We start from the raw sequence: 72,089 nt of genomic DNA, 5'->3' as shown, positions 1-72,089 counted from the left end.
GAAGAAATTTGACCATAGCCCCATAATTTTCTGAAACGATAAACAAGAAGAAAAAACCCAAATAAGTTAATATAGATTATCCTGAACCATGGAAATTTTTTTTTCAGAATTATCATACTCCGTACTCGTATTTAATTTAATTTATAGTGTTGTATTATTGTGGAGTATACTTGTATGAAAAAGAGGAATGGTATTAAAATTAATTGATTATTTTGGTAAAGATATAAAATTAATTTGGAAAATTGGAGAATTAAAGAAGGAAAACAGAAATTTAACTGTGATAAATGTGATAAATGAGGCATAATGAACGTGTATTGGGAATTGAAATTTGAGTTGTACTTTGTAGAGCAATAATAGGATGATTTTAGGATGTGTCATGAAAGAGAAAAGGTTAAAAAGGTGAAATACGAATCGTGCAGACTAAACAAAAAATGGGCTTGTAAAATATTGGGGCCCTTAAATTTTTGGAGGCCCTGTGCTTGTGCACACTTTGCACACCCTCATCTACGCCTATGTGACCAAGAAGTAGAAAAACCCTTAAAATTGAATAACAAAAGGCACAAGCTAAGAGAATGAAGGGAATTTTTTACACGAATATTGACACGAGTGATTCTCTGATTAGTATTGACACGAGTGATTCTCTGATTAGTATTGACACGAGTGAAAATATAATTACTTATATAAGGCAAATTATGCCAAAGAATTCAAATGTACTGTTAAAAGAAATAATAAATAAATTGTCATTGTATATGTTGATCTATAAGATCTCTTTTGCATTAAATGTTGCTTTCAAATTAAGAGTCTTTAGGTTTTGCACTTTTTCTCGTTAATCTATCTACTGTGACCTTGTGAAAAAATTTTCCGCCTTTTTTTTTTCTTTTGCAAATCTTTAATTAACTATTTATACCTTATATTATGATATTTCTTTCCAGTTTGACAATCATATTTCATATATAGCCAAATGAATTTTCTTATATCTTTTATACACTGTACTTTATTTTGTAATATAATTGTCAATATTATTTAACAACCGTGCATTGTACATTTGTACGGGATTTTAACCTAGTTAAAAAATAAACAATACTCCGTAATAGATATTTTTTAGGTTTCCATAAATCTCCCTAACTTTTGATGAGATCTTCCTCTTTTTTATACAATAATATTTAATACATGTGTGTATTTATAGATGTGATCAGGCGACTTTTAATTTAACTTAGGCGATAACCCCGATGCAAAGAGCAGAAAAGTTTGAGCAAGGCAAAATCACTTTAACAAGGTCATACTTTCTTCGGCTCCCGTCTTTTTTATCCTTTCTATGTACGGAGTAATTTTTTTGCCTTACAAAAACATGTCATATACAACTGTAAGAACAAAAAATACGGAGGCCATCCACAGTCCACACTCTTATGGGTTGTAACCGTCCAAGTGTTTTCCTTGACCAATGAACTGACCATCACATCAAGTTGTTTGCGGTAGTATGTAATAGTCAGCAAATTTATTAGCTAAGTTTTCATGTACACGCTCGACTTACTTGTGTAGTTGTATTACCTGTATTGTATATTTGTATATACATATTTTATCCCAATTTCCTTTATATTTATATTATATCTAATCAAGATTATGTGTATTATTAGACTTCACTCTAGATTAGTATCCTTACCCTTACCCTTACCCTTACCCTTACTCCGGCGTACATGCACACACCTACTGAAAAATAGAGCGTTTTCTCATTACCTACTCTATGAGGTGAATCAAGAGGAATTTGACCATATTTTATTAGAACAGAGTAATTTCATAATGCTCTTGAAATTTTAACTTACCAAAAACCTTCAAGAATGAATCATTGTATCATATTCCAAACATAGGCCACTATTTCCAATTGAATCAAATAAATTACAGGGACAAAATCTTTGGAAAAATTGAATATGAATGTGACAGTGCCGGGTATTTCAACATATATCGCTCCAGAATCGATGTGATTGTCCAGTTATATGTTCACTTTCTTTCTACTCCATTAATTTAGATAGCAGCAGAGGCAAGCAGTGTGCACTGTACAGCACATATATTGTTGCATCTTATTTCACTAATCAATACTTAAATATTGAATCATTAGAGAGTAGTGCTGCTAATCTACATCAAATTATGTCATTAATCCCAATATACAAGAGGTGATCATCGATCATGGCCTCGATAAAGAAGATAAATGCATATTAAGCAATGAAGTCACAGTTAATGAGTCGATGAAGATACTAATACATTTAACAGTGTTACAGATAATAATCTGATTGCTGGTTGAAAACAAATTTCACTAGTATATATCGAGTTCTAGATACACATACAAAATTGACTATTATAGGAAAAATACCAAAACCTAATATGCTTTCATGTATAAGTATACAAAAATATTTTCTCGTGTATTTGGTTTCTTCAGGGTATGAATCATCTTTCACAATGTATACATCGTTACCCTTCGTTCTCAAAAAAAAAAAAAAATGTATACATCGTTACCCTACGAGTCAGTCCTAGTTAATCAGCTGCAAAATGGCAACAGCTCCCACAGCAGCAGAATCACAAGGTGCAGCAAGAATTTGTGAGCTCATGCGCGGGCATTTGACCTTTTCACTAGACCTATACAATGATCTCAAGCACTCTGCCTGCGACACAGTTCCTATACATATAGGGAGTAGCTCTTAATTACACAGAATGTCATCTTTTTGAACCCGAATTCCTAATCTCAGTATCATTGTCATCATCATAATCATCATCATCAACATATGTCGTGCTATCTACAGTAGGACGTTTCAATCTCTGGAATATTTCATCCAGAGACTCAGAAGAAGAATTATGGGAGAGAAGTTTTGGTTCTTGGGATTGTTTTAGAGGAAGAAATTTCTTTGCCTCAAGGTTTGTCTTGAAATTGTTAAAACCCATTTTCATTGACTGCCATGTGGAAGACATGCTGGAAGATGTGCGTCTTAGGTCATTCGCTGAACTGGAAGTCTCAGAATTCAACAACGAGACCTTTGCGGCAGCTATAGTATTCTCTGCAGGTTTTGAGTTGGATGTTTGCTTGTTCTGCTCTCTCATTACAGCATACTTGTGGCCAATCACTTCCCTGTTCCCAATAGATTGCCGAGCTTCAGATTTTGATGTTTTCCCCAGAATGCCTTTAATATCATTCATGGATGAAGATCCTTTCATCTCAACAGCAGGATCGCCCTAAAATAAGTATGCATTAACTATTAAGTTATCGGCAACATAATCATATTCCCAAATGCATAGAAAGACTTGATAACCAAAAGATTATTTCATGGTATGATCCCATAAAAATCAGTACATAACAAGTATTCCTTCAAAATTTAGTTTTTTTTTTAAAAAAAAATAATTTAAAAATACCTTCGACTTTATGCCAGTCTCAACATCCACGTTGACACCATTGAAGTTTCTTGCCAATGGTATAACCTGCTCACCAACTTTGTGTCCTTGTTCAAGCCAAGAACGTTCTGCACATCAGCAAGAAAGTTATAGCATTGATGAATGAACAGAAGGGGAGGAATCAAGAAGGGAGGAGTGTGCTTTCATTTTTAACCAAATCTTTTCAATAGTGAGATCTAAATATCCCCCCCCCCCCCCCAAAACCGTATTCAAATAAGGGGAAATAAATCTCTCACAACCTACGTACCTACCCTTCCTTCCAAATCCCTCATCCAAATACACTATTATCCTAAAATAATGAAAGTATCACCAATCTAGTAGGCTAATAGACTTTGAACAATTAGCTCTTGCACAATTGGATATGAGTAGCCACTAGGACAAACAAGATCTAAGGCACGGAGTTGTGCTGTTTTACCTTTCTGCAAGATGATCATTCCTGATGGATCAAAGCCATCCAAGTCTTCAGCTTCACTTTGAAACCTAAGTCTTTTCCAACTTCCAAAAAAATTCATCACCCGATCAAAAAAGTTACTAGCAACCAGGATTGTATAGACAACCATAATAAGAGGGTAAATTTTGTTGAATCTCCTCCCAAAAAAGGGGACAGCATCATCAATGTTGCCCATTCGCTGTTATAAAAGTTTGAAAGGAGTAGAATAGTTAGTCAATTGGATACTGCCAAAAAGCAACATTGATGAGTAAAGCACCCCATACAAGGGTTATACATTGGCTAAAAACTCAGGCTTGACAATCAATAAACAAATGGCAGGTCAGAAAATGGCTTCATGTGCAAAAATATCCAGCATGATTAATAATCCATTGATCCATTCTGATATTTCATGCGGAAATAATACTGGCATAACTACGAAGGCAAGATTGGAGATAGGAAGCACCATCTCTAAAAACTATCAGAAAATACAAGTAAAAAAGAATTAAGATGCAGTGAAGTACCCAATACGGCAATACCCTATAACGTACTTGTGTGGGGGGTGGGGTGGGGGTATGGCTGCCAATTGAAGTACTCATGCTTCATATTTTCGTAACTAATTATAACATAAATTTCATCACAGATGTTTGGCAACTCTTAACACACCTAAACCTTTTTTTTTTTTTTTTCTTTTTTGGTTGGGGAAAGGGAGATCCTATACAAAAAAAACCATATCATAACATCATGGGAAAAAGACAGAAACATTATTTTCTTAGTCTGCCAACTTCAAAGGCACACCCAATGTACATGTGCATTCCCACATTTGATCAAATGTAGCTGGCCCAAATAATTCTAAAGTCCTATTGCAATGCTCCAAACGGTAGATGGGACTCCAAGGCAATAACCCTCTTAAGGTTGAAAACTGGGCACTCACACATTGGACCAATTGTAGCCGGCCCAATATTTCCAGAATCCTATTGCAATAGTCTGAAAGGTAAATGGGACTCCCCAACTCCCCCCCCCCCCCCCCCTCTTCTTTCTCCCCCTCTGTATGTCCAATTGTCCACTATATCATCAACTTTTCCATGCAGCCATGTTGAACTCACTAATAATAAACGTCAGAACCTAATGCTATTTTATTAATTGAGAGTTACCTTTTCAAATATAGTTTTAGCATTCCCATCAAGGCGGATAAGATTCAGAAAATTGTAAGAGACTGGTGGGGCATAACGAGCAACCATCCTGTGAAAAGAAAATACAGAATTACTAGCTTTTCTTGAAGGTGCACTTTTTAATTTTTACATAAAATATTTAGGGGCCGTTTGGTTGGGGGTATTCAGGAAAGGGAATGGGAATCAATCACCCCGATTCCCTTTGTTGTTGTTTGTTAAACACTTTCTTTCATTCCCTTTACCCCCTTCATTCCCCCAAATCCCTCTAACTTCATTCCCCACCCCCCCCCCCCCTAGGTATTTCCATTCCATTCCCTACCCACCTTCACACCACCACATCACCACCTTCACACCTACGAACACCACCGGAAACCAGCCCACCTTACCACCGCCGACACCACCCCGACCACCGCCGCCCCTCCCCCGACCACCGCTGCCCCTCCCCCGACCCTCGCCGCCCTCCCCTCCCCCGCAAAACATCCCTCAGCCCCCGCAAAACCCGTCCCTATCCCCGTAAAACCGCCGCCCAGCCCTCCCACCACCCTCTCCGACCCTCGCCGACCCTTCCCCGACTCTCGCCGCCTGTCCCCTTCCCCGTAAAAGCATTCCTTCGCCACTTCCTAAACCCCCTCGTCGATCTAGGGTTTTTTCGATTAGGGTTTTTTCGATTCGGGTTTTTTGCGGGGCTGTGATGGCCGGAGAAGGGAGGCGAAGGGTGAGGGAGGTGTGGCGACTGGTTTGGTGGTGGTTCGGTGGTGGTTTGGTGGTGGGAACGATGGAGAATGGATTTTACTGGTGGTTGGTGGTGGTGGTGTGGTGGTGGGACTGGTGGGTCTCATTCCCTTTGTTTTTAAAACAAACAACACCCCAAATTTTAGGTATTTTCATTCCATTCCTTCTCTTTCCCTTTGTTCATTCCATTCCGATTACCCTCTGCAAACCAAACGGCCCCTTAAACTACTGCAGCCACATCTCAAATTTTGAAGCCTATTTTCATACTAGAGAAATCGAATGACTTACGAGCAAATCATAAGCAGGTTGACAGAGCTTGTTTGCCTTGGCGTCAGTGAGTAAAACATCAGCATTCCAATTTTGAGCAATGAATAATATGTACATATGCACATGTACATCAGAGGAATAAATGCAAAAACCTGCCAGCAAGGAAAGGGTTATGATCAAATGCACGTAATAGATAATCTCACATTAAATCCAGAGGCGGATTTTGTATGGGTTCAGTGGGTTCAACTGAACGCATACTGGATCCGAAAAAATCTGGTAAGTTTTTCTAATATAAAGAGATAATTACAAAACAATACGCTTAAGTTTTATAATGCATTCAGCAGCCCAGCGGTAGAAGTGCTTCCTATTGTTTTTATAGGTCGTGGGTTCGATCATGCATGCCCACATTTCCCAGCATGTTTTTACGCATTTTGTTCAAAGTTTTTACTTACCTGCTGGTTGCTGCCCCAACCCCAATTGGCCCAATACTGAACCTAACCTTTCAGAATTTCCCAACAAATTTTTACTCTCTTTAACTCACCTCATCCTATGAGCTCTCTGTATTATGTTGGATTTAGTCATATTTATTGAAAGTTTGCTTCTAGATTTTTATTAACATGTTCAACTTACAAATGATCAAGTGTACTTTGTATTTGTTTTCAAAAAAAAAAAGTGTACTTTGTATTTTGGATCATGCTAACAACTTATTTCATTATATGTTTATAATGACTTCGGAAGGCGTAATTTTTTTAACATACGCATACCCGAATTATTGTATGTATTTAATGACTCCGAACCCATAAGAAAGATTTTCTAGATCCGCCACTGATTAAATCCCCCACCCCACCATAGCTCACAATAACAATTATTTCATCAATTAATCATTTCATCATGTATCAACAGATAAATCATACACAGAATTTCTAACCAATCAAACAATAACAAAAATTTTAATAGAAAACATTCTATAACTAGTATCTCCGCCCCTTTTCTCCACAGGTTAGCACATAATGAAGAAAATGCAAGTCAAAATAAGCACACGGCATTAGTTATACAGCAAGATGATCAAGAAACATCAACAGGTTATATGGAGTAGCATTCCTACTTCAGAATTATGAAAGCCCAGCAACCTACATATGGCCCCAATAAGAGAATTTCCATCATTAATTTTTTTGCCCCCAAAAGGGTGCAACTTAGAAGCTGATGATCTGATTCTGGATACTAAAAGCATCTCAAAGTTATTTTTTTATTTTTTATTTTTTTTATCACCTTCGCAATCACACTCGTCAATCAGAAAATTTTCTAGGCGTAAAATGGCACGTGGCACAACAAAGATAATGATGAAGAAAGAAGAAATAACGAGAATTGAAATAATCTAGCAGTACAATCTTTCTGAGTACCTGCACAAATAACTCCCGTCTTCCCACAGATTTGATGAGAATTGAGAAAAGAGACAGATCAACATTGGGAAGTAGCGTTGCTTCAGCCAAAAGAATTGCCACTGACATGCAACCAAGTACGATAGCCAAAAGTTTCTGTAATTGCTTCCTCAAGATACAGCGCCATAATAGCTCTGGAAAGAACAACCATCTCTGTTAGCCTGATATTGCTTTTACCAAAACCCACTAGGAGAAGAAAAATATAATATCTCTGTTGCTCCACTACAAACGAACATCATAAATGAGATCTTAAGGAAACACAATTTTTGTACAAAAATATGTTTCACATCTGAAGCAATAGAAAAACATTAGATTATCAACCAAGCTTCTCACAAGAAATTTTAGTTCACAATTTGCTACATACAGCTATTCAAATGTGAAAAGCTTTGGAAGTTCTAGTATTACCAATAGTATCTAAGAAGGAGCCAATTCTGCCAGGACGACTGCCTCTCAGGCTTGAAATAAATTTCCTGCAAGTACAATTCCAGTGGCTATAAAAAAACTACCTTTACCAAAAATATAAAATAAATGCATGTGAAAACTTTAACATATGATATGAATTTCAAGAATATCAATAACAAATTGATGCATGGCTATGTAGCGTGGCAAATCAAGATAAGCAATCAACAAATACCACTATGGAGAGGAGAGTAGTATTCTTTTAACTTCTGACCTTTACATTAGGTACAGTTCCAACATTCAGTCCCAGAAAAAAATGGAAAAGAAAAGGAAAAGAGCCACAAAAAAATGAGATACATTTATCCAACATGAGCTAAACATTTGGCAGTAAGCATATATGCAACCCAGCCTAGTCTTAAACCAATGCACAAGAACAAATTGGGCTTTCACCTCCCCACTAGCTTTTCCTCAACCACATCATCAGCCTAGATAAAAGCCAAAATTCTCAACTTTGAGGTCCAACAAATGGTAACTTTTCCATCACCGCCCAACAAAACTAATACAGTCATACAGATGATATTCTCGGCAATGAACAGTTGAACACCCCTTGTTCATCATATCCTTTCCTTAAAAAATCCACATCTTCATCTAAAGAATGCCTATGCTGAATTCCTCTTTATGACTTCAAAATCAAGAGAAGTAACTCCAAATCCAAAGGAAAACTCCTCCATCCCACCTGGGAAAATTAAATATTAGGCATTTCCCAATGTGGTTCAGGGGGAGCACCTTGAGAAAAACATGTCAGCACCTCATAACAAGTCAGTAGTACAATGGGAGTGTTTGGCAAAGTAAAGACAAAGGGAATAAAGAATAGATTCAACTTTACTACCCCATCCGTTCCTAAAAATTCGACTCACTTTCCGATCAAATAATTTGCAGCAAAAGCATGTCAAATATTAAATCCTATAAGTGAAAAGAGAAGTGATGACATACCATCCAGTAGCATGGCGTCGTTCATAGTTTTTGATGGTGTCTTCCAACTCAAGGGCCTCCAAGACATATGTCATATATTCACTAAAAAGAAAATAAATAATTAACACAAGGAAAAAATAAACTTCCAAATGAAAGAATTTACAACCATCATTTACAGCCTTAACAATTATAAACACAAACCAGGAGGTAAACCCAGCAAAGCTTACACGTTCATGTTTAAACTTTTAGATGTGATTATACAATAAGTTTAAATACTGGCTCAATACCAAAGAGACTATGGTTGAGCTTTGATCATTGCCTTGCTTTGACTGAAACAACTTATAGACAAAATTTCACTAACTTAGTACTCATCAGTCATCACATAGCTGTGCACATAAAAAATTAAATTCAACTGAAAACTATGAAAGTTAACATAAAGGTTTATGTGATCCTTAAATTTACTAAAATTGAATAATTTAGAATCAAGAATATAGATGGCTGCAGTAAAGCTGGAATGAGATAAATTTTGACTTAACCTAAATTTGTCAAGCTAAGCATGATGCCAGCATGCTCAAGCCACACATACCTCTACTGTATTTTGGAAAGGGAGCATTGACATGACCCCTAAAGAAGGGCATGAACAAAAAGAACATCCATGATTACTATGGGTTACTAAGTAATTGGATGTTAATTAGATCGACAATAGTTTTACTGTCCAGCGACATAAACTCATTTTTAGGATGTCAAGATATAAACAACTGATTTAAACATCACCAGTATTATGATGTGTGCTACTGAAAGTATAAGAGCTAAGATTACGATTATAATGTATCTCCAATGGATCCTTTGGCAAGTTAAAAAAACTAAAACGATATTTCACTAAATGGTATCACTGTCCATGCTAGATGTACTTGTCACATTAAAATTTGTGAGTGAGGGACAGACAAAAGAGCATAGTGAAAAAAAAGAGAGTATGGTGAATATTCTAGTACTCTTGAGAGTTATTCCATAAAAAGAAGTTCTGCTCCATCAGATCCTTTTTCTTCTTCCCAGTTTGACTTTAGTCTCACAAATGAATTCCAAATGGGAAGAACAAAAAGGATTGGAAGGAGAAGTAAGTTTTAAATTATGTTCAACATCTGTAGATCATGTAAAAGAATATGAATGAGCATATCCAAGCTACCTCTTCAATAAGCCTACAATTTTTATTAGCAATTCAAAAATCACAATAAACTCATTTGCTCGTTAAATATGTAGCAGATTAATTATCATCCCCTGAAGCTTACTAAGAAGTTTAATATAAGGAGGACAAGCATAATTCAAGTGCAGTTCTTAAATATTTTTGCAAGTCGCTTAGAAATAAGTGATAATCCCATCAGCATGAAGCTAGAAAAGAATTTGCAGTGTGGCAGTGCCACATGTGTCTGTGCGTACCAAATAGCATGTGTGATTCAATTTTTCATGTTACTTGAAGTACCCAAGGTAGATCCTCAGCTCTCCAACAAGGGTATGGACACTTTGACACTTCATATTGGACCACATGTTATATTTTATGTTATATACTTCCTCCATTCTTTTATTATTGCACCACTTGCCTTTTTAGGAAGTTTCACAAATATTGCACCATTTCCTCTTTAGGAAAAAAATTATTTGTGTTCACACTACAAATACCCAACATACCCTTGCCTTTTCACACTTACTTTTTAGTTTATCAATATGTCACATGGGCAAGTTTGTATTTTTACCTTTCTCTCTCTTACTTTTTTCCACTACCAAAATATTTGTACCCAACCCCTATGGTACAATAATAAAAAAAACGGAGGAAGTATTAACAAAATATTGAGACTGCCAGCAATAGGACATGTAATCATATCATAAAATAAGTTCCTGGGTCAAGAGTAACATAACAAAGAAGTGACACAATGCAAATCACAGCATTTTTCGAAAAATATGTCACAAAGCAATAGCATCTAATTACACCAGTAAACTGAACAAATAAAATCTACATATTTTACATATTGGCAGTTTGGCATACATAGACTGCTTTTATTCTCAGACCAATTTACCTTTTGTACCGATAATACTCCTCTTGTGCTACTCTAAGTTGACGCCTAAGCTGAGCCATTGATTTATCATCTGCATCATAATCCATGTCATTTTCACCCAATCTCCCTCCTTGTGGCTTGAAGGATGGATCTTCCTTGAACTAACATAAGTGATAATTACTTAATTAGATTTAAGAGCTAAACAAAGAAAGAATTCATTTTCTAGCATACAATCAAGAAAGAAGAGTTGTCATACCATTTCGGTCAACATCTTATCAATTACATCCATGTAAGGCCGTAAAGGATCACGCTTCGACATTTGGTTAGAGGTCGCTTGAGCAACCTAACAGAGAATAGAATAAATAAGGGAGCAGCAAAGATCGAAAGAAAACACTTAACAACATTCATAAACTATGAGGAATTACAGTATATGAGTATATCTGTATATCCAAAGCAATAGATACACATTGCATCAATGAAAGCAAATAAAAAAAACCAATTTCAAAAAAGAAAAAAAAAAAAAAACAAACAAACCACTAAAGGAAAACCAACTCCAAAAACTTGCACTAGAAGACTATGTATGACCCAAGATAATATTACGGTAAAAGCCATAAAGCTGACACTGCATTCCTCTTATTCAATTAATTAAACTACTAAGTAGGGGTCTTCCCAAATTGATCTCCTATGACAACAACAGGCAACAGCCATATCAAAGCCACAGCCTTATCCCCAAAGGTTGCATGAACCGGGAGTCCATGTGGTCATCCACAACAATCATCCTCAATTTGCTTCTATCTAAATGCTACATCAACTTGTATTCTTGTAAACCTATTTTCTTCATGGCCTTCCCTACAGATGCCATCACCCCAACCTTCAACCTTCCTTAAGGGTGCAACTTTTGGTCAATGTCTCTCATTTCCATCAAAACTGATAACCTCTAATCTTTAATAGCCGCAACCCCAACTTTTATCCAAACATTTTCATTCCTGATTCTATCCCTTAACCTGTTCCCGCACATCTATCTCAACATAAACACTTTTAATTTACTTGTCTTTTTAAGGTGATCGTTTATGACACGGGCAAACATATTGATTTATTTTCGGGGAACTTATATTTTCTCTCTCCTTTCATTCCCCTCTCCATCACCACCCCCCAAGCTCTTTCCCACTAGATCCAAGTACCGCCACAAGTTCCCTGCTGCCCTGATCCCATATCCAAAGCAATCATCAGATCACCACTACTCCCTCCACCACTAACAAAAAATACTCCATTAAAATCCGAATCTTCACCCACCAAACCAGCAGACCTCTCCAATATTTACATACATGAATCAGTTGCCTATTTCTCCCACCAATTATTAGTCATCTCTCTCCCTCAATCATCAACTTACTCAATTGAGATAAAGTTAGTCACAATTTGATGCTTCCGTCATGAAATTATTCTTACTCCTTTTGTAATCTTTTCTTTCACCCTATTAAGTATATCAAGACTGTAAAGGTGATTGATTTATTACCTTTGTGATAATAATCTTAGGTGGTGGGATTTTTGTCAGGTTAGGTGCATAAGAAATTGTCTTCAAGATATTGGTAATTTCTCAAAAAGTAAGTTTACTTATCTTTGTAATTTCTCTTCAAAGCATATCAACACAGCATCTGGAATTTCCCAATTCAATGTTGAGCTCCATAAAACTTAATATAAAAAACCATCTAGGCATTGTTCATTTTCCACCATTAATTGAATTCATCTGGTCATCTGGATAAGTAGGGAAAAGGGTGGAGAAACGATGGTGGCACTAGAGTTTGGTCTTGGACCTCTTGGTGGACTTTTGGCTGTTTCAGAGGGTTGGCCTTAACGAAATAAAGGAAGGAGTAGGTATCAGGTCTGGTGGCTGGAGACGGTGACAGGAAAATAAGAGGGGTGGCTGGGGTGAAGTGGTTGGTGCAGGAGGGTTGAGTGGAGAAAAGGGTAGAATTTAACTAATTACAAATATCAAAGAACCAATGACAATATCCCAAGCCACTTTCACCTACTAAAGAGTAAACATGTTACTTAAAGTGAGCTGATTTATGAAGAAACAACCCATGTTAAGAGTCATGGGAACTATGTTACTCGGACTCTTTCATTTACCTCACGTGTCCGTGTCGACACGACACACCAACACCGACACTTGGACACTTCATTTTCAACTTAAGACAACTTTTTTCAAGAAAATGGGCGAGTCCGATACTTAGACACCCGTGTCTAATTTGACACTTCATCCGAGTCCAAGTAACATAGCATGGACACTCCCAATTTATCAATAGATGGGACCACTATAAGGAAAAGGGGCATAGTTGGGACTATAGGAGTCATTTTATTTCCCACTACTCCCTTCGTCACTAAATAAAAGCCCTAATTCTCCCAAAATTCATGTCCCTAAATAAAAGCCCAATTTTCCTTAAGGTTGGATTCATTTTTTACTAGCTTATTTCTATCAAAACCCATCTAACTCCACTGTACTTTCTCAATTTCCCTAAACACAATAAATTGTTCCCAATTTCCCACTACTTTTATAATTTTATTTATAATTGAACTTTAATCAACAATTCTCCAATACAATGTCTCTCCAACAAACATCGTGCCCCGGCGAAATAGGTTTTATTTAAGGACCCCGAAAACCATCTTGAAACTCTTGCTGAGACCAAATCACCAAAAGGTCTCCCTTCACCTTTTGGGATGAGTTGCTCATAACATGACATAAAACAAGTGTACTTAGTTTTTTGCCCTTCCTAGGAGTTTTAAGATTCAATATAATGATGACAACATATAATATTTTATCAAACAGCAACAAAATTTCCTACAGCATCAGATTCTAAGGTCATCGTGAGCAATACCTACACTAAAAATCTAAAATCCACCAAACTTTTAAAGCAAGGATTCAGCTTGAGTGAGTAACACAAAATTTTGATGTCAAAGCATAAAAAGGAACTAAGGAAGAGCAACTCTTTATTGTAATTTCATATAGTGTGACAAAACTGCTATATGAACTCTTCGTACCTTCAAAGGCCATGTCAAGTACTTGATTATACTACGATGACTCAGCAAAAACATTAACATTTTTCATTTGAATAATAAAATATACCAAAAAGTTATTGGAAAAGGGTAAAGTCTGACACTTGAACACATAAACATATTTAAGGTGCCAGTTCTATATGACACAGTAGAAGCTTACCACAATTGCATTTGAGAAATTCTGATGAGCCTCATCCAGTTTCGAAGCCATTTTTGCAATCTTATGGGACAATAGTTTCTGCCGAAATGTCCAATCTGCATTCTTCCAGAGGCTTCGGGGAATTTCACTTAAACCAAAACCGAGTAAAAAGGCTCCGGTAACAAGTCCGAATGTGTTTGAACAAGCCATTGCAAAACCAAGAACACCTCCTTTCCTGGTTCAACCCCACATAAAAAGGGTGTCAAGCAAAAGATACAATATTTCCATGCAGGTCTTTGACAACCTTTTAAGAACGGAAGTAAATATAAAAGAAAAAGGTAGCAACTGACAGCTTTCTGCGCATAGTGAAAAGGAGTATCAGTCCAAGAAGACCAATAGATCCAACAATAAGATAAAAGACAAGGTTCACATGTACACTTGTTTTTAATCTTTCCGTCAATGTGAAGTCTCCAGCATCTTCATAACCCTGGATAAGGGGCACCACAGCCCTGCTTAGCAAAATCACATAATCCAAACATATAAGCTATCTGAATCACTGAGTTCTTAAAATTTATTAACACATGCGTTGCATCATTTCTGCATCAGCAATAAGAAAATACCCAATAATGACAGTAATACATTTGGTCTAGAATCATACCAAGTTAACAAAAATGTGCTCCAATATGACCAGCTCCACAAGAATGAAATGACCCCATTGTAGTGACCATTAACTGTCTGCAGGAACAATATCAACAACTTAGAGTAAGTCCTATATGAAGCTATTTTCCTATTCCACTCTTAAAAAGCCTGTAGCATATTCAACACTTGAAACAAAGCCTGAAGGAAACAGAAATAGCATATTTTCAAAGAATTCTTGCAAAAAAAAAAAAAAAAAGAAACTGAAAAGAAATCGCTGCATGATACCGAGGACGAGAACACAGATGTTAAAGAAAGTTGTTAAGAACTTATAGCTTCATATCCTGTCATTCTGTACAGCACATGAAAAGAAACCATGGGCCTTTTTTGCTTACCCTAAGTCCCTAACATATCTACATTGTCAACAAATAACTCAAAAAATACATTATTTCACCACACTTCTTAAGCCTGTAAAAGGATACATTATCCGCATAGCAATATAAATAAGTGACTCAGAGGCAGATAATTCAAATTTACAACTGACTTTGTAGAAAGAGCAAATCAGCACCCTTCTCCACCAATTTAAATTAAAACAAGCCAGTAACTTATCCTTTTCTATTACACACACCAAAAAACTTACTCCGTAAATGCTAGCATTTGGATATCCTTTAGGAACATGAAATAGGCAATATTTATCTTCCTCTTGGACGTGCACATACATCCTTTAAACAACAAAATTGCCGTGTTCAGAAATGAACGGGAGTCTAGTGACTTCAGTCAATAATGTGCACGTTACTGGACTGGCAGTCCAATAAACCTTCCAAGTGCACTTTAGCAATGGATGACAACTACACATTTATCTCATCTCCAGCTTCCTAACCTAAAGTTCATTACAAAAATCCAATCAAAAGCATCTCCTTTCCATGATCACTTCCCAAGCACGAGCAGTCGAGCACAAACTTAATAACCAGAAAAATCGAAACCGAATTGAAACACACACATTAAATTAACCTCATATCCCAAATAAATAAGCTGGTATTATCCTCCAAGAGATATATCCAGTGCAATTTAAATCAAACATCACTAAAAACATTAATATCCAAAACACAAAATACCCATAAAAGCTCAAATACACCAAATGCAATCCATGCAAACCTAAATCAGATCCCAATTTATGATCACCTCACCAAAAAAAAAATAAGGCTTCGATCACAAAATCCAAAATTAAACCCTAATTAAACATCCAAGTAATCAAAATCCAGAAATTCAACCAAATTAAACAATCAATCAACCAAAATACAACCCAAAAAACAAAACTAAATCAAAAAAGGAGAGAGAAAATACCGTCCAAATGTCGGCAGGGACAAGAATGATAATAGAAAGAGAACAAAACCAAGCATAACCAACAGTAAGGAAGACATATCGAGGAACATGAGGTCCAGCAAAGTATTTTAGGGTTATCACAACCATCCCCAATGTCATCGGCAACGATATCAGGTAAAACACCCACATCTTCCTCTTCTTCTTCTTCTACCTTCCAATTACCTAATTTTCCCTCTTTTTTCTCGTAATTCGATAAATTAGGGTTTTAAGATGAGATTGTGAAGTTGAAGCTTGAAGAACACAACAATGGCGGTTTTTTGTTTAATTTGATCGACAAATTTTGCAGGAAAATGTTGAAAAAATTGTTTTCCTGCAACAAGACGACTTTGCGTCCTTTTTTTTTTTTTTAATTAATTTTGTTTTGCTTAAAGGAGATTAATTTGTTGGGTCTAGTCAGCAGTTTAAAGTGGACCCACTAAAGTTACACGACGTAGTTTGGTGCGTTTCAATGATGTGGGCTTGTTTAGTGGACCTAGTCTTCTTCTACCTTGTAATACGACTTACGAGTACCATATTTATATTTATATATTCTAGATTAATGGAGCGTGATCTTCGGAGTAACTTGTAGATCTAACTTCATCCAACAAATTTAATTTAGTTTTATTACTCGTAGAAAGTGACTTGAACACAATCTTAATACGAAGTACTAGGTATGGACTACGGAGTGTTTAAATTATGTTAAATCAGGTACTTGGCTATAATGTACATGATCCTCATTCTAGATACATACAGTTGGTTGGGATTAAATTTATGAGCCATGACCTAACAAATTGTATCCGTAATCATTTTTAAAAATCAAAGTTTGGTTAAATGGAAATTGTTGTCATAGTTGAATTCAATGCTTAGATAGTTAGATAATGTTGTCAAAGTCGAATTCATTATTGATATAAGTACTACGAAGTATGGAGTTTTAAGTTGAGAGAAAAATAATAATTTATGTCATAAAAAATGAAGTGGTTTATAAATCATGTATTCCTAAGATGCAATTTAAGTTCTTAGTTTGTGGACTGTGTTATAAAGCCCATGATGTGGTTTGTAAAGGACGTCAAGTTTTGATTATTATTAGCCCATATAACAATAAGCCATTGCAAATTTGCAATGACCCAAACGCATGGAATAAGGCATTTTTTTTTTCATGCATATTTTTTTATTATCAGTTGTTTATAATTGATAATAAAAAAATATGCATGAAGCAAATCTAACAATTCAAGATCTCATGTATTTATGTTTTTTTCGTCTAATAAAAATCACAAAAGTAAATCAAAGTTACATATGTAAATACTAAATAGTGTCAAACTTAAAAATGTCAAGTAATACTAAGAAATGAGGAAGTACATCTAGTATGACAAAGTTAAAGGATAGCTAAAGTTGGACTCCAACCTAGGGCCTCGAGTAAGGGGGTGTCTAGTTTTATACAAACGAGCGTAAGAAAAACATTTTTTAATTTTTTTAACACATTTTTTATCATACATTAACGGCCTCAAAAAACTCATCCTAATGAGCCAAATGCGAGAAATCTTTTGAACTTCACAAACAGAAATATGTAATCTCGTCATGACAATTAACAACTCACATAGAACTCAATACACAAACCCTAACCAATAAAAAAAATAAAGGTTTTTCTGAGATATGCCCCTAAGTTAGTCGAGTTTCTAAGGTGTACTCATGCTTTTTCAAATTTCTAAGTTGTGCCCCTCAACTCACTACCATTAATGAATGGTACCCTCCTTGGGACTTCCACGTCACCTAAAGTTAACTATAAATTTAATAAAAAGATGATAAAAGGTAAGGAAATGATACGAGAAAGGAATCTTAACCACAACAACCCTAATACGAAAACTGAAGCCACGAAATCACACTCTTAATTAGCTTTTAAATAACTAATAAGGGTACATTTTAGTATTGATAAGAAGTTGAAGGGCACGGCTTAGAAACTTGGAAAATCATTGGTCCAACTACCTGGCCTTAGGGGTATAGCTTAGGAAAACCCAAAAAATAATAACAATTATAATAATAATAACTAAAATCAGCATAGAAATTCAGCAACATTCACGTTACATCCAATTTGCATGAAGGTGTTGGTTAATTTCTAAAACTCCCAATATTTATAAACCCATCATAAACAAAGAACTTAGACCAATTAATCAACTTATTATAAAGTCATTATATGATCATGTATATTCCTTTTCGTCCTCAAATTATTATCATCTTAGATTTCATGGAAATTTGTTTGGAAAACCTCATTAAAATAGTGTGTTATACGTGCTTTGGATTGCAATTATACTTGATTAAATTGGCTCGTAAACGTCTTCGGTTGCTAATCCTCGAGGCTGAATTGGAGAGCATTGATCCCAATTATATCCTCCCACATGATGTACATAGATTGTGAATCTTTTTTTTTTTTTCTAACAAATGTCTTGTACGTTGTATCATGTTAGAAATTCATTCCTACATCTTGGTAAAATTGTGAGTATCAATTAAGTACCTATATTTTCTTGTAGTCTATGATTGTGATATAAAACTAAATTAATTGTTTGATATGTTATCTTGTCTATGTATCTTTTATTTTAATTTTAATTAGATGATATTTTTTTGAGTATTATTGGAGGTTAAGTAAAATTTTGGAGTATCGCTGAATGATGTTAGAGTCTGGGGTCAAGAGTTTGGATGTGTATTCTTTTTATTCTTTTTATTACTTGAAGATGTAATTCTTTGTATAAAACGGTCATAGATGTTGATGATAGATGAAAATATGAGAGTCTATAGCTAGTTAGGTTAGGGAAAAAAAAATCAAAAATAACCTTTTTTTTTCTATTAGTAGAATTGCTTTCAATTATATTTTTTTTGGTGTTCCACCCGGTTCATCCTTTGGGCTAAACCGGATTCGCAGATTAGTTTTGGGTGGTTAGGTTCCAGTCTCCTCCCAATTGTTGTTGCGGGGGATCAAACACAGGTTCCCCCTACCAAGTGTAGTCCCAATCACCACTACACCAACATCCGATTGGTGCTTTCAATTATATTAGTCTTCAATTAATTTCCCTTTTGGTGAAAAATTAACCATTTTAATTTAATTTGTTATGGAGTTGAAGAAATGGAGATAAGAGAAACTTGCTCAAATAGTATATAGTGTGACGGAAACAGGTCAATTCGGGGACTGATTGAATGGATCGACCGCTCACCCATCTAACTCAACCAATGCTTCCTTTACGTTCCATAAAAAAAATGGTTAAAAAAAATGCGAAGGGTAACACTGATAACTTTTCCAAGGAACTCTTTCGCAATCATAATTCATTCCTTAAAACTTTACATTTTTGCCTCAAGAGACGTCCTTTACTTTCTTTTTTTAAAAAAAAAAAATTTGCGCTATTCTATAAGAAATTAATCTAGAAAAATCTTGCAATGAAAATTTTGGTGAGTAGTTTTGAAAATTGTAAGATAAAGTAGAAAAATTAATAGAGGTTTGTATGTAGAAATATTTTGTGAAAATATTGATGTAGAAAGATCTAGATATATGTAATATTAGACATGTGTAGAAAAATCTAAAGAGTAGAACAACAACTATAAATATGTTCAATGTACATGGATTAGAATTGAGCCAATTAAGAGAGCTCCAAATTGATGTGGCAAGGGAAGTATTCACCAAAATACTGAGAGACATGAACTTTCACAAATTAGATATGAGTGGTGTAGGTGTGAGTAAGTCTCACCAAAAATATTGTTGTACAATTTATAATGAAATTTATGAAAACATAAAATCTATACTTTAGTTAGTATTTAAAAACACAAACCATAATTTTTCATATGACATATGTCACCCCTTTTAATCTTTTTGTTTAAGTCTGAATGTATTCCATAACTTGCAAATTCAATTAAGAAAATGAAGTGTTTCATTTCCATCATAATAAAATAAAGTTGAACCAATTAATATACTTCACATAAACATATGAATTGAATTATATAAAAATTGTCTTTTTAATTCCTAGACTTAAAACATAACTTAAACTAATATGTCATTTCATATCCTACAATCTTCATGTATATATACGTAACTAAATTTCATTATCTTTTTCCATTGTTCTACCCTCATTCTTTTTTTTTTCCCTTTAAGTTTTAGCAATGAAACAATTACTTCGTATTTCATATCAAAAGTTTCAACTATTGAAAAACATACCTATATATGAAATAACTTAGGTAAGAACCCGTGCATCGAACGGGCCAAAAGGCTAGTTATTATATGATATTCGGGTGTATTAAACTTACGCGTTTGCCAAAATTCTACCAAAGTGTTGTATCAAAAAAATTCTATCAAATTCTTTGTATAACGTTATTCGAGTTTCATTCTCCTTAACAGCACTTTCGCTTCATAGTTTCATTATTCGTGCCATTTTACTTGTACATAATTTCGTAAAATTCTTTGACCTCTATAAAAACATCACCAACCTTTCTCTCATAATGATTATCCAAATATTTTTCAAACTCAAGCATTAATTTTACACAATACACATTATTCATGTACATGCGAACGTTGTTAAATTGTTTAGACAGCTTTTTCATGTTTAGGGTTTATCTGGAGGAGACGAAGATGTTTTAAGGTTTAGTCAATTTCAAGGTATTAAAGTTTCGGTGTTAAATTGGGGGAAAAAACAAGGTTTTAGGGTATAATTTGGTCGAAAAATCATGGTTTAGGGTTTATATATATTGGGGGGAAATTGGGGTTTAATTTTGGGGAAAAATCGAGGTTTTAGGGTTTTATTAGGATTTAATTTTGGGGAAAAATTAAGTTTTAAGGAGGTGAGGGTGAAGAGAGAGTTTGCGTAGGTGGGCAGCTTAACCATTTGCATTGTATACGTGGGTATGGTCGAATCACCATTAGTCAGTCATTTCAGTTCGCCAAGGAAAGTTGGTTGATTTTTCATCCACTCAATCTATCCCGAATTCGATCTATAATAATATATTTCTAACTTCGGTTACTCGCTCATGCATGGAGTAATGGAACCCCTTATTCAGATTTGTGGCTCATATATGACCAAAGCTTTCTTCTATATTTTTCTGTGGCAGGAACCTTAAGACGGGGTCAGATAGCAATATTAGCAGCCATTTAGAAACAGGAACAGCTTGTAGCTAGAGGTACAATTATATATATAGTATTATGTGGTAAACAAGTGATATACCAAGTTATATCATACTTTGTATCATTTAGTATGTCTATATCTCAAATATTCAATCCATATATACATAAATTTATTATTTTAGTGTGTCCCAAAATCAAGTTTTCATGTATGGAGTTAACATTCGAACTTTATTATGCTACATAAAAAGTTAACATAATGTACATTTGAGACATCTATCTTATTCTTACTTACCTCTTAATTAAAATGACCTTAAATCAAATGTGTCCAATAGTTTCAAAGTACTCCTTACAAAATAAAGACCAGTTATCAAATACTACGTAAAATAAAATTAATATACGTGTAGGTTTTCAGAATTTTTTGTATTAATCTAATATGGAGTATTTAATCAAATACCAAATCTAATTAATTTTAAATTCTAGAAATCCAACAAGAATATGATTGACTTTGCATGATATATATAACATAAAATTCAACTTTTTTTTCTTACTAATTAACTCAAACTACTACTTTAATGTTGATACACCAATCTACTTTATCATTTTAAGCGTTTACTTATGCAAGCTAAGGAAGCTATGGAGCTTCTTTTCCACTAGAGTACTATATCATTATATCTATCCAAATTTCCATGCTCCTTTTATCTTTATGTTCTCTTTTTCACCTTAAAAATAGGGGCTATGGGGTGCTTTTAGATTTTATTTTTTATTTTTTTTTTTATTTTTTATCACAAAGAAAAAGCTTATTTGATGTAAAATGTAAAAAAGAAAACCTAGGCTGAGTAGATTTTCAACTACATAATAGTTACTTTGCTATTACCATTAATTACAAAGTTATCTGCCCATCTCAAATTCTCAATCACTTATTATATGCTAATGTCGAGAGAATATGCTAATGTCGAGAGAATGTGTATGATAGATCACATATTCAATTTCACCGATCTGTCCCCATTTGATAAGTTGTATTGTCCTGTTGTCCATGTAGCTCGTTCAGACCAAATAACACTTAATTAATAGCTCTTGGCAAAGCTTGTTTAATTAATGGGTTTTGATATATGCATAAGAATCAACAATTTCATATCATTAATTCTATTTTGCTTGTTCCAATGAAATCTTAGAGTATTATTAATCCAAAATTAATCCATCCCAAAAATGTAATTAATACTTTTCTAGTTTTCTTACCTACACAATTAATTACCATGAAAATTCTTTTTCCCAAAAAAAAAAAAAAAAAAAAAAAGCTCAATATCATCGTCCTCTCTCCAGTCCAATCTATCCTAAGATGGATTCAACAGGTTGTTTGGGTGCCGAAGATATGTGAGATCGTATGTGACACTTCTAGTAAAATACCTTTATTTGATATGTGTGAATGAAATATTTTGAACCAATGAAGATTGGCTAGGCATGGAAATAGTACTCCATATATAGTTTTGTTGGATGGGACATGGGAGTACGTAAAAACAAATCAAAAGCTTGAAAAGGATGATAATAACTAAGTTTATCTTCTAATAAACCAAATCAGGCGTATAAACAATATATTTTTTTTAAAAAAAATAAATATCTTAGCAGCACACTAATATATTGCAGTATTGTCCACTTAGTATTATCTAATAGATGGTTTGGTTGCTATATGTTGTTTCTTGGAAGAATGTGGGTAAAAGATTGACTTGCACGGTGTTTATTTTGGATTTTAATACTACTAAATTTTTTTTCTTTTTACAGTATAAGTTTAATCCTGAAAGGAAAAAAAATAAAAAAATAAATAGCTTTAATGGGTTAATAAATGCATTTTGATAATAACTTATCCCATAAACAATATTACATTAAATTAATAATAACTTAAATTAATAATACTATAAGATTCCATTGGAACAAGAAAAATAAAATTAATGATATGACATTGTTGATTCTTATGCATAGCCCTAAGGATCCTAGGGTTCTACAATTGTTGATTATGGATATGATGAGGAGCTTACTTCCCTCTTGCATGCATTGTACTATTAATGAAATAATGACATCAATGCCATGGCATCATGCTAAAGTATAATGGAGGTGCTACTCCATCGTTTGGTTTCTAATCCGGACCAAATTGTTGGACCTGGTCGTCACTTTAATTAGCTTCGAGCATATGATGATTGTTCATCCGCCTTTATTTCTTCTTTTGGCTAGCTTAGTTTCCTTGTGATATTTTATTTTGTTATTATCTTCATTGTTATACGAATTAGAATTTTTGTAGCCTTTCATATTAATTAGTAGCCTCTCATATGATACAATGCAATGATTCCTTTCTTCCTTCTATATTTGTAGCCTTGAAACCACCTTATATCCAGCAATACAATGACTATCATTTCTCCCTTGGTCCCATGCCAAGTATTTTGATTAAGATGGTGCTATATTGCTTGATTGCATTCTCGAATTTGGAAAAAAAGCTCAATAATACAAGAAAATAATGAGTTATGACCCACAAAAAGGCAAGAAAAGGACTTCCAATTGAAATATAGATCATTGTTGCCGAAATTAGCAGAATTCAACCACGTACAGTAGAGTTTTTAGTTTTATGCGTAGTTATAGTCCTAACTCCTTACTCTACGTATTATTATAGTGAGGGCAGCTCGGCAAACCGTCCCGGTATATGCTGCCATGCTGGTGCTTATTCGCAATTGTTACGAATGCTGACAATTTCATGACATTCACGAATCCACCTAACTTTTTTGTCATTCCAAAGTAGGGATGGCAATCCAGTCCGGATCCGACCCTGCTCCGCCCTGATCCGAGGTAAAAAATCCGCTCCGAGTACGAGAAAAAAGTAATTCGAGTTTGACTCCGTTAAAATAATCCGACTCCGAGTTGGAGGAGGGTCGGAGTCAGATCCTACAAAAAAGTCCGAGAAAAAAATCCGACTCTGACAAATGTCCGACTTTGACGGATTATCCGACTCCAATGGATAGTGAATTTTTGTGTGGATCATGGTGACATTGAGTGTGGGTTGTAAAGGCCCAAATAGCCCAACATCTCAAAGTATATTGAACAATGAAAAAAAACTCGGAGTCGGGTTGGATGTCGGAGTCGGATTTAACCTCCGACTTCTTGTCGGATCGGAGTCGGATTTAGCATAATCCGCTCCGAGTCCGACCCGTTGTCATCCGTCAATTTTTATAAAAATCTCCCTCCGTTTCACAAAATGTTTATAAACACGAACGACGTTATGAAAGGGAAAAACCGAAAAAGTGAATCTTCCGAACGATGTTAATGTTGTGAATTTTTATCTCACCACTACATTAAAGTCATGTACTTCCCGATTGAGCATTCACATCCAAAAACAGTGTCAACACAAAAACTAAATGACAAAGTTGAGTGGGATACGGTGTTGTATTCGGTAATTGTTGGGCCAGAAATACTTGTCCTGTTGAAATTGACCCCTAAAGTCCTGATTTAAAGTCAATTTTATCCACCATGATCATACAAAACCTTGAGGAACCCATGTAATTTGTTGAACAGGAGTAAGCCACGAGCAAAATCGCCAAAATGTACTGCATATTGTAGCTTAGGCCAATAACCATATTAAATTTGATTTTTCATATTGTTAATAGAATTAATTAGGAATTTTAGGATGTTTGGGTAATAATTAAGTTTATAGCAGGTAATGAATGGGATAAACTTAAAGTAGTCAATAGTCACGCCTTTGACAAACTCGTTTTAGAGGCTAAATTGTGCTAGATAACACAACGACAAGCAACATCTACTAGTATCATCTTTCAAAGTCCAAGGACTAAATAATGGGCTACAAGTTTCTATATCGACTCTAATCTTAGGGATTCACGTGGCCAGCAGCTTGATCCCTTAACAAGGACCGGGTCAAGGCTCATGCTTCTGTGATATATGTGTCCTTTAGACTCCTCTAATTAGTAAATATTTCATCCACTACAATAAATTAAAAAAATACTTCGTATACAAATTTTTAAATTGCAATGCTATCGACATGTATTTGGATGACTAACTTTATCATCTTAATAGGGTTAGCTCGAACCACTTTATATTGATTGTGATTGATTGTGCATACTTCCAATTGGACTCAAGATACAGATAGGAGTGTCCATTTGGTTTTCGATTTGGATTTAACCCAAATCCAATTCGATCCGAAATAAATTCGGTTTTTAATTTTCAAATCCAATCCAATCCAATCCGAATTATTTACTTAATCCAATCCGAATTATACTTCGGTTATTTGGATCCGATCCGAAGATCCTAATTAAATATGTTGCTAGTTTTGTTTTGTGTCTAATGCGATTATAAAAATAAAATTGCAATAATAAAATTTCAATTCTTGAAAGTATAGTAGTACATGATTTATACAAGTATTGAAAACATAGGTTTACATGATTAATAGTATTATAATCATAAACATAGTTTAACTTGATTAATATTAACAATATTTTTTCGTAAAATAACGCTTTCATAATTCGGTTATTTCGGTTTTTTGGATCCGAACAAGGTCAATCCGGTCCAATCCGAAAATCCGAATTTTCAAAAAAATTCAATCCGATCTGATCCGATCCGAATTGATAATTCGGTTTGGATTAGATTGGATTTCGGTTTTTATCCAAATAATGGACACCCCTAGATATAGATCAGCCATGTAAACGCAAGCTCCTCCAATTCATCCTCAAAACAACATAGAAGAAGGTGGCCTAATTGTTTTAAATGATTTATCATACCTAAAGATGGAGTTAAGTATAAAACAAGGGACTCAATTCTTGCAAAATATGGGGAAAGGGGATTCTATTTATTTTATAGAGAGAAAAGGGACTGGGCTAGAATGGGTTTGGGTTTTCGGTGGGTTCTAATTAAATAAGGGAAAGAATTGAGTCCCCTTGGTTAAAGAATTGAGTCCCCTTGGTTAAACAATTGAGTCACTTTGGTCAACTAAAAAAAAAGAGTATGTTTTTTTTGTTTTGTTTTGTTTTTTTTTTTTTTTTTTCTGGTAAATATTTTAATTTAAGACCAACAAAAAAAAAAGAGTTCCTTCCTCTTTTTGGAACAAAAATAAAGCATAAAATTACAATACTTTGAATGTTTATTTTCTTCATCATGTTCATTACATTCTCGACCTTCTAACTCCACATTTCTCTTTAATTAAAATCATGACCATCTCATAAACTAACTCTGACTCACGTGGACTGTCAACCAACCTACCACCTAATATAATCACACCCATCCACTTGTTTATAGTTTGGGCATATTAGAAATCTCATAAAAGGATGCTTGACTTTCTTAGAAACTCTCCTTAATGACCTTCTGTTGCAATATACACTAGGCTTATCGATAATTTTATTTTTATTTTTTTTATTTTTTTTTTTAAAAAAAAATTAGGGCCCTACAAGCCTTCACTAAAATTACGATGTGTGCTTCTACTACAAATGCAAGACAAATAAGCTACAAACCAGAGAGATGAAGAACATTAAAAAATTATTGAAAGAATTTTTTTTTTTTTTGGATAACAAACATTAAAAAAATTTCAAGAACAAAGCTTTTGTATTGTTGTTGTACTTTCTTAATTTCAAACAGCCATATTTTCAAAACAATCAGCAGAAATTATTAATGAAGGGATTGAATTTGTCTGGTAATATAATCAAGGCAATAATGAGGGGACTTAATTCTTCTTGGGTTAAAGGTGAGTTAAGTCACCTAAAAATACCCCCTAACACCAGAAATTTAACCCTAGTCCTCTTTTCCTCTATAAAATAAATAGAGTCCCCTTTTTCCACATTTTGCAAGAATTGAGTCCCCTGTATTATACTTAACTCCCTAAAGATGGGATTGCTTGAAGTATTAATAGTACGTCTTTAACATGTTTTGATTGCTATTCTCTCTAAAACAATACGGAGTACTTGAGTATTCGTTTTAAATTGACTTTTTTAATCTACCACCCGTACTAATAATCCAAACAAAGTAAAAAATTGGGACAATGATATATGCTACGGAGCATTATTTTTGGACAAACAAGTAGTTAAATAAATTTTTTTTTTTTTTTTGACGGGAAAATAAGTACTATCTCCGTTTCATGTTTTTTGCAACTTTGGAATATTTTATATCTCACAAATAATGGCCAAATTAAAGTTGCAAAAAATATGAAACGGAGGTAGTAAAATTAGCTAGACATATAATAACACAATATATATGGTGGTCCAAATATAATTTGTTACAGGCTTACAACTTATACGGAGTACTCCTAATAAATAAGTTGCATGCACGGTCTTTCATTTCTCAAATAGTCCGATTCAGTTGGCTTCATATCACCTGCCATATCCTTCGTACTATGACAGATGACTAACCACCCTCATTAATATATTATGGACCAACCAATTTAATTGCACGATATTCTTTATTTCATTTTTAAAAAGGTTGCATTACTTTATAAAAAAAGTACACTACTAATTAATTAAGAATTAAGCTAAGAATTAATTAAACCAACCTTAAGTAAAACAGCCATAAACATGCAGATGATGCAGTCCCAAATCGTTACCTTTTTTTTTGCTGTATTTGCAAAGTGGTGGATATGATGATGAGTTATGACGACAGCTCAATCACGCTAGCTAGCCCAAATCAGGTCCATGTGATTTACAGCGCTTATTCTATGTTAAATACTCTTAATTAATTACTAAGTCACTGTTACGTTGAACGGAATTAATTTTGATACTGTGTAATTAATATATGAATCAACAAAGACAATATTGATATGAAACTTAAATTAGAAATATCGTATTAAAAAAAAAAAAATCACCATATAATTTTAGTGTATTAGAGATTTTTAGAGATGTATTGAGTCTTGAAAAAAGTACTGTAACACATTATGATCCACAAGGAATTGTATAAAGTAGAAAATTTTGTTGAGAACGAACTGAGAGAGCTTTGTACTTTTCACGCATGAACTTCCTTAATTTGTTTGAATTTGTCAATATTGTATGAAATTGTTATTACAAATTACAAAATATTTTTAAGGCCAAAATATTACATACGAAGTATATTAAGAAATAAATAATTATTTAATTGTGGTATTTCAAATATGTAGTCGTGATCCCGATAATAAATACAAATAATTAGTGTGTAGAAGGGTCGGGCTGGTAATCCTGCTATACTTTAAGTAGGCAAATAAGGCAATAGAGTTGTCCCTAAAGTCGGCCATAATTTGGTAAATGCCACGAGAAGTGCTTGATTATGTTCATTATTTGCAGGATCCTAAGCTTCCCCACGAGGCCACGATCAAGCATCCAATGAAAACTCTATAGTCTAATCCCATGTCTGCTGACTTTCTCCCTTCCCCTACCTCTCATGATTACTTGCTTTACCTCTATACTTCTAATCAATTCATGCATGGACTTTGTAAAGTGGACTTTAGAATGCATAGTAAAAACATGGTACAAGTACTACAAAATAAATAAAATAAAATAAAAAAACACTTCTACAATTCTTATTGGCTCCACTCAACAAATTGGATAACATATTCTTAAGGGTTTGTTCTGATTTTCTGAGCTGAGCTGAATTGAACTGAACTGATTGTAGCAGAACTGAATATAGCAGAAAGGAAATGTTTATGAGAGAAGGAAATTAGGAACTGAACTGAAATGATTGGAGCTGAACTGAATAGAGCGGCAATTAATTGTTTATGAGAGAAGGAAATTAGGAACTGAACTTAACTGATTGGAGCTGAACAAAACTGAACTGAAATTAAGTTGAAGAGAACAGACATAGGTATTACATTGGTGTACACTAATGTTATATAGGTATTTCACTCTTAAGAAATTTTGATATAAAGTCTTATGTAACACCAACACCCCCATAACTTAATCAACATAAACAATTGGCACCCATATATTTATCGATTTGATGCCTGAATCTCCTGATAGAGATCACTAAACACATCAAATGCGTGTCATGTATGTACATCATGCACAATTGAGTTAATGCACACCCCTAATTAACTGTATTCACATGTTAAACGTACTATATTGTAAAAACATTATTCACGATATACTCGAGTACATCATACACGCAATACAACCCACATTAGATATTAAGTATCACAAAGTATATATATATATAATAAAATTAGTTGAAATTCATAGTTAGAATGATTATCTAATTTTAAACTTTTCATTATGAAGTACTCTAATTAATTACTTTAAATTATATTAAAAAATCTAGTTAAAATAGTGAGGCACAACAAAAGAGTGCTCCTTTTCTTCGACTCCTTTTTCAACTCCCGGGAAACTTCACCTACAGTCCTACATCATCAGCTCACCTCCTTTCTTCTCCAACTGCAACAACCCAAAACCAACAAAGCTCAAACCTTTTTACAACAAAACAACCCAAAATTCCTCCAATTTTCTCTCTCCTCAACAAAAATGGCGGCAATCTCAGAACCCATCTCTCTCACCCCCTAATGCCACGCGCCAGACATCAATGGCGCTTCGAAACGGCGGACTCGAAACGGCTCACACCCAAGAACCAGCCCAAGAGTTTCGGGCCTTAGTCGAGAAGGCTGACCGGAAGTTCTCCCGGGTTCGGGACCTTCCTGCTTTTGGGCCTGGGCCCAACCCGGCCCGGTACCTGAACAAGGTGTTCAAGGCGTATATGAAGGTGTGGAAGTTTCAGCGAGAGAACCGGGCCAAGTTGGTGGGTTCGGGCCTGCAAAGGTGGGAAATCGGGGAGATCGCGTCTCGGATCGGGCAGTTGTATTTTGGGCAGTACATGAGAAGTAGTGAAGCTAGGTTTCTTCTAGAATCGTATGTTTTTTACGAGGCAATTTTTAATCGTGGGTATTTTCAAGGTGGTAAAGAATTTGGTGGGGTTAGTGTTAGGTTTAAGGAATTGAGGTTTTATGCTCGATTTTTGTTGGTTGCTTTGATTTTGAATCGTCGTGATGTTGTTGATTTGCTCGTTGACCGCTTTAAGGTTCTTGTTGATGATAGCCGAGCTACTTTTCGGGTATTTTTCTATCCAATTTCTTGTTTTTAATTTGATGTTATGATTGTTAATTTCATGGGTTTGGTAATGATTACTGTATTTGATTATGAAATTAATGATATGTTATTGAAGTATTGAGTATGGTAGGTTGATTACTTGATTGTGTTGCAATTAGCTTTTTTGGAGTATGGATTTTGATTTTGCAATGTGTGTTTTGGTGTTGTTGATTGCTCATTTGCTCGTAATCGATTGCGTTTTTCGGGTTGATTGGGGAGCAGGGGAGGTGATGTTATTAGGCTTGGTCTGGGGTTGCTTGTAATAGGCTATGAGGATTAGGAGTTCGTAGCAGATGCGAGCTTTAAGGTTTCTAGTCTCTTAAGGGTGGTGCCAAGAGCATGATTTCAAGTTAAAGGACTTCTACATCGTTGCATCATTGTCCTTTGGGGAATATGCTAACAAGTAACAATAATATGGCGATATGGGGTTGAAATCATTTGTTGACATTCTTTGCCACACGGGATTAAGTTTATGAAGGCCGCGTTGTTGACTTGTATGAATCGTATCACCCTTTGCATCAGAGAGAGAGAGAGAGAGAGAGAGATAGAGACAGAGGGGGATTGGGATAGGGATGGGGATGGGGAGGCAGGGAGGAGTGAATCCTTAGCTGTGTTCCACCTGTCAATGCATAGAGATTTAATTCTAGAAAATGGCTATCCAATATGATTACTCATTAGAGATTAGGTTGGTTGTCAAATATCTACCATGGACCTTAAGGCTATCCAATATGATCATTTCATCCAGATTTTAATTTCCTTTGTGGGAATAAATTTATGTAACCATTGCGCCCGTCTGGAAAATTTTGTCCTGTAGTTGCAAATTTATCTCCGGTGAGGGTTTCTTATATCATTCATTCTTTTTAAATTGTGCTCTCAGGAAACTAACTTCAAAGAATGGAAGCAAGTGGTTCAAGAGATTGTTCGCTTTGTAAATGTTGACAAGCCATTGCCCAATGCTCGGCCATTGCGTTATTGTGCCATGTTTGACACTCATCCAGACTCGTTGCCATATGTGGCTCGTTTCCATGCGAAGAAAATTTTGAAGTTGAAAGATGCAGTGTTAACCAGCTATCACCGGAACGAGGTGAATGCCATACTTCTGTGAATCACTAAGATGTACTTAAATTCCTTTTTTCCTAATATCATCTCTATTGGAGTCTGCTGAACTCTATGCGGAGCTCTAAATTCAGCAGTATCTAACTTGGGGCTGTATATGTTTCAGGTTAAGTTTGCAGAGGTGACATTGGACACATACAGAATGCTGCAATGTTTAGAATGGGAGCCAAGTGGATCATTTTACCAAAAGCATCAAACTGAACCCATTGAAAATGGTGTCCACAAGGACTTTTCTGGTACTTCTGGGTTAATTGACATAAATTTGGCAGCTGATCTGACTGATCCGACCTTGCCCCCAAATCCAAGGAAAGCAGTTTTGTATCGCCCAACAGTGACACACTTTATTTCTGTAAGTGGCCAAGATTTTTCTGTCTTAGATTTTGCTTTTCGGATGTCCTGGGTGTTTGTTGTGTGAATATGTTACAGTTGAGTGGACAAGTCATGTAAAAAAATCCAGAGCTTAGAACCACAAGAGGCATGAGAACCTTGCCTTTGACATAGCCTTGCTTGATACTGATGGAATATCCTGTTTTCCTTCTCCTGATATCTGTACTATACAAGTATATTGATTTGGGAATAAGCAAAGTCATTTTTTTCAACTAATACTGATGATAGACCATTTTATTTTTGACATATAAAATCTTTTGTTAAGAATTCTGTTGATGGTTATGCTTCTCTGGCAGGTCATTGCAACAATGTGTGAGGAGCTCCCACCCGACAGTATTATACTAATATATGTGTCATCATCTTTGGGTAAATTGGCCTCTTTTGAACATCTTTTTTTTATGCATTTGCTGTGTCAGCTTCTTAATGTTGTGGTGGCCCTATATTTTTGCAGGAGCAGGTAGTTCCGTTAGTGCTGAAAGCTCTGGTGGCTCTAGAAGATTTTCAAAGAGTAAAGTTTTGCTTTCAGCTGCCCATGATCAAACCCTGTCTCCTGGAGATAGTAAAAAAGGATACTTGAGTAATTATTATGATAATTCCCTGTGTTTAAGTCCACGTGGAATTGGAGGTGTGCACAATGCAGAAAGCTGTCATTTCTTTATTTTTATGAGGTTTGGCTAATTTTATGTGTTAAATTTAACAATAATTTATGAGAATACTCTTGCCTTTTCAGGTTCCAATAACCTCTATCCCGGAGATTTATTACCCTTCACTAGGAAGCCGCTTTTCTTAGTTATTGATAGTGATAACAGCCATGCATTCAAGGCAGGTTTGTCAAAACTTATTCTGGCCAGATAAATATCCTCACTGATTAAAATATCTCTATTGCATGGGATTGTTTTTCATCTTGTACATACTGGTTGTGTAAGAAACAAACTATCAATATGGAGTAAAGAGACAACAAATTAAGGAAGCACAATCTTAATTCTTGAAAAATTCTATGCATATCTCATGCATACTGATGTTTTTTTTTTCATATAATGTTGCTCTTCAGATGATCCTTTGTTCTGAGACACAAAAGAAGAATTTTATTTTGCTGCTCTTTTCTCCCCCCAACTATATACCATAAACTGATAAACATGTGTTGTTTCTTTTGAGGTGCTCATCCTTTGTTTATATGATCTGCAGGTCATTCATGGTTCAGAAAGAGGGGAGCCATCAGCGTTGTTGATTTCCCCCTCAAGGCCATCATTCAAGAGCCCTCCTAGTGTTGATGCAATTGAAAATGGGAGTCAGTTTACTCTGTTTTTGACAACTCCTCTGCTAGCATTTTGCCAATTGGTTGGCCTTTCTGCATCTGATAGAGATACAGTGAGTTCTCAACATATACTTTGAAGTTTGAACTTTCATATTTAAATGATAAACTCAAATCTAGCATTTTTTTTGGATTCATAGTAATAATGAGTATTTCTGCAGGACATTTATGATGAGGCTGAAAACATAATTGCAAATGCCTTTGCTAAATGGGAAGTGATGTTATGCTCATCAACAAAAATTGATATTGTTTGGGCTCAAGTACTTCCAGATCCTTTCCTCCGTCGCATTATTCTTAGGTATATTATTTTCCTCCTTTATTATCTGAAATTTAGGCAGCCTATATTGCCAAGTAGACTTGTGAAATTAGATCCAAGAAAAGTAAAAGGCTCGAGAGTTGAGCCTTGACATGTTAATTTGTTAAAGGTGTAGGGGCTGAGCTAGTTTCATTTGACTACCTATTTATTCTGCTGAAAATGTACATTGAACCGGTAACTCTGGTCCTGCAGGGGAAAAAAAAAAAAAAATGATTTTCCTGCAAGTCCCATTCTATTTTAGTTGATGTCAGTCCGCTCGACCTTACAAAGAAACAAAAAAAAGATGTATACCGTCTCGGAACTAGATTGCATGACCACAACTTTTTTTATTCCTACAGAGGGGAAAACTTATGGAACTTACACTAATTTTGTCCGTTTTTAATGTTATCCAGATTTATATTCTGCCGTGCTGTGCTATCTCTACTCCACCCCCCCAACACAAGGGATTCATATATGCCTGATTGCCTGCCTCATCTTCCCGGTTTTGTATCACCTGATGCAGAAGCCGTTGAATCGTATATTCATAGGCTTGCTGACCACCTCAAAGTTTCTGACTGTTTCTATAATACGTAACTGGAAAAAGGTACTTGTCAGCAAATTCAAGGCCAAGTTCAAGTTTTGTTAATTTTTTAGACAGTGATACAACCCCTGAAGATTCTGGTTGACACTTCCTGGACATGGCGAATAGAGCTCCTGGGGAAGACCTTGCATTGCCGAGAATTCTTTGGTTAAACAAGGAGGCTATTGTGGGTGCGGCATGTCGATCGATGGCATTTCTTCAACAAATTGGAGGTTAATATATCGGTGTCATTGCGCGAATCTTTGTTGTGGATATTATGTGAGAATAGTGTTTGATAGATGGCAATCATGGCATTTCTTCAACTACAGGAAGTTCTATTTAGGTGTCATTGGCGGATCTTTGTTGTGGTATACTATATGTGAAAATAGTGTGTAGATGGGTTAGGTTTTTTAATTAATTTAATTTTTTCTTGGGTTTCTTTTTCCTTTGTTCCTTGGGTATGGATTTAGCTTAATGTTCTAGCAAATTGCTATTATGTTACTTGGTATATTTCAATACAACTACAGGAAATGCTAGATTCTTCACATTTATGTACAAGAATAACTTGTTACTTTATCAATATTTAAGTGGGAAATTACCCATTGATATTGTTCTTTGAGTTTGACCAAAAACCAAAATGTTTATTCATTTCATAATTTCTAACTTTCTATGAATCTAGGATGGCTAACATGCGCAATGCGCCCTATAATTAGTTATATTTGGGGAGCTTTTTCAGTTGTTGGTTACATTAATAAAGGAAATTATGTAAACAAATAATTTAGGGGTATGGATGTTTGCACACTATTCTAAATAATTCAAAAAAAAAAGTAATTAACATGAATGAAAAAAAAAACATGAATGAAAAAAAAATCCAAATTATTGAAGGCAAAATAAAATGAGTAACACTCCGTCCATGTATTATAATAAAAAAAAAAAAATCTGTCAATTGATTCCTAATAAGACATCAAATCATCACATAACTCATAAATTAATGTTAAAGTTAGAGGTAGGAAATGCAAACTTGTTATAGTAGAAGAGAGTTCACTTTGTGTGTCAGGGTTTCATCACAAAATCATGTAACAACAAAGTAAGTAGCTTATAAGTCTTATAAAATGCTCAACACTCTCATTTTTTTTTATTAAAAAAAAATTAAAAAAAATCAATGTGGGATAGGTACTTACATTTGTTGATTGACAAGTCTTTAATCCAACAAAAATTATACTTCCAACTCATGATGATGATGATTGAAGAACCATAATTTAAACAATAATAATAAGGAGAAATACACTTTAATAATTCCAAATATAGGCAATTTACCTCTAATAATCCCAACTAAAGTTTATTTTTTAATAATCCTAACTATGCCTTGAGTTTTCCTCCAACGTTGTCCGCAGATTGATGGAGGCTGGGATTTCTTTTCTTTTTCATTTAATTTTATATTAATATTATACCAATCATGTGCTGACATGTGGCGTTTTTAAAAAAAATTAAAAAAAAAATTACCCTTTCAGCAGGTAATCGGTTTTTGGACTGTTGGAGAAAAACTCAAGTTATAATTAGGATTATTAAAAAATAAACCTTAGTTGAGATTATTAGAAGTAAATCGCTCACAGTTGGGATTATTAAAATAAATTTTTCCTAATAATAAATAAATTCTAAAAGCAATCAACTTAGTTCGTAAATTAATAAATAACGTTAAATAATTCGTAAATTAACAAATTACGAAAATAATTAGCGAATTGTTGGTTTTAATTAATAATAAACGAAAGGGCAAAGTGCAAACCCTATTTCACAACCTCTTACACAAGGACTCTCCTCCGATCACCGGCGATTCGGCGATTTTATTGATATAAGGCTCGTTTTTTTTTTTTTAAAAAAAAAAAAACTGTTTTGTGTTTCAAATTATTGATTTCAATTCTCAAATCATTGAGTGCAAATTTCGAATATCGAGTTTGTTGTTTTCGATCATCTTCAAGCCAGACCATTCTTGCTCGCCATAAAATAAACCCTTAACAATATAATACAGGCTTCTCGCATCCATATATATCATCATCATCATTAGGTTGTTTTGTTAAAAGATTTACAATTGAAACAACAGTAAGCTTAAGAACAGCAAGCTTATGAACTGTGCAAATTTCATAGGACTTACCATTATGAGCAAATCTGTGAATAGGTGGTGGTCGGTAAACCGAGCTTCTCTCCGCCCTCAGCGGCAACCTCACAGCTCGCTTGCTATTCAAACTTTGCAGAAATGAATTAAGCCAGCTAGCATTCTATCACGAGGAATAAATTCGACGTTATCCTTTGGGTGTTGTGCCATAATTGTTTTTGAATTTTTTTTTTTTTTTGGTTTGTTCGTGTGTTTTAGGGTTTAGGAGTTTTTGGGTGCTGTAGTTTCCACTCTTTCCAGTTTAATTTCAATCTCTCAGATAGGCAATTAGGCGAAGGCTGATCAGAAGAGAGTCGTTCTTTGCAAGCATGTAACATGAAGGGGTATTTTGGGAATACGGGAAAAGTTAACGGTTGAGAGGAATAGAGCGTGATTATTTAGGAAATCTCCATACAATATGGCTGTAGTATGGAGTACTTTTTTTAATTTTCCTTCTTCGTACTTTCTTTAATTTTCCTTCTTCATTTAAGACTTTACATTTTTTTTTTTTTTTTTTTTACCAAATAAAAAATCAACTTACAAATTCATCAAATTTTTGGACAACACAGTTGAAGAGAAATATGTGGTTCAATTGTGTGGATGGATTAGGTTTTTTAATTAATTAATTTTTTTCTTGGGTTTTCTTTTTTCTTTGTTCCTTGGGTATGGATTCAGCTTAATGTCCTAGCAAATTGCTATTATGTTACTTCGTATATTTCAATACAACTACACGAAATGCTAGATTCTTCACATTTATGTACAAGATTAACTTGTTACTTTATCAATGTTTCAAGTGGAAAATTACCCAAGATATTATTCTTTGAATTTGAACAAAAACCAAAATGTTAATTCATTTTAATTTCTAACTTTCTATGAATCCAGGGTCGCCCTATAATTAGTTATATTTGGGGAGCTTTTTCAGTTGTTAGTTATATTAATATAGGAAATTATGTAAACAAATAATTTAGGGGTATAGATATTCGCACACTATTTTAAATAATTCAAATAAAAAGTAAGGCAAAAGAAATAAAAATTATTGAAGGCAAAATAAAAACTTGTACTTGTATATAGTACATACTAGATTAGGTCCCGTGCCATGCATGGTAATCTAACTACTCCCTCCGTGTTTTAATGAGTGCTACGGTTTGGCCGGCACATAGTTTTAGGCAATTTAATTGACTTAAATAAAATACTCCGTAAGAGATAAGTGAGGTAGTTGAGGTATTAAAAAATTGTAAAAGAAACATAGTGGGATAAATAGTTTATTGAAAAGTAATGAATGTGAGAGGAGAGATATATAATATTTTAATGTAGCTTTTTGCCAAAAAAGAAAGTGTGCCACTTATTAAAACACGACCGGATTTGGTAAGTGTAACACTTATTAAAACACGGAGGGAGTACTTTTATTCAATAAAAGGAAAAAAAATTATATTGAAAATAACATAGATAAAATACAACTATGATATATTTATTATATTAGTATATTCTTATTTTGCATGTATAATGATATGAAACATGAAATGTAACGAAAGAGTCAATTAGACAAATAAGTATATTAAACTACATGTTAGACCATATGTGTTTTAAAAATTCAATGATAACTTAGTATCAATTTTCTTTTTATTTACTAAATAAGTATTTAAAATTATTTATTATACTTAATGGACAAGAATAATAACCCCGATTTAATATTTGGTCAAATTTTTACCTAAAATATGATAATATATGAAAATACTAGAGATACAAATAAAAAGAATGAGCTTTTAATTAATCAATCAAAATTTTTTTATATGATTACATGCATAGATAAAGTGTTTATAATGTTACGTTGTGTTATGTTATTAAATTCCTTTCATTTTGTTAGGCTATTTGTATTAGAATTAGGCAAGAAATCAATTAAAGAATTATAAAAAATCAAAATTCCCGTTTAATTTTAATCATAACAATAACAATAATTTATGTACTACGAATCTATTATTTTTAATAGATTTATCATTTTAATATTGTTACAAAATTACCTTATTTGAAATATTTGAAGGAATAATGCAATATGATGTATTAAAGATTTGTCATACAAAGTAATATTTATGAGAAATGGAATAATATTTTAAAGAAATATATTTACTATCAAAACATTCATATAAAATATTTGGAATAATTTATTATGATATTTATATTATACTACAATTCTCAAAGAAGATTTTATCAAACAAGAGAAGGGGTGTTTTTGGAGGAAAAAAATTATATCAGGAATATATTGACAAGTGTCATTCCTGGTGTCTGTTTTAGTATTATGTTATTGATTAATGAGAGTAAATATATAAATGTATATTTTAAAGGATATAATTAACAGCATACTACTCATGAGAGTAATCTTTTACTTTTCATAAGGTATATGGATGGATATGGTATGGATGGATATGATGGATGGATTTAGGTTTGGCTAATTTTGTGATTTAAAATAACAAAGATATCCAAATGAATTTTTAATTTATTGCAAGCATCTCCACAATATACCATTACTTTGTGAATTAAGGTGAAAACACCCTAAATTTTTCTAAAGCTTGGACTATTATACAGTGTTGAAATTGGTGTATAATTTATCCTTTTATTAGATTACATATATATTTAGGGTCAAATGAGAATGTTCTTAAAATGAAAAGGATGAGAAGGATTTTATGTGCATAAGTGTGTTTACAAGATATGCTTTTTTTTTTTTATTTAAATGTGCATAAGAATTTGACTCAAATTTAATGTGAACATATTTTGAATATAATGTGCGCAATTTCGTTTTTTTCCCAAAAACTTGAAAAAATTTAGTACAAAAACAATTATGCACATTTAATGAAAATAATATTCACGTTTAGTGAAAAATTTATGCACATTTCATCCTTCTCATTTTAAGAAACTTCTCATTAGATCCCAACCAAAACATATATATATATATATATATATATATATATATATATATATATATATATATATATATATATATATATTCCCGTGGTTTTAGAGAGCCACGTAGGATTTAATTTTTTAGCGCGCCATGTAAGATTATAAATTTTAGTTGTAGCCAATTAAGTTAAGAGATTATTAATATATTTAAGAATTAATTAATTCAAGTGTCACGCAAGCAAAATTGGTGAATGGTATTTTTAAGTCTAAATTAATTAAATATAAAATATTATCTTTTGATATTAGGAATTTATCTAAATATGCAATACATTTTAGCACATAACTACAAAACAAAAATAAAAATAAAAAATATTTTAAAAAATTCAAACAAACCATGCATCGTAAGGGCTAATCTAGTTCTCTTAAATTAAAAGTGTTTTATTAGATAAAAAATTCTGTACTACACTTTCTAGCTTAGGTATAACACTATCATGAATATCTTTATTTATTTATTTATTTTGATAGAATGAATATCTCTAATTTTTAACTAGTAAAAATCATAAAATTTGATAAATAAGTATATTAAACTACATGTTAGACCATATGTGTTTTAAAAATTCAATGATAACTTAGTATCAATTTTCTTTTTATTTACTAAATAAGTATTTAAAATTATTTATTATACTTAATGGACAAGAATAATAACCCCGATTTAATATTTGGTCAAATTTTTACCTAAAATATGATAATATATGAAAATACTAGAGATACAAATAAAAAGAATGAGCTTTTAATTAATCAATCAAAATTTTTTTATATGATTACATGCATAGATAAAGTGTTTATAATGTTACGTTGTGTTATGTTATTAAATTCCTTTCATTTTGTTAGGCTATTTGTATTAGAATTAGGCAAGAAATCAATTAAAGAATTATAAAAAATCAAAATTCCCGTTTAATTTTAATCATAACAATAACAATAATTTATGTACTACGAATCTATTATTTTTAATAGATTTATCATTTTAATATTGTTACAAAATTACCTTATTTGAAATATTTGAAGGAATAATGCAATATGATGTATTAAAGATTTGTCATACAAAGTAATATTTATGAGAAATGGAATAATATTTTAAAGAAATATATTTACTATCAAAACATTCATATAAAATATTTGGAATAATTTATTATGATATTTATATTATACTACAATTCTCAAAGAAGATTTTATCAAACAAGTGAAGGGGTGTTTTTGGAGGAAAAAAATTATATCAGGAATATATTGACAAGTGTCATTCCTGGTGTCTGTTTTAGTATTATGTTATTGATTAATGAGAGTAAATATATAAATGTATATTTTAAAGGATATAATTAACAGCATACTACTCATGAGAGTAATCTTTTACTTTTCATAAGGTATATGGATGGATATGGTATGGATGGATATGATGGATGGATTTAGGTTTGGCTAATTTTGTGATTTAAAATAACAAAGATATCCAAATGAATTTTTAATTTATTGCAAGCATCTCCACAATATACCATTACTTTGTGAATTAAGGTGAAAACACCCTAAATTTTTCTAAAGCTTGGACTATTATACAGTGTTGAAATTGGTGTATAATTTATCCTTTTATTAGATTACATATATATTTAGGGTCAAATGAGAATGTTCTTAAAATGAAAAGGATGAGAAGGATTTTATGTGCATAAGTGTGTTTACAAGATATGCTTTTTTTTTTTTATTTAAATGTGCATAAGAATTTGACTCAAATTTAATGTGAACATATTTTGAATATAATGTGCGCAATTTCGTTTTTTTCCCAAAAACTTGAAAAAAATTAGTACAAAAACAATTATGCACATTTAATGAAAATAATATTCACGTTTAGTGAAAAATTTATGCACATTTCATCCTTCTCATTTTAAGAAACTTCTCATTAGATCCCAACCAAAACATATATATATATATATATATATATATATATATATATATATATATATATATATATATATATATATATATATATATATATATATATATATATATATATATATATATATATATATATATATATATATATATATTCCCGTGGTTTTAGAGAGCCACGTAGGATTTAATTTTTTAGCGCGCCATGTAAGATTATAAATTTTAGTTGTAGCCAATTAAGTTAAGAGATTATTAATATATTTAAGAATTAATTAATTCAAGTGTCACGCAAGCAAAATTGGTGAATGGTATTTTTAAGTCTAAATTAATTAAATATAAAATATTATCTTTTGATATTAGGAATTTATCTAAATATGCAATACATTTTAGCACATAACTACAAAACAAAAATAAAAATAAAAAATATTTTAAAAAATTCAAACAAACCATGCATCGTACGGGCTAATCTAGTTCTCTTAAATTAAAAGTGTTTTATTAGATAAAAAATTCTGTACTACACTTTCTAGCTTAGGTATAACACTATCATGAATATCTTTATTTATTTATTTATTTTGATAGAATGAATATCTCTAATTTTTAACTAGTAAAAATCATAAAATTTGATAAATTTAACAAGATCTAACAAAAAAAAAAGTAAAATATTTACGTGTTCAGCACTATCATTTAAGTAGCTTTTAGTGATTTGACCAAATAAAATCTCTACTTTATTATAATAACATAAAAATAAGTAATGTAATACAAAGTAACAAGGTAAGTAGAGTAAAAGTCTTAGCTCGCTAGTACACAAGAAACACAAATGGGTTATGCATCCAAATTTGAAATCACTCCCTTAATTTTACTAGCTAACAATTAAATATAGTTAATTAACTTTGAGTTGAGCAACGATATCCGCTATTGAAGATCTAAGATGGCAAATTGCCTCTAAAGGCTTTTCCTTAGGACCAATATTAGCACCACTATCCAGAGTCAAGTCTACTAATCCATCCTCAGGTGCTTCCCAATCAAAACATTGGATAAGAGTAGCCAAAGCCAAGGTGATGTTCCTAGTAGCAAAGGCACTTGCAGGGCAAGACCTTCTCCCAATTCCAAAAGGTAAAAACTTGTAGTTGTACCCTTCGATCTCATATGCAAATCTCTCTGGCTTAAACACATTTGGCTCGTCCCATAGGCTAGGGTCCCTTTGTATTGCCCAAGCATTGATATAAAGCATAGTGCCTTTTTTTACCTGAAACCCTCCAATAGTGCAGTCTTTGGAAGAGCAATGTGGGAATAAAAGTGGTGCAGGTGGGGTAAGTCTTAGAGTCTCATACATTATCCAACGTATGTAGTTCAATTTTGGTATGTCGGATTCGTCAACGAGTCTTCCGTTGCCTACGATTAGATCAATTTCTGCCTTTGCTTTCGCAATGATTTTTGGGTTGTTTATGAGATTTGACATTGCCCACTTCAAGGTTTTAATTGTAGTTTCCGATCCTGATACCAGTTGCATCTGATATATAGATATAAACATAAGTATTATATGAGTAACACTCCGTCCATGTATTATAATAAAAAAATTCTATCAATTCTTAATTCTTATTAATTCCTAATAAGACATCAAATCATCACATAACACATAAATTAATGTTAAAGTTAGAGGTAGGAAATGCACATTTGTTATAGTAGAAGAGAGTTCACTTTGTCTGTCAAGGTTTCATCACAAAACCATGTGACAACAAAGTAAGTAGCTTATAAGTCTTATAAAGTGCTTAACTCTCTCATTTTTTTTAATTAAAAAAAATCAATGTGGGATAGATACTTATATTTGTTGATTGATAAGTCTATAATCCAACAAAAATTACACTTTCCCTCACATTGTCGACACTACGTACATTAATGCATGTTTATTTCTTGTGTATTGTTGTCTCTACTTGTGATGATGATGATTGATGAACCATAATTTTATTCAGCATAATATTTTTTTAATTATAATTAATGAAAACACTCATTTCAGTAATTAAATTTATGCATTGACACGTATCAAAGTTAAATTATCACAATTAATTAAAAATTTGAGGAATTAACAAACTGTATTTCTAGAGGCAAAGGGAGTAATCTTACCAAAATGAAACTTTTGATAAAATCATCAGTGTAGCAATCAGGTTCAGCTTCCTGCAAGTCTAGCAATTGTTCAATTAAATTTTTTGTGACAACTTCCTCATCACAAGATGATCCTCTTTTAATACTTTCTCTACATTCATCAACTAAATTTTGTAAATATTCATCTCTCTTCTTCCAAAGCTTTTTCAAATTTTTCTCAATCCCTCCAAAACCTACCCACCTCAAGATGGGAAAGAAATCACACATTGTCATGTAACTAGGGGATGGCAAATCTATGTTATCCCATGGCTTCCCATTAACTGCCCACATCACAAAGTTGTGTGCAACCTTATTAAAAATATTGTTTAAGTTCACTTTACGGGTCCCACCCTCAGACTCAGTCAGAAGCTCTAAGATCATCTTATGGATCTCAGCTTTTCGAGTAGGGCTTGCTTCATTAAGCTTACGCAAGGAAAGCATAGTTAAGACCCCAATACGTCGAAGATTCCTCCAATGATCCCCATACGAAGACCAAAGGAGGATCGAAAAGGTGTATCCTAAAATCTCACCAATAATGAACTTAGGTCTGTCAGAAAATACGATGTCGTTTGTATTGAGGCATTCCTCGACGGCTGATGGAGAAGAGACAACCAAAAGTGGCTGGCAACCCAAACGCAAGGAGAAGATTGGACCGTAAAGTTTAGACATGGTTAGGAATGTTTTGTGGAAGGGGGGCTTGAGTAGGTGTAGGTGGCCCCAAATAGGAATTGATGGTGGACTTGGTGGGAGGTTCTTGTTCTTTGCTTTAGAGGGTAAAATGATTTTGTAAAGGAAGATTATGGTTGCCAAAATAGATAGAAGCAAGTACATTTTCATGGGTTTTTGTTGTATGGATGTGGGTGTTTGTGATAAAGATGTTTTTACATTTGAAAGTGGGAGAGAGTATATATAATTGAAAGGGCCAAAATCATATTAGGCAATATAAAAAAAAAAACCTTATTGGTCTAATATGCTGGTCAAAGATGATGATTATACAATGCATGTAAGACATGTGTGCTTATGTCAGGTAAGGAAATAAAAATAAAACAATATTTATTTGAAAATTAAATATTTTAACATAAAAGGAAGATATTTACCACTTACAAAAAAGGGTAAGATTAGATTATATCCTAATTTGATTTTTTTTGTATTTTATTGAGTAAATACATATTGACTATCTTAAATATCTTTAGATAAATATTTAATTTTTTGAATAATATATATATATATATATATATATTATATATATACATATATATACATATATTATATATATATATATTATGTATATATATGTGTGTGTGTGTGTGTGTGTGTGTATATATATATATATGTGTGTGTGTGTGTGTGTGTGTGTGTATATATATATACACATACACATACACACACATATATATACACACACACACACAATATATACACATATATATATACACACACACATACGCGCACACACACACACACATATATTTATAATGATTGCTTTATTTTATTTTAACAACGCATTTTTTGTGTGGTTAGCCACACTGTGTGACCATCTAACACACACCAAAACACCGATCGGGTAACCCTTGACCGATCGAATAACCCCTGACAGATCGAGTAACTCCTGATCATGTAACCCCTGACTGATGATTACCCTCTAATCGACCGAGTAATTCTTGAATAAGTAACCCGGTCACTTGGAGTGGCCAGCCACGTATGAAACTTTGTGTAATATTAAATGCAATATACCTTGCTGAAGGAATTATGTCTTCGATAAGTGCAATTACTAGATATATCAAGGATCACTATTATGGAGATAATAAGTTCATTCTATTGGGGCGTCATCCTCTGTTGCTAGACTATGAGAGATGATCTTTGGGCTAGTCAAATGGTCCAAAGCCCTTTAGAATGGATCCTATATTGGTCACACACAAGGGTATTGGGTTAAGCAAGTAAGAGGCCCATTAATGGGCCTCATGAGCAATTAACTAATCATGAATTGGATTGGGCTAGCATAGTTAGATTGGAATTAGGTTTTGGGCTTTTGACATGGGCTCTTATTTAGAGATGAGATCTATAAATAAGAACCATGCCTAGGGTTTGCAGTAACCAGTCATAATTCACACACTGTGAATTTTGACATCAATGCAACCAATCCCAAAACCCTAATCCTCTCTCCAACTCACGGCCCTCATCCTCCCCTCACGTCCGTACGGCCGACCACCCCTTGGTGGCGCGTGTGGTGGTTATCGTGGTGGTTCTTGGTTAGTATGTCTCTCTTCTCCGTTGAAGGCTGATTGAAGCGTTCAGTCACGACTAACTAGCATTAGTGGAGGTCTTAATCTGTGCCCGTGGACCAAGTAGAGGAATCACGCTTGGGGTTCTTTATCTCCCTTTGTTCTTGCTCGATCGCACGTGGAATCACGCTTCAAAGGTACGATTATTTGTGCTTTATGTGTTATGCATTAGATCCTTGGATTAGGTACTGTATGAATATGATTCATGTTATTTCCGATGCGTAGTACCTATAAACTCCTACAGTGGTATCATTTAGCCTATTGCATTTACGCATATTGCCAATAATTCTTTGATAATCCACAATTTTAATTCAATTAGGAGGGAGAATATTTAATTATGGTCAATTGTTATATTTAATGGGATTAAACTTTTGGAATAGATTAAATGCGATTTAATTATGCTCAAAATAGCCATGAAAGGACCGAATTTATGCCCTAATATGTTCGAATTTTCGAATCCCTAACCCTAATTATTCGAATAATTTCGAAAATCCTAGCCCTAAAATATGATTTTTGTGCTTGATTTTGATTTAATTCGATTTGTTTTATGTTTCATAATTTTAATTGGGTTGATTTATGCATAAAAATGTTTTATGTATGATCATAGATTTAATTTTAAATGTTAGAATTAAATTGGGATAAATTTTATGATGAACCCTAATTTTAAAGTTGAATGTGATTTAACTTTAATCTTATGGACTGATTTAATTTAATTAGGATAAATGTTATTTTAATTAAATTAAAACACAACAAAAAAAAAAAGGAATTTTAGCAGCGGCAACCGCGGCTGGGTGGCGCAGCCACGGCGGCTGCCGCTGCAGGTGGTCCGGAGGGAGGGGTGGGGTGGGCAGCAGGTCGGGTCAGCAAAAGCAGCAACAGCAGCACCGTGCAAGGGTTGCGCGGCACTGCTGCTGCTGCTGTGCACCGCTGCAGTGCAGCGTACACCTCACGGTGTACGGCCACCGTGGCCGGCTTCGGCTGACCACACCACGGTGGCTGGTGCATATTTTCAAAAAAAAAAAAAAAAAAAAAATCAGTTTTTAAAATTTATTTCAAGATAATTATGAATTATTTTGGGATAAAATCAGTTTTATTTTGGATAAGTTAAAATATTTTGAAAATATGATCTTTTATTTTAAAAGATAAAATTAGTTTTATTTGGATAAGATCTTTTATTTTAGGATAAAATCAAATATTCAAAAGTTGTTATATTTGATATTATCCATATTTAAGTTGTTAAATTGGTAATTATCCTAAATTAAAGTGGTTAATTATGGATAAGATTTGTTAGGATATTCTGAGCATATTCCAAAAGGATAATAATTGATTTTAAATAATGTGATTATCCCATAATTATTTTTGGATATAATTGATTTAAAATATTGTGATTGGCTAGTAATTAGGATAGAATTTCCTAACTTTGTTAGGATAATCTTTGAGGATAAATATGATTTATCTTTTAAGATTAAAATAAGATTTGATTCTATCTCATGACTAATTTAGAATATATGATATTTTATTGATGATCATGAATAATATATGATATTATCTAATTGCTTTAATTAAAATATGAGATTTTTAGATGCCATGTTTCCTTAATTGTGAACATTCGATGTTGTAGTTTAGGAAAGCATGATGAGTGATTTATTATGTGGCAATTTTATAATATATGATGTTGTTTATTGCTATATAATGATTAGTATGGCCCAGTAGATTGCTAAATACGATCTGCGCATCGTGATGTATTTTTGTAATCTTAGTACGGTCTACGAACCGATAAAGTATTTTGTAATTTTATTTTATTTTATTTAAGTAGTAGATAGAATAGAATAGAATTACAGGTTGCAGTTAATCCAAGAAGCCCATGAAGTGAAGGCCCAAAGGAGCAAGATGGATGCGATCCATGATGATTCAAGTGGGAGCATTTACTTTATTAGTTTTCTTAGGATTAGGGGCCATGCTATGTCTTATTTATGCATTCAGTATTTTATGCATGTTAGATTTTATTGATGTTTTGTGATGATGCGCTAGAGTTCACTATTTAATCACAACATAATAAATCTAGGTCCCAGTAATATTGAGGCAGCTTTTCCAATTAAAAACCCGACGAAAACCTTTGACATTTATGATGGGTCATGCCAAAGCTGGGCATCATATTTTTCATTGGGGAAGTGGGGGTAGGACAAATTCTACACTTTTAATTGGTTATACTCAACAAGGTTACCTAAAGATAAAGTTTAGAACCTTGAAGCTAAGGGTAATAATTAAACATGTGATGGTTAATTATTCAACCAAGAATTACAAGAGTTGTAATCAGTAAAGAGTTTACTCACCTTGAAAATGTAATGGTTGATGGCAGGGCCAAAGTCCGGTTAATTATTGCACGAATAAAGGATCTTGGAATCATTTAATTCAATAGGGATCAATTTAAAATTGAATGAAATGCTTTAAAGTTACCAATTTAATTCGCTTATGGTACTTTAAATTTTATAAACATAATTGAATTTTGCGTTTACTTATAAGTAACATGTCGTTCTAATTTTATTATTATATATAATCTCCTCGATTGAAAACAAAGTTGAGAAACGTTCTCAAAAGAGTTTAAAAGATAATCCATAAACCTATATTCCAATTTTGCTAAGATTGTTCTAAAAGGAAAGTTTTAGAAATTCATGTCACATGTCTAAGGTTGGTTTTATTCAAAATGTTTGAGTAAAATGCCAACACATCTTCATTTTGAAAAATGTTTCAAGGGATATAATGAGATGAGAGGTACAATCCCTCAAAAGACAAGTGTACAAGTCCAATAAAATCTCTTATCTTCAATATGATTGAATATGAGAAAGTGATTGGAAATCTCTATGATCAAAAGTTGATCAAATGATAGTATTCTTCATCTATTTTATATAGAGTTTAATGCTTGATTAAACTCAAATATAAATAATGATAGAATAGACTTAGCAAAATCATGAAAAGTGCTTAAAATAGTTGAGCAAAGTATCATTTTGAACCTAAGAGAAATATTCTAAGTGGCTCAAATGGAAAGGTTTAGGAATATATGAGGATTGCATTAAGATGTTTTAGGCCAAGAAATGCAAACAAGTTGCTACTTCTCAAACCTAGAACTACTTACATGCTTAAAATTGTTATGAACAACAAATGTTTCTAATTAAATGGATCTATTCCAATTGATTAGATACTACCTCATATAGTTGGAAGGTAAAGAATGGAAATGTTCCAATTTAAGAATTATATCATAGAAATTGATTTAGCATATTGCTACTTCTTGGACATATGATGTCTTGTTTAGATCACTCATTGCACAATTTGGTTGATCTAAAGGAAGAAGTCATAGCTAAAGGAGGAATAAATCTACAACTTTAGAAGCAAATGTTGCTACTTCACAAGTAAAATCTACAAGTTTGGAAGCAAAAGTTGCAACTTTACAAGTAGAAACTAGTATTTCACCACTAATAATTGGCTAGAATTAAATAAATGTTATTCATTCTTGCCATTATCAAAACACCATTCAATGATTAGTAATGACTAAACATCGAAGATTCAAAACGTGGAATAAATGTTATTCTATGCTTCTTTGAGTCATAATGTGTTTTGAATTGCTAAATAGGTTTAAAATTCTATATGATAGAAATAATTAAACAATTTCTATATATATAAATTGTCTCTAATATGTCAATTAATTCAAATGAAAATGAAAATTGCATGCGAAAGATCCAAAGGGATGGACTTTCAATATCATTAGATTATGAATCTATTGATACATGTAATTATCATTCTAATTTGAAATTTTGACTAAGTCACCATTTAGAGAAATGATGATGAGAACTCAAGGTCGAATACATATCGATGTAAGAAAACCAAAGGTTCCAAGGTTAGAGACGACAATGAAACTTCATTTGTGATATGATCACTACTTGTGCTTAGTTGAAACATAAGGGCGAAAATTTTGAAATGTTCAAAATGTTCAGTATGAAGTTCAGTATCAACTTGACAAGATAATGATTACACTACAATATGATTGTAATTGTGAAAATTTAAGTCAAGACATGTAATTGGCAACATATTCGAAATATTGCGATATGATCGTAATAATGAGAATTTAAGCCAACACATTGATAAACATCCAAGAGTTATGAAATCGTTTTACAACAAACTCCGAAAGAAAACCTTGTGAAGTGTTTATGAAGGGAGCTATCAATCTATATGAGATATATTTTGATAATGGATGTAAATTACCTATCTTCCAACCATTGTTCAAGGGATATACTTTTAAGATAAGCTACAAAACTAAACAAAAAAATTACATAGGTCAAATCAAATGTAGCAAAGGCTTCATATGTGATATGGATAAGAAAAGTTCTTATTAAGTCTTTCTACAAAGCAAGGAATAAAACATGTATTAAACCATTTGATGCACGTTCGATTCCTATATAGAGCACAGGGTACTACTACACAAACCATACTTAGCACAAAATGTTTGTTGCTCAAGTAGGTGCCCTTATGGAAATTGTTCCAAAAGGTCAAGTGGGAGTATAAGAATCTCGAAAAGTTCAAGAGCCTTGAAAGAGTTTAAGAAAAGTGATTTCGAAAATCTCGAAGAAATTTGAGAAGTTATCGAATAAAAGCAACAATATGAGCATGATTCACCTCATGTTACAAATGACAACGCGTGGTCTCATTATGTGTAATGGGATTAATAACCATGTGTCGAAGGTAGTACATTCCAAGTGCACATCCTCTATTGTCGTTTCTCATTGAAAACTAAACAAAGTTGTTGTATGAGTTTCAATTGTTGCATAAAAACCCACAATGATGACTAGCATACGTAAAACTTAGCCAAAGAAATGTGATTTCATATTGACTAAGAGTTCTAAAACATTTATTTTGGAACATTATGATTATGCAAGTAATAAAGATGATTTGACAAGTTATAACTCCAAATGGTTCAAAACCAGGAAATCTGAAATAGATTCTAAATCTGTAAGCAAGTGTATGACACTTGAATAATTTGCCTAAATTGGGTGAAACCCATTGTAAGCAAAACAGACAAGAAAGAAAAATGTTTTCTAACTAAAGCAAAGACTTGTTAAGGGGTTCAAGAGATTCTTAGTATGACTATGACTACGATGAAACCTTTACATTAGTCATGTTGCAAAGATCTGTTAAAGATACTTTAGTGATTTCTACCTTATAAGATTTGGTAGATGGATTTCAAAATACTTTCTTGAAATTGTTCATGAAATAAGATTTGTATATGATACAGTCAAAAGTTTGGAGATCCAATAATCCTAGGGATGCATAAAAGATCCATAATGGATTGAAGTTAGCATCAGGGAGTTATGTTCCTAATTTTGTGAGTTAATCAAATCGTTTGATGTTCTCGTAAAATTAAGAAAAGGTCTTGTATGTATAAGATGTTTAGTGGGAGCTATGAAGTCTTCTTGGTCTAGTATAAAGAGCAATTATTCATTTCTTGAAGAGTCAAATGGTGGGTAATGCATTTTGTATGAAAATCTTGAAGAAGAAGATGAGTACATTTGGGATTCAAGATCTATATAGATAGGTCTCGAAGGATGTTTGAGTTTTGGTTAAGAAGCTTATATTGATAAGATTCTTATAAGGTTCAACATTATATTGAAAAGAGTTTCAATCCCATGTGACATGGCACGTTGATTAATGATTCAATACCTTGAGAAAGGTTGATGAAATTCAGACTTTGAGTGATGATCCTTATGCTATTCGCAAAGGATTCATCATGCATGCCATGGACTATACTCGTCTATTTGATTCACGTGTTTTAAAGAACAAGTGATGATAGATTTCAATCGAAATCCAATATAACGTTGGAATACAAATTAGAAATTCCTAAGTTCTTTGCGAAAGGGCGAAGGAAAATTCTTAGTGTATGGAGATGAAAATGATTATAAGATTTAGAAATTGCAAAGTTCATGTTTATGAGAATGTCTCATGAACTCTACTTTCTAAACCCCTTCCATGACCAAGGTATGAGAGTCATACTAAGGTTTTTGGATTGAAGCAAGTTATGTAATTTTAGTTGTGTATGTTTTGAGAAAGCATATTACAAAAGTAAATACATTGGCTTGCAGAATTATGTTTATCAATTGAAACAAAGTTTCAATCTTATTTAATCGTGGTTTCAAGATTAAATAAAATGTCCAAAATAATTATGAATTGATGGGCTCACTAGGTTGATGACCTTTTGAATGAAACCCCACAGGTGAACTAAATTCATATATTATTTAAGTTCCTAGTTCGGAATCATTAAACTGGACATAAATGATTTCCAATAATGGACTAGCATGTTAAGATTGATTGGATAGCGCAGTTTCATGGGCTATAGGAGCGTAGTGATGCTCGGTCAATCACATGGATATGCATGAATGATGCATGATCGAACTATAGACCTACTTTGAAGTTCAAGTATAGAACTTTCGGATATATTAGTGGATTCCTTTGACATGAGTGGAACACTGTTTCTATTCAATGATTGTTTTGACTGTGGTACATTCAAACGTCTTGCCGTAAATGGGGATTATAAAGGATGTTTCCCGGTCACTTCATGAATTGAGTGGGAGCTTTGGTTGCCATAAGATTGGATTGAGTCTACCTATTTAATTAGGAATGTGTCTTGGCCCCTTGAAGAGGGAGAATTCAGAAAATGCATGGCCGTGCTCAAATGGATTACATAGTAATCATTTGTTTTGTAATTCTAACTCAGATTTCAAGAAAAGATTTGTAGATTAATATGATCACGACATAAGATGCAATCATATTATCAAATCGACACACATTGACTTAAGGAATTTGAATATTGCGCACTTGTCTCAGACAAGTGGGAGATTGAAGGAATTATGTCTTCGATAAGTGCAATTACTAGATATATCAAGGATCACTATTATGGAGATAATAAGTTCATTCTATTGGGGCGTCATCCTCTGTTGCTAGACTATGAGAGATGATCTTTGGGCTAGTCAAATGGTCCAAAGCCCTTTAGAATGGATCCTATATTGGTCACACACAAGGGTATTGGGTTAAGCAAGTAAGAGGCCCATTAATGGGCCTCATGAGCAATTAACTAATCATGAATTGGATTGGGCTAGCATAGTTAGATTGGAATTAGGTTTTGGGCTTTTGACATGGGCTCTTATTTAGAGATGAGATCTATAAATAAGAACCATGCCTAGGGTTTGCAGTAACCAGTCATAATTCACACACTGTGAATTTTGACATCAATGCAACCAATCCCAAAACCCTAATCCTCTCTCCAACTCACGGCCCTCATCCTCCCCTCACGTCCGTACGGCCGACCACCCCTTGGTGGCGCGTGTGGTGGTTATCGTGGTGGTTCTTGGTTAGTATGTCTCTCTTCTCCGTTGAAGGCTGATTGAAGCGTTCAGTCACGACTAACTAGCATTAGTGGAGGTCTTAATCTGTGCCCGTGGACCAAGTAGAGGAATCACGCTTGGGGTTCTTTATCTCCCTTTGTTCTTGCTCGATCGCACGTGGAATCACGCTTCAAAGGTACGATTATTTGTGCTTTATGTGTTATGCATTAGATCCTTGGATTAGGTACTGTATGAATATGATTCATGTTATTTCCGCTGCGTAGTACCTATAAACTCCTACACTTGCCACCTTGGCACACTTTGTAAAAGAGATTAAGAAAGGTAAATGAACAAAGTATTCAAAATAATATACACACGTAGTTCCTAACCATTCTCTAATCTCAGCGTTCAAAGTAATTAGATAAAGTCTCTCATTTATGTATTCTAATTGACTCCTAAAAAAGCGTGTCGAGACAGTGTGTTGAATTTAAAAGAAAATAGAGGAAGCACTAAGTAGGGTTGATAGGTTGAAGAAATAATAAAATAGTAGTGGGTACTTCGTACCTAACAAATACCTACATTAAGGGCCTGTTCACATTTACTGAATTGAGCTGAAATGAACTGAACTGATTGGAGCTGAACTGAACTGAACTGAACTGAACTAAATTGAACTGAACTAAGTTGAAATGAATATTTTATGAGAGAGGGAAATTAGGAGTTGAATTGCATTGAACTGAGTGGAGCTGAATTGAACTGAACTGAATTGAACTGAGCTGAACTGATTGAATTAAAATTAAGTAAATGTGAACAGGCCCTAAGAATATATACTACATTAAGAGTCTATTGAAATTGAACTCATGTAAAAGGAAGTGTTGCGATTATTATGAAAAGCGAGGGAAAAGTAAAAATTGAGGATTTTTTTTTTCCTTTTTTTCTGTCGGATACCCATAATAGGATAATAAATGATAAGAAAACCAGGATAAGATGTGATGTCCGATTGAAGAGAGATTACACTACATTTACACAAACTCAACTAAAAACACATAAACTAACTACAACTCAAAACCCCAATCAATTTCCTTCAAAGGTATGCATTCATTCTTCCTTCTACCAACCAAAACCCAATTGTTTTTCAATTCAATTTTCATGTAATCAATAAAAAAAATTTGATTAAATTTGTGGGAATTTCAGGTTTTGTATGCAAGTGAGTTAGATCAGCAAAAATGGTAGTTCTGGCAAGCAACTGTGTAACAATGAATTCAGCAGCAATAATGGGTGGTATCCTTGTTCATACCCAGCAATCTTACAATAAACCCTTGTTCCTTTTGCCTAGTAGCAGAACCAACTCTTCACAATCTGTTTCTCTTTCCTCTTTATCCATTGGTGCTGGCATTGCTCCTTCATCTTCCCTCAGAACTCCTGCTGTTGCCGTCGCCGCGGATACCAGCCAACCTAGCTCTTCTTCTGATCAGGTATAATTTTGCCACCCTCCAATTTTGGGTTATTGTGTTTATTAAGTTATAAGAGTAATTTTCATTGACAATATTTTTATTTTAGGTTATTATGAATTTATGATTGATGAGTACTTTGTTTAAATTCCTGATTAAATTCCTGCTTATGATAATAAGTGGTTGAAATCTTGTAAGAAGCTCAATTCCAAAATAAATGTGGTTGTAGTCTTGTAATAAGAAGCTCAACTTTGCTTCCCCATTTATTTGGAGAATGTTTGTTATTTGTTAGTTTCGATGAATAGTAATTCTAATGATTAAATAATGTTGAAACCCATTATAGACCACTTGTGAGTATCTCACAATCGAGAAAGAGGAGAGATTATTTCACTTTATTAGGTAGAGGAGTTACTCCTGCTATCACCAATTGGCTTATGTATGAAACCTCCTTTGGCCTTGTTTGTATTACTAACTCTCCTCTTCCTTGTTTGGATTGCCAAGGCCCATTTAATATTCTCTCAAGAATTTAACAAATATTTGGGGAACTCCAAGTTGATAACAATGATTGAATTTGCATTCTACTAATTTGCATTTCTCCGTTCTAAAATATAAAGTTTATAATTATGCAGTTTCGAAAATCATTCAATTTGTGCTATATACTATTGTATTGTCTATATGTGTATATATGGTCCTAGTTGGCAGATGTACTGTTGCATATCTTGGTATGTTCGGAGTGTATGTTAAGTTGATTGACTTTGCATCCGAATTAACAAACAATAGTTTTGATCAATAACTTATGTAGTAGCTCATTTGTGGAAAGATCACTTCATCAACTAAACAAGGCCTTATAGGGCGGTTTTTATTGTTGGAAAGGGTATTCTCATGTACCTAAAATAGAGATTAAAAAATAGGAGGGGTGTTTTGTTAGGTGTATGAGACTATGAGAGGGTGATTCGTCTCAATTGTTTTGGCAAGTGTTCATGGGAAATTGGAGATTTAGCAGTTCTTCAGCTGACAAAGACATAGGTAGAAAATTTTGTTTAGAGGACAAAAATTTCTTATCCAACCCTAGGACCTACACTTGTTAGTGGGCTTTGTGCGAAGTTCGTACTTTCTTCCACCATCTAAACAAATTTGTGTACTTCCTGCCATCAACTAAACAATTTTGCTTATTCCGTAATTTATACCATCAATTAAACAAATTTCTGTAATTTTGATCAACAACTACACCAATTTGTGCATTTTCCTAAAAGGTTTGAGTACTAAAGATGTAATAAATCCCCCTTAAATGAATCAAGTGAAACAGTGAAACTTTTAAGTGCCAAGTTATAGTTGGTGTTTTAGTATTCTGACACGGGCCATTGTTCCCCTTAAGCACTTTAAGTATTTGAGTTATGCTTCTCAAAGCGGTTATGATTTTGGGATTAGATTTGTGCACATTGAGCAGAGAGTGAAAGGTTTTACTTTGCATTTGAGCTGCTTCCTTTCTCTAAAATGTTCAGGATGATAATTTGAAGCATCATTTTTCGCATGGTAAGTAGTAATAATTGTTGCATGTTGCTGCGTTGTATGTCTTCTTTACCTTAGTATTTTTTTGTGTAGAGTTGGAGATTTGGATTCTTTTCAGGTTGACACATGTTTTCAAGCATTTTTGGTGATGATTCATTGCATTAGCTTGCCTGATCCAATCACAATTATCTCTTACAATGCAGGATCAAACAACTAAGAAGTATTATTTTGTGGTTGCAAATGCAAAATTCATGCTTGACGAAGAGGAACATTTCAGAGAGCTTATGGATGAAAGGCTTCGCATGTTCGGAGAGCGCAACATAGAACAGGATTTTTGGCTTGTAATTGAACCAAAGTTCCTGGAGAAATTCCCTAATATCACCAAGAGATTGAAGAGACCTGCTGTGGCTTTGGTCTCAACAAATGGCCCATGGATCACGTAAGGGGCACTTCACTGATGTTTATTCTTTCTTTACACTCCTCATTAGTCAAAATCATAATCTGTTGCTTATTCTTAGTGGTTTAATTTTTCAAGTTTGGGTTTTGCCTTGTGCCCTGGTATGCGTGATTTAATGTGCTGTTTAATACATAGGTAGTGCAATGAACTTCGTATTTGACAGCAGTAGCATTAACCTTTTGAATAGAATAGTGTCTAGAGCTCTTGTAGTTCTTTTGGATTCTTGGAAAATTAGCATGACATGTATGTGAGACATATCATTGGAGTAATTCTTATTGTGATAACTGGTAAGGATTGATTTAGATTGGTGTATGTATGATTTTTCTTGTGTGCGGGAATACTTTTTATTTTAGGAAGATACTCGTATATATACGTACAAGTAATTCTTGTAAGCTTAGCCTATAGTAAGAAGAAGGTTGTGGACAATGAGAGAAATTAAGATGCATGTGGCTGAGGAAGTTAATTACATATAGTAATCTAACACATAGTAATATAGTATTGTTTATTGAAGCCTTTTAAAATTACTGTATATTTTGGAATGCCAAAAATTCTGCAAGCTCCTTCAAGATAGCTTTTTGCCTTTTTGGATTTATTGCATTGATGAGGTTATGTTAAAAGACTTGCAATCTTTATACCCCGTGTTGATGTCTGAAAAGATATATTAGTACTTTTGAACATTCTGCTGTACGATGGTTCAGAGTACCATTTACTTTCCCATTTGCAGTTAAGAGTCATAAATCGGAACTTCCTTGGCTGTTAAACTCAACCATGATTTCCCTGTCCAAGTCTTTGACAGTAATTCTTGAAATGCTACCAATTCCAAATTATACTTGTGTATGCTATACTTACTTTGTACTATCTTTTCAGAACTCAATCTCATTTGAGTAACCACAAGTCCACAATATATCTTGGCAGGTACATGAAACTGAGATTGGATCGCGTTTTAGCAGAAAGCTATGAAGCTGACAGCTTAGAAGAAGCGTTGGCCTCAAATCCCACTAAAGTGGAGTTTGAGAAGCCAGAGAAGTGGGTCGCCCCATATACAAAGTATGAATATGGCTGGTGGGAAAAATTCTTGCCTCCTGGATCCCAAAAGTCGCAGGCTTGAAGTTGTGATGCGAAATAATTGCTGAGAGTATTGCTTAGAAGAATCATATAAGTGATTTATCGCATAAATGGTTGAGATTTGTTTGGTACCTAGCCCTTCGTGGGTAGAACTAAAGACCTGTTTCTCATTCTACTGAAAATGGGGACAGATTTTGAAGAAGCTTGTGCATTGCAGTGACAGGTTTGGTAGAGAAGAATATGATAGTTGTGTTTGTGGTGGTATGCGGCTAGTCATTTAAGTGTTGTGTGCTGTTGTTAATTGATACAAAGTAGATTGTAGGCAGCGAAATCTTTAGCAATGTACCAGTTGTTTTGTTCCCTTAATTTCTTGTATGCAGAAGATGAAGATTTTCAAATATTAGGTAAATAGTAATTCGTAGTATGGAGTACAAGTTATTTCGGAGTAGCATATATCAGTGACTCCATTTTCCCTCCTTCCACTGTCAAGTTTTCCTTTCACTTTCATGAGAGTGTGAGCAGATAGCTAGCTGGTGATATATAACTATGATTACCAAAATACGAAGTATGAAGCATTAATGGCGTAGTATTATTGGGAGGTGCAAAGAAATTTTACTGATATATTTGCTCAATTTGTCAAAACTAGTGGTAGCGAATAGCTTTTACTAATTGATTTAGCTAAAATCCATCTCCACTCCATAAGATGTACAGAGTATCTGGAAAACATTCCATCAGATTTTTTTTTTTTTTTTTTAATCTAAATTCGTAATAGAGGAAGGTTTTTAGACCATACATTAGCTTTTTTTTGATACTTTTAATCTATGCTTTTATATTGAAAGTGGAAAGATATTCTCCAATTAATAAGTTTGCCTTTATTAGAGTAGATCTATACTAGTAGATTCTTAGGTCATCATGTCTTCCCCTATATCACGCAAATTAGTCAAGATAATGATGGTAAATCCGATTATGGTAGCAACTTTCCTTGTTCTACGTATTATGCTTGATTGATGCAATCAAAGGTATATTTACTCCTTATTTTGATCATAAATGTGGCAAAATTATCATTACCTCACTAGCTCTTAGGGCCTATTCATATTTACTTAATTTCAGTTCAGTTCAGCTCCAATCAGTTTAGTTCAGTTAAGCTCCAATCAGTTCAGCTCTTAATTTCCCTCTATCATAAAATATTCATTTCAGCTCAATTCAGTTCAGCTCCAATAAGTTCAGTTCCAATCAGTTCAGCTCCAATAAGTTCAGTTCCAATCAGTTCAGCTCGATTCAGTAAATGTGAACAGACCCTTACCCATCATATATTCAGTGATCATTTAGCTCAATCTCAAACAAATGTCTTAAAAAAACTTAACGCAAAATAGAAAAAGTACTCCTATAAGTTATGCATTAAAAAGTATTATAGAAGCGTAAATTTTTAAAATGTACAGTGTTATCGGTATATACTTCCTCCGTTTTCTTTTACTTGCAACACAGCTTTGTGGCACGTGTTTTGAGGTCGGGTTTATGTAATGTAAACGAACAAATTATTCATTATAATTTTTACAAATGATACTTAACCCTATTCTAATCTTCGTGTAAAAATTATATTGATAAAATCGCTTGTTTACCCTCACTAATCATCTCCTAAAATTGCGTGCTTAAAAGGTGTGTTGCAAGTAAAAGAAAACAGAGGAAGTATTAGATAACATAATAAATCCATCTCCCGTCAAAAAAAAAAAAAAAAAAAAAAAAAAAAAATCCATCTCATACATCTCAATTCATTCTCACCCACAATCAATTATACCCCAAAAAATCCCCAAAAATTTCCAAATTAATCTAAACAATCTCAAAATAACAAAAATACTCCGGAACTCTCGAGAACATACTAAACAAATTCCTATAATCTCTCCACTTTCATCTCCAAAAATAGAACCTTCGAGAAAATTGCGTAAAATACCAAGTCAACCAATCAACAAATAAAATCCTTCCACATGTACTAAATAAAGCCACATTCAATATCAACCACATAAAATAACAAATTAAAAAAAGATAAAATTATATGAAACCACACAATATTAATTGTGGTGATATTTCTCGTATAATCTGTAATACCACAATGAAAAAAATTATAGGCGTAACCGTAATTCATACCAGAAGAAGATTCACAATTCACGAACAACGAACAATAACAATGGGAAATACTAGAATTTGGAAAATTAAAAAGGCTAACTCAATAATTTTAATTAAATTAATTAATTTTATTATTATTATTATTATTATTATTATTAAGGAAAATAAAAATAAAAGAAAAGTGGAAAATAACGGAGGTGATAAATTATAACCCAAGATCAGCCGTTCGATCCCTACCTCATTACAACCGCTACCTCTCTTTGTTGTATAAACCCTTTTTCAGTCTTCTCGTTATTATTCCAAGCTTCCTTTCTTTCAATCGAAGAGAGAGGATTTAGGTCGTTTTTCTTTCGATTTGGCGATTTTTTGTTATTCTCTGCGTTTTCTTTAAGGTATGGTTTTCGATCTGTGTGTGATTTGTTATTTGATTTGATTTTTTTGGGGTTTTTTTTGGGTGTAATTGATTGATTTTTTTGATTGGGATTGATTGATTGTTGAGGTTATTTTGTGGGTTTTAATCAAATCTTGGATTCTTTAAAAATTTTGGGTTTTTTGAGATTTTTTGTAAAGTTTTGATTTTGATGTTATTGATTTTTATTGAGTAAATTTGTTGAGGAAATCTTTTCTTCAACCAGTTTTATTTTTAATTTTGATTTATTGATTGAATCAAGGGAAATTTGTAATTTGATTAAAATCGACTGGGTAGGTGATTTCGTCTAGCTAGGGTTCGATTTCTTCAATGTGGATATTTTGTTCTTTAATTTTGATTTTTTTGCAATTTTTTTGGTGTATTATGGTTTGATTTTTGATTGGGATTCATTGTGTATTTTGAGATTTGAGAGGTCAATTTTTTTTTTAATTTTTTTTTTTGTGTAAAAAAAATTGGATTAATTGATAGTAGTTTTTTTTTTTTTATTGATTTAGGTTTTGATGAAATTGATTGTTATAGATTAAATTCGTCCTGAAAATCTGGTTTTAATCAGTATTGATTTTTAATATTATAATATTAATATTAATACTTCAATTAAATCAATTTAAAACCTGTAAAAAGAAAAAGAAAAAAAATATATATATTGAAATCGACAGAGTAGGTGATTTTTTAAAATTAGGGTTCTGATTTATTCAGTTCAGTCTAATCTGATATTTGAAGCATAGATTGAAATTGATATGATGATGCGCTGTGATTATTATCATGTTATTTGATTTTGGAGCTGATTGTGATCTTGGTAATGTTACAATGAATTTGAATTTTTCAGGATTATTTGCTGTCATAAAAAGTTGTTAGAGGTTGGCGATGATGCAGCAGCGATATCGAGTGAGTCTCTATTGAATTCTGATTATACTACAGAGTAGTACTGTAATTAATCGTATGGACTTGTATGCTGAATGTTTAAGTGCTATTTAATTGTTGATTGTAATTGTTTTTTTAATTGTGAATTAGATGGGCGAGGATTTGGATGAATACGAGGATGATTTTGTAGAACGAGATGATTATGAAGATGCTGAAGAGGACGGATACGAGGATGAGGAAGAAGAGGAGGAGGAGGAAAAACCTTTGTCAGCAGAAGCAATTAAATACCTGGAACTTCGAGAAAAATTGAAAGCAAAACACAGATCCAATTTGAGGAGGGAGAATGGCAAGAATGGTGTCAGCGTTAACAACTCGAAGTTGATGAAGTATGCATTGCTGTGAATCTTTTTTATTTTGCTTTGTGCATTGTATTGGTTGTGATGTGAATCGCTTGTGATGATGATTTGTGGTTGGTTTGAATTCGCCGATCTCCTAATTAGATTTTGTTCTGTTGTTTTAATTGCAGTTTTGGATCCTTTTTTGGTCCTTCTAAGCCAGTGATTGCTGATAGAGTTATCCAAGAAAGAAAGTCCTTGTTGGAGACTCGGCATTTGACACCTAAAGTATCTACTTCTCAAAATGATGTATGTGTATTTTGTCAACGTAAGTTGCTGCTATATTATGTTTTTGAAAAGTGTGTGCATGAGCGTCATTAGATGACCTTGGATGATCAATTTTTGTATTATGAAGCTGAACCTTTCGATGGTAAACTTTGGTCTGGCTATAAACTGATACAATCTACCGTGGCTTCGTATGTCCAGCAAGCCCTTTGTATATGGCACAGGACATGATTGGGCACCTCGAATGTAAGCCCTTCGTATGTCCAGCAAGCCCTTCGTGTGTCCTTTACTTCGGAATGTACCCCATATGTCCATCTTAACCTCGAATGAGGTTGCTTGTTGCATGTTCCCAGTTAATATAGTTTCTGGTTTATAACCTTTGAGGTTTCATTAGTGTTGCATGATACTATTAATGTGGCAATATATTTGATTGATTTCAGAGTAATAGGTGTCGTTCTTATATCAGAACTTTCTTGCGCTTGAGGAATGCTGTTGTTTTGACTAAGTAAATGTAATTGCTTTTGTCAATGCCCTTCCCAGAATTCTTTATTAATCCTTGTTTCTGACTCTAATGCAGGCTAGAAAGGGTAGCGCACCATCCACCACAACTTCAAAAAATGGACCAAGCAATACTCCTCTTCCAAGACAGGTTGAGACTCCTTGCTGAATGCATGGTTTAAATTGCTTATAGCAGGTTCAATAATAATTTTGTTGCTAATTCGATTTAAATTGCCCAGGTTAAATCAAAAGCACAGATAATCAAACAAACTAGAGACTATTCTTTTCTATTGTCAGATGATGCTGAGATCCCTAAGCCAGCAAATAATTCTGGTCCACAAAAGAGTTTAGCTCCAAAGAATGGTTTGTTCTTTTTTATTTGATAGCATAAACTTTCTTGTTTGCGTAAATTAATCGAACATTTAATGCTATATCATTAACAGTTGTGGGTTTTGCAGGCCTTAAAGATTCCAGATCAGCTGAAGTTCGGGCGCAGAGAAATGAATCTTGTTCAAATTCTGGGAAAAAAGGAAATGATGGGTATGAACAACGGAAGCCTTCTTCTGGGACCTCCCAAATCCATGATTCCTGTAGAGCACCGCCTCAGAGGTCAACCTCTGGTAATAGGGCAAGTCTTCCCAGTGATTCCCGTAGGCAGTTGGATTTGAGAAAGCAGACCCAACCAAATCAGCAGGCAGGCAGCAGTACTGGAAGTGGGTCTAGACCTGCTGTTCAGAAAGTCTTGGCCCCAAAGAAGCCTTTGTCCTCTAGTGACAGGAAGTTGCCAATTAGCTCCATGGAGAGAAGGCCATCAGCTGCTCCATTAGTGAATAAGGCTTCTGCTGTTGCAAAGACTAGTACTCTTGATCGGCAAAGGCAGCCTATGGGAAAACCACACTCTTCTGGTGTAATTAATCGTTTGAATCATAATAGGGATGTTCAACGAAGTACTGAGAACAGAATGTTGAAGAAAGATTCTGTTGAAGCTTCAAGACAGGTGCGTGCTTGCCTATTCCATGCTATATTTGTTTGAGTTAATCATGTTGCAAGAACATGAATTTGTAAAATTTCCTTGCAAAATCTTTTATGTTTGATTAGATCTGCTATAAATTTTCAGATGGTGAAGCCGCAAATGAGGAATGGATCTCTTCAGTCTAATGGGGTAAAAGGACACCACATTAACAAGCAAAAACCAGCTGGACAGTTACAAAATTCTTCTGCTGCACTAAATAAAGACCACAGGATTAAAAAACGAAAGGCTCCAGACTCAGATGATGAGGAGATGGACTATAGATCCGTAATTAGGAAGATGTTTAGGTAAATTTTTTCTCCCTTCTATGATTCTACCCTTCTTTTTAACTGTTTTAGCTCTTGTTAAAGTCCTGGCTTTGTTATAAAGAGACTGAATCTTGACTTATATGTGCTCCTCTATTGTATTTCTGGTGATGCTATTTTGAGAATTTTTTTTGAGTACTGTCATTAAACTGGCAATATTTGCTGTATGGATGTGTTTTTTTGTTGCCACTTGTTTCCTTATACTAGTTGAATTGGGGTTAGGGGTCTGCATACAGAGTGGTGAGGCACAGTAGTCCTAGAAAGTTGGCATCCTTAGATCTGGGCTGCTGTTTAGAATGCTATCTACTTCTTCCTAATAATACATGTATTATAATCACTCATTTTAGTGGTAATGTTTATGTGAGTATGCTGTCTTATCCCGTGATTCTTGTTCAGGCAACCCACACGATATTATGATGATGACGATGCTGGCAGTGATATGGAAGTCACTGACTTTGATACTATAATGGCCGAGGAAAGAAAGAGGTCAGTTAAGACTATTCTTTGCGTCATATTTTTATTTTTAGTTATTTGCATCATATCCAGGAAGAATATTTCATTCTGTAATTAATTTAGAAAAAATGAAGTTTACTCAAGTTTAATTTACTACTGAAATAAATTTTAAATCATTTTAGTGACTAATAAAAATTCAATTTAAGTGCCAAGAAGTTAAATTCTGTTGAATAATATGCACCCTTAATAAAATGGCTTTAGATTATTCTCTTCATTGCAGTGTATTTTATCCGATGGGAATGATTCTAGTTATGCCAGTAGATATAATTTAGCCATTTAGTTTATTTTACATCTTTAGTCTAACCTAAATATTTTGTTAAAGTTTGGTACTAACCATGCTTAATATCTTTTTTATATGAATTGCAGTGCCAGGATAGCTAAACAAGAAGATGATGAAGAACTTATAAAGATTCAGGAAGAAGAAAGACAGGAAATGTTGAGAAAAAAAGCCAGGATGCGCAAAATGCAACAACGCCGATGACCAGGAAATTATGCTTTATTTATTCAGTTATCTGGTCATTGGCAGCTGGGTTTACATGTGACATGCCGTTTATTAATTGTACTTGGAAGAATGGCAGTTATTCAAAACCCGAGTTGCTGTGTACGATAGATTGTGATTATGAAGTTCCTCCATTTTGCCATTGGACTGTGACAATAGATACTTTTTTTTTTTTTCCTTTTAGATCTAGGTGCATTGGTTGGGGTTGATTTTGGAGGAGAGGTGATTGATCACATGTATATTCAATAAGTAGATCCGTTTAGTTTCTTGGTCCTTTGCTTGGATAGGAAAAAACTTCCTTTCTGCTTAGGTTTTTTTTTTTTGACAAAATTGTCTACAGATTGTTAACTTTTTCGAATCTTACTAGTAAACTCAGAATTTTTTTATCAATGAGTAAATTAAAAGACAATGTAATGGGTTTTTTTAAACTTTTGAAGTTTTTAGATTTTGCACGATTAGTGTTAAGTTTTCTGATATGCATTTTACCAAAAAAACAAAAAAGAAAAAAGAAAAAAAAAGTTGGGTGTTATTGTCTTATTGGGTACAATTCATTGTTGTGCCTAAAGCTTCTGTTGAATTGAATGTTGGTTGCACCCTTAATAGTTGTGCTTATGGTACATTACCTCAACAACCCTTCTGTATCATAAGCTGTTGAAATTTTACATTGAGATGTATCAATTGGATTAGGCTTGAATTTAAGTAAGAAACTAGTTTACCAGTATGTTCAAGTACATGTTTCAAAGAATTGATAACAACATAAAAGACCAAAGATCTATCTTTAATGGAGTTCAGGAAGGCTATTTGCTTATTTTTTCGGGAGATCAACTCTAAATTATTGACAACTTTCATTTTACAAGATCACATATAGATAGATCTACCCATACATTTTTCACAAATTCTTGATTATGGCAAGTAGGGTTCATGTTACCCTAAATATCAAGTTACTCTTTTAGACGAGTATAAAAAAATGGAGTACCATTTTCTTAACACAAATTTACTCTTAGAGCCTGTTCTGATTTACTGAGCTGAACTGAACTGAATGGAGCTGAAATGAATTGTTTATGAGAGAAGGAAATTAAGAGATGAACTAAACTGAACTAATTGGAACTGAACAAAACTAATTGGAGCTGAACTAAAACTGAACTTAACTCAACTGACCTGAAATTAAGCGGAAGAGTATAAGACTTATCAAGTACGAAGTATAAGGTTAATCATATTATCTTTAATAATTTAACATGTATTCATTATAAAGTAAATTCATCTTAGATGACGTATAGCTTAATATTTTTTTGAAATAAATCAATTCATTAATAATAAATCATACGTCATGGTCGTCATCTACAAATAATTTTAGATTTAACAACTACTCGTACATTGAAAAATTGTTGGTACAATAATCGTACAAAGTCCTACACTTAAAATTGACAAAGAATTGTTGAATCTAGAAACTTGGACACCTATTAAACACTATCTCAATCATTACATTGTCAAACACTTGGTTAAGCCAATAAAAGCTATTGTTGAACATACTTTTAGTCCTCACTAATTCTATTAATCAATGTTGTCAAAAAAATAAAAATAAAATAAAAATAAAATAAAATCTATTAATGAAGTTCATTTAGAAATGGATACCCATTGAACTAAAGTCCCATTCTTTTGGACTAAAATTTGCTAAATTAAATTGAACTGAAATTAAATATTAAATTTCATAAGATAATTACCATAATATAAGGATAATTATTGATAAAATAATAATATAATAATACTAATTTTAATCAAAAGGTTTTGTGTGAGACCGGACTCACGTGAGACCGGGCTCAATAACAAAAGGCCAACAAAAAGGCGCGGGCTAACTAAACCCGATCGCGAGGCCCGCGACACCAACTCTGCCTTAGTGCTGCTTCTTCCTCCATTTTCTTGGATTGTTTTTCGTCGTTGTTGATACTCCGAAGAAGAAGGTTCCAAGTCTAGATCGAGAAACTACTGATGCTTTGATACTACAACCTTTCTCTCTCCTACAACAACCAAAAATAATGTTATAGGAGAGAGAAAATCGGATCAAAATCTAGTATCACTAGAAACCTGAACAACAATGGCGGAAAAATTAACAATATTCAGAAAATTAAAAGAAATTTTCTTATCAATGCCAAGTAGTGTCGGTCAAGAATAAGTAGTCTCCATTTCGTATTGCTTTGTGTAAATGTGACTTTCAGAATCTTGAAGATTGATTAGATTTGTGCTATTAATCTGTAGAAAGTCTTTATACCCTCACTCAACTTTTTGGCTTAAGTTTACATAAACAACTTTTTGGCTTAAGTTTACATAAACAAAAGTCAGAGTTTGTTTGTTGATGAAGATGATGAGGTTGGGAAACATTAGCAGCTTAACATCAAACAACAATAAGTCTAACACCTGACCAATATAATCTATTATCAAACAAAACAAGTCTAACACATGACCAATATTCTAATACTTACGTGACACTAATATTCTTATACATGACACTAATACTTTAATATCTGACACTAATATTCTAATAAATGACATTAATATTCTTATACCTGATAATAATATTCGTATACATGACACTAATATTTTAATATCTGACAATAATATTCTAATACATGACACTAATATTCTAATACCTGACATTAATATTCTTATACATGACGCTAATATTTCAAAATCTGACACTAATATTCTTATACCTGACAATAATATTTTTATACATGACACTAATACTTTAATATCTGACAATAATATTCTAATACATGACACTTATATTCTTACACCCGATAATAATATTCGTATACATGACACTAATATTTTAATATCTGACAATAATATTCTAATACATGACACTAATATTCTAATACCTGACGATAATATTCTTATACATGACACTAATATTCTTATACATGACGCTAATATTTCAAAATCTGACACTAATATTCTTATACCTGACAATAATATTCTTATACATGACATTAATATTTTAATATCTGACAATAATATTTTAAAATCTATAATATTATTTCTAACAGAATAATAGGTGCACGAGAGTTGAGAAAATCAATTACAAAACCAATTCAAGGAGCTTAATACGGTCTCTAATGGCACAAGAAGCAGCCCTTTTATTGAAACCCGTTTCGATCTCTTAAACTAATTTCATTATTTTCCTTAAATGAATTTTGTTGAATAACACCAAAGATGTATTGTGTTGAATTATTTCATCAGTTGATGAGAATGAAAAACAGAGAACTCTACAAATAAAGATCTTAAAAGGAAAGAAAAACATAAGATGAATATTGTTGAATAAATCGGAGATGATGATGATGATGAAGGTGAGAAATACGACAGCTTATTGGAGTAGTAGTACCGGTGAGACGACGACTGTTCTCGCCGCCGACTGCCGACGATTGTCATCGACGTCATTTTGTGTGGAGTGTCAGATTTTTGGGCCGTATGCGGGTCGGATAATAAAACGGACTCACGTGAGTCCGTTCTACACAATATTTTTCGAATTTCAATATAATAGTAATAACAACATTAACTAAAATGTTGATAATCAAGTTGTCTTATTATGTTTCTACTCCTGCCCCGTAATAATTACTATATATATATATATATATATTACAGTTTTCAATATGTATTTTTAAATTGAAAAAAAATTCAACCTACTACTAAAGTTTATATGAAATAATGGTCAGAGATTTTAAATATTTAATCCAAAATTTGCAATGAGGCAGTTACTTTAGGACAGAGGGAGTTTTTGTAAGAAAAAAAGACATAGGTATGTACATAATAATAAATAATTTAACACTTATATACAATTTTTGCAGAACAAAATTGACCTGCACCGAGTATCTGAAAAAGGTTATTAGAAATATAACTACATATTTAAGGTTGAAAGTTATTTTGGAATATGTCCAAAGTTCAATTCAATCAAAATCAAGAGGATTAAGGAGTGGAGGGTTGTTAGTCCCTCATCCCTCCCCCTTCCGGTGTGACCAGAGTCCCCTTTCGTTGTGACCAGGGTTCTATCCTCACTTCCGCCCTTCTTGTGGTAGGAGGGGCACCCTCGTATATTACTATATTAAATTAATAATCAATCAAAATTGAATTAGTCATTTGGATTGGATTATATTTAAAAGGAAAATTTGGATTTTGGTACCTCAAATATGGGGCTAATTGAATCTTAGTACCCATCTAAAATTTTATTTTAAATTGGTACCTCCAAAACATCAAAACTGTAGATATCAGTACCTCCGTTAAGGTTCTGTCATATTTTCCGTTAGTGGGTCCCAGTTCAAAGGCTAGTGGGTAAATTTTGCCCCTTTTTAAGAACGACTCTGTTCTTATTTTTTCCCCAATTTGATTGGGTTTATAATTTAGAATCTAAACAGTGAAATTAATGCTTAGAATTTGAATTAATCTTAGGGTTCTTGTTCATTGTTGAATTGCGAAGGGTTTGGGAGGAGTTTGAAGGCATTTTTGAAGCGCTTCTGCTGGCGAAAAAAAGAGGTAAGGTCTCACTAATTTTTTGTGTAAATGTTAAATTTAAAGTGGAATTCAGCTGAATTTTGTTATAGTTGTGGTTCTTATGTTGTGAAATTGTGAATTGTATGGGCAGCAGTGTGCATAATTGAATTATGTTGTTATAATTTGTTGATATGGAAAAATTAGGGTTCTTGAGTTGAATAATTTAGGGAATTGTTGGTTGTTTGAATTTTTTGTCGCATGTTAGTAATTCATCTGAAATTGTGTGTTGTATTTGCATTTTTGGTTCAATTTTATTGTAGAATGGCTGAGAATAGGGTGGTATTCAGATTTATGTACTTGAGTGTAGTGATTGACATTGAAGTAGACATAGGTAAGGACAACTTGATGGATAAATGCCTAGAGTGGGAAGATCGTTTGCGTGAAATGGATGATCCAGTAGAAGGGTCTATAGATATCTTGTTTCCCAAATTCCAGTACATTTATAAAGGGAAATATAGGGATTTAGAAGATGATGGTGATGTGTTCAAAATGATTAGGAGGCTACCTAATAAGGACATGTACACCATTCATGTGGGCACCACTGATGATCCTGGGTTCTTGGCAGATTGTATGTGGGATTTTAGGCAGAAACAAAATGGGAATTGGCCACCCCCTGGCTATCCCTATAATGGTGCTCAGCCACCAGTTTGACAAGGTTTGTGTGTGATTGGTGTGGGTATCAGATGTTGCTGTTGTAGTTGTTGTGTCTAATGCTTTTTTTTTTTTTTTTGTTCTTATTTTTTAAATTTTGCAGGAGTTATAATGTCCTGGAATTCTCAATCCCCCTCCAAATTGAAGAAGTGTAACTGTGGATTGCCACTTGCAAGACTCACATCTTGGACAAGAGACAATCCAGGGCGCAAGTTCAAGGCTTGCAAATTTTGGGATCCCAACACTGAGACAAGGGGATGCAAATGCTTTGAATGAGTTGACTTAGAGCAAACTGAATGGCAAAGGGAAGTGATCAATCAGTTGATGCTTGACAAAAAGCTGATGAAATCTGATATGAATTCATTGCAAAGGGAGGTTGATGATTTGGTTGGGCAAAGAAGGTGTTTGCTTAATGAAGTTGACACATTGAAGACAAAATGCAAGGCCTTGTCTGGTGACAGGAAGAAGATGACAAGCAGCAATGCCACTACTGACAGATTGCCCTTGGTTGTATTAGTTGCAATTAGTGTAGTTGTTATGATATTAGGAGTTAGTGTAGTTATTAGAATGATTTAGGGGAGTTTGAGGGATTTCAGGACATTTAGTTCAAGTTTGGTTATGTAATGTGTTGAATTGTAGTTGCTTCTGTTTTTAATTTGAACTTGGTTATAATGAATGTCATTATCAATTTCAAGCATTACTTATTGTTTGAGTTTTTGAAAATATTGAATGATGTGGTGTTGTGAATGACTTTGATAAGTTCAAAATAGGCAATTTACACACATATTTGTTCAACAAAAGGTGACTTAGCACAAAATGATATAATTCTAAGTACATGTGTTCAACACACAAAATACAAATTCTTTGTTCAAATAAACAGACCCTTCACAGGTGTTCAAAATACATAATGCTAAGAAGCTGTGTTCTACCCTAAATTTTTGTTCTTGCTTTTCCTTGTTGCTGCACTCTTCTTTGCTGTAGTTGTTGTTGATGCCTGGCTGCACAAGTGTGGCTCAGCTCCTGCAGAATTTCTAGACCTTGTGGTTGGTCCTTGGGCTGATGCTGCTGCTGCCTGAGATGGTCCTCCTTCTGATGCTGCTCCCTTTGATGTTGGTCCCTTTGAGGCTGCTCCCTTGGAAGGTGCTTTGGCTGCAGCTGCTGCAGCTTTCTTTTTAGCCTCCTCTTGGGGGAATTTTTTGTTAGCAATGCTATTGGGACCTGCTGATGCACCAGGAGTAGCCTGCACATAATAAATAAGCACAACAAGTTAAAAACAGAACAAAATGATATGTATGAGTCTGATGTACACAGAAAGTGTGAAGAACTGACCTTGTTTAATGCCCTTGCTGCTTTGATTCTTCTTTGTTCTACTACCCAAGGTGTGTTCACAACAGCCTTGCCTTTTGTGTCAGGGTGGGAAGTAGACTTTGCTACATCTGCAGGCACATTGGTGCATGTCTTGGCATAGTGACCATATTGAGCACATTTTTGGCATCTCTTTTGCCTTTTTTGTGTACTTCCCTCAGCAGGATCAGGGACACCCTCACCCCTTTCTTTCTTCCTCTTCTTGGACTTGGGTCTGCCAGGCATGACTCTGACTGGTGGAGGTAGTGGCTCCCTCATTTTCACCTTTTCCCAGTGCTTGGGACCTGGCATAGGTTGCACAGGCAAGTCATATGCCTCAATGTACCTCTCCCTTGTGTAATAGTGATCCACAAACTCCTCTCGATCACTTCTCTTGTCAAGTATGCATGCAAAGCCATGCACACAAGGGAGGCCAGTTAACTGCCAGTGATAGCATGTGCATGTTCTGTTGTGAAGGTCAACAGTGACTTGATCTGCATTTAGGTTGACCTCATAGGCGTCATCCCTTGACACCTGTAATATGCAATGCCTACCCACCCTCTCCATTTTTTCAAACACCTTGCTGACATATGGCATCACTTTTGCTTGTATTTTTTTCACACCCTCCCACTTATCATTATGCCTCTTCATTGCATATCTCCTTAACCACTCCATTTGGGTTAGGATTGGTTTATCCCTAGCTTCTCTAATACAGGCATGTATGTGAATCCACCTCCCATTGCTAAGTCATCTAGACTCTGCTTCAAGCACTCCAAGAACCAGCACCAGGTTTCTTTATTCTCCACCTCAACAGTAGCCCAAGCAAAGGGGTAGATACTGTTGTTCCCATCCTTTCCTACAGCCACCAAAATCTGACCAGGATAGGAGCCTTTCAAATGGCATCCATCCACACCAATTAGTTGTAGGGTTCTATAGGTACTACGCAGCGGAAATAACATACATGAATCATATTCAATAAAGTACCTAATCCCAAGAATCGCATGCATAACACACAAGACACATAATCATACCTTTGAAGCGTGAATTCCACGAAGCTATTCGACAGGCAAATCAGGGAGAGAATAGAGCCCCAAGTGTTGCTCCTCTACTTAGTCCACGAGATTCGAACGAGCCGTCCACCAATACTAGATTGGTCGAGTGATTGAGGAAAACCGCGATCACCACCTTTTCGGACAATCGACCACCGCACGAACCACCACCACCACGAGACACCACCGTGCGCCAGGAGGAGGAGAGAGCCGTGAGAGAGGGAGTATGAGAGGGGGTTGGTTTCGTGTTTGCTAATTAGGGTTTGATCTAATTGATCAGTTAATTCCTTACCTGCAAACCTAGGCACCTAGTCTATTTATAATCTCATTATAATTAGACTAGGGCACGAAGCCCAATAGCCTCTCAAAGCCCCTACATGGCCGGCCACCTAGAGAGATGAGGCCCATGATGGGCCTCGTCCTCTAATGCTCGATCTAGCCCCTTTGTGTG

The 72,089-nt window shown here is 33.7% G+C and overlaps 4 protein-coding genes and 1 pseudogene across 5 annotated transcripts; 3 read left to right on the top strand and 2 right to left on the bottom strand.

The window, feature by feature from the left end:
• Positions 1 to 2,362: 2,362 nt before the first annotated feature.
• On the bottom strand, positions 2,363 to 16,401 carry LOC145601331 (uncharacterized). The gene is made up of 14 exons (XM_081657331.1): positions 16,059 to 16,401; positions 14,737 to 14,813; positions 14,429 to 14,587; positions 14,100 to 14,313; positions 11,145 to 11,231; positions 10,910 to 11,049; positions 8,865 to 8,945; positions 7,878 to 7,942; positions 7,434 to 7,606; positions 6,055 to 6,185; positions 5,017 to 5,104; positions 3,851 to 4,064; positions 3,397 to 3,503; positions 2,363 to 3,219 (listed from the first exon to the last, which is right to left on the bottom strand). Exons 1-14 carry the CDS (start codon positions 16,224 to 16,226, stop codon positions 2,707 to 2,709), a joined length of 2,217 nt encoding a protein of 738 aa, XP_081513457.1. The 5' UTR covers positions 16,227 to 16,401; the 3' UTR covers positions 2,363 to 2,706.
• Positions 16,402 to 29,465: 13,064 nt separating this feature from the next.
• Positions 29,466 to 34,551, top strand: LOC145601402 (uncharacterized). Of its 2 annotated transcripts, XM_081657415.1 has the most exons (9): positions 29,467 to 30,207; positions 31,120 to 31,326; positions 31,465 to 31,707; positions 32,042 to 32,111; positions 32,197 to 32,370; positions 32,476 to 32,567; positions 32,931 to 33,113; positions 33,219 to 33,355; positions 33,766 to 34,551. In XM_081657415.1, exons 1-9 carry the CDS (start codon positions 29,683 to 29,685, stop codon positions 33,944 to 33,946), a joined length of 1,812 nt encoding a protein of 603 aa, XP_081513541.1. In that variant the 5' UTR covers positions 29,467 to 29,682; the 3' UTR covers positions 33,947 to 34,551. The 2 variants fall into 2 exon arrangements, 1 of the variants encoding a protein (XP_081513541.1); XR_014104389.1 differs by lacking the exon at positions 33,766 to 34,551 and having other exon boundaries at positions 29,466 to 30,207; positions 32,476 to 32,571.
• A 7,237-nt stretch (positions 34,552 to 41,788) lies between these two features.
• Positions 41,789 to 43,878, bottom strand: LOC145600320 (cytochrome P450 81C13 pseudogene; annotated as a pseudogene).
• Positions 43,879 to 53,663: 9,785 nt separating this feature from the next.
• On the top strand, positions 53,664 to 57,584 carry LOC145601362 (protein YCF54, chloroplastic-like). Its single transcript, XM_081657372.1, has 4 exons — positions 53,664 to 53,783; positions 53,888 to 54,168; positions 55,857 to 56,092; positions 57,026 to 57,584. Exons 2-4 carry the CDS (start codon positions 53,920 to 53,922, stop codon positions 57,216 to 57,218), a joined length of 678 nt encoding a protein of 225 aa, XP_081513498.1. The 5' UTR covers positions 53,664 to 53,783; positions 53,888 to 53,919; the 3' UTR covers positions 57,219 to 57,584.
• Positions 57,585 to 59,258: 1,674 nt separating this feature from the next.
• Positions 59,259 to 64,461, top strand: LOC145601324 (uncharacterized). The gene is made up of 10 exons (XM_081657323.1): positions 59,259 to 59,688; positions 60,553 to 60,611; positions 60,738 to 60,973; positions 61,114 to 61,231; positions 61,785 to 61,856; positions 61,945 to 62,068; positions 62,164 to 62,702; positions 62,823 to 63,022; positions 63,437 to 63,526; positions 63,920 to 64,461. Exons 2-10 carry the CDS (start codon positions 60,591 to 60,593, stop codon positions 64,032 to 64,034), a joined length of 1,515 nt encoding a protein of 504 aa, XP_081513449.1. The 5' UTR covers positions 59,259 to 59,688; positions 60,553 to 60,590; the 3' UTR covers positions 64,035 to 64,461.
• Positions 64,462 to 72,089: the final 7,628 nt, after the last annotated feature.

The sequence above is a fragment of the Chenopodium album genome, chromosome 21 (genome assembly GCF_948465745.1).
Source record: "Chenopodium album chromosome 21, dcCheAlbu1.1, whole genome shotgun sequence".
Taxonomy (NCBI): domain Eukaryota; kingdom Viridiplantae; phylum Streptophyta; class Magnoliopsida; order Caryophyllales; family Amaranthaceae; genus Chenopodium; species Chenopodium album.
The sequence above is the reverse complement of the archived record's forward strand: the minus strand, read 5'-3'. Positions and strand labels throughout refer to the sequence as shown.

Excerpts from the sequence above, each read along its gene's own strand:
- LOC145601331 (XM_081657331.1), bottom strand. The coding sequence starts at position 16,226 with ATGTGGGTGTTTTACCTGATATCGTTGCCGATGACATTGGGGATGGTT. Across the intron at positions 14,814-16,058 it reads TCCCTGCCGACATTTGGACG|ACAGTTAATGGTCACTACAA; the intron begins GTATTTTCTCTC and ends TTGTTCCTGCAG. Across the intron at positions 14,314-14,428 it reads TTCACTATGCGCAGAAAGCT|GAAAGGAGGTGTTCTTGGTT; the intron begins GTCAGTTGCTAC and ends GGGTTGAACCAG.
- LOC145601402 (XM_081657415.1), top strand. The coding sequence starts at position 29,683 with ATGGCGCTTCGAAACGGCGGACTCGAAACGGCTCACACCCAAGAACCA. Across the intron at positions 32,112-32,196 it reads ATATGTGTCATCATCTTTGG|GAGCAGGTAGTTCCGTTAGT; the intron begins GTAAATTGGCCT and ends ATATTTTTGCAG. Across the intron at positions 33,114-33,218 it reads CTGCATCTGATAGAGATACA|GACATTTATGATGAGGCTGA; the intron begins GTGAGTTCTCAA and ends GTATTTCTGCAG.
- LOC145601362 (XM_081657372.1), top strand. The coding sequence starts at position 53,920 with ATGGTAGTTCTGGCAAGCAACTGTGTAACAATGAATTCAGCAGCAATA. Across the intron at positions 54,169-55,856 it reads CTAGCTCTTCTTCTGATCAG|GATCAAACAACTAAGAAGTA; the intron begins GTATAATTTTGC and ends CTTACAATGCAG. Across the intron at positions 56,093-57,025 it reads ACAAATGGCCCATGGATCAC|GTACATGAAACTGAGATTGG; the intron begins GTAAGGGGCACT and ends ATATCTTGGCAG.
- LOC145601324 (XM_081657323.1), top strand. The coding sequence starts at position 60,591 with ATGATGCAGCAGCGATATCGA. Across the intron at positions 60,974-61,113 it reads AACAACTCGAAGTTGATGAA|TTTTGGATCCTTTTTTGGTC; the intron begins GTATGCATTGCT and ends TTTTAATTGCAG. Across the intron at positions 63,527-63,919 it reads ATGGCCGAGGAAAGAAAGAG|TGCCAGGATAGCTAAACAAG; the intron begins GTCAGTTAAGAC and ends TATGAATTGCAG.